Source organism: Nicotiana attenuata, unplaced genomic scaffold (genome assembly GCF_001879085.1).
Source record: "Nicotiana attenuata strain UT unplaced genomic scaffold, NIATTr2, whole genome shotgun sequence".
Classification (NCBI taxonomy): domain Eukaryota; kingdom Viridiplantae; phylum Streptophyta; class Magnoliopsida; order Solanales; family Solanaceae; genus Nicotiana; species Nicotiana attenuata.
In genome coordinates, this window is record NW_017670995.1 from 324,187 (window position 1) to 387,886 (window position 63,700).

At 38.6% G+C, this 63,700-nt stretch overlaps 4 protein-coding genes and 1 long non-coding RNA gene across 9 annotated transcripts; 2 read left to right on the top strand and 3 right to left on the bottom strand.

Annotated features, from left to right (window-relative positions):
• Positions 1 to 17,602: 17,602 nt before the first annotated feature.
• LOC109205110 (photosystem I reaction center subunit psaK, chloroplastic) lies at positions 17,603 to 19,093 on the bottom strand. Its single transcript, XM_019367786.1, has 3 exons — positions 18,899 to 19,093; positions 18,638 to 18,718; positions 17,603 to 17,918 (listed from the first exon to the last, which is right to left on the bottom strand). Exons 1-3 carry the CDS (start codon positions 18,980 to 18,982, stop codon positions 17,691 to 17,693), a joined length of 393 nt encoding a protein of 130 aa, XP_019223331.1. The 5' UTR covers positions 18,983 to 19,093; the 3' UTR covers positions 17,603 to 17,690.
• A 1,209-nt stretch (positions 19,094 to 20,302) lies between these two features.
• On the bottom strand, positions 20,303 to 27,646 carry LOC109205111 (putative F-box/LRR-repeat protein 23). 2 transcript variants are annotated; one of them, XM_019367789.1, is made up of 3 exons: positions 27,266 to 27,646; positions 22,439 to 23,069; positions 20,303 to 21,164 (listed from the first exon to the last, which is right to left on the bottom strand). In XM_019367789.1, exons 1-2 carry the CDS (start codon positions 27,580 to 27,582, stop codon positions 22,469 to 22,471), a joined length of 918 nt encoding a protein of 305 aa, XP_019223334.1. In that variant the 5' UTR covers positions 27,583 to 27,646; the 3' UTR covers positions 20,303 to 21,164; positions 22,439 to 22,468. The 2 variants fall into 2 exon arrangements, with proteins under 2 accessions (XP_019223334.1, XP_019223333.1); XM_019367788.1 differs by lacking the exon at positions 20,303 to 21,164 and having other exon boundaries at positions 22,028 to 23,069.
• A 3,825-nt stretch (positions 27,647 to 31,471) lies between these two features.
• LOC109205112 (putative F-box/LRR-repeat protein 23) lies at positions 31,472 to 35,680 on the bottom strand. Of its 2 annotated transcripts, XR_002064600.1 has the most exons (3): positions 35,261 to 35,680; positions 31,861 to 32,540; positions 31,472 to 31,727 (listed from the first exon to the last, which is right to left on the bottom strand). XR_002064600.1 is itself a non-coding variant. In XM_019367790.1 (2 exons), the coding sequence occupies exons 1-2, from the start codon at positions 35,611 to 35,613 to the stop codon at positions 31,961 to 31,963; spliced, it is 933 nt and encodes a 310-aa protein (XP_019223335.1). In that variant the 5' UTR covers positions 35,614 to 35,680; the 3' UTR covers positions 31,472 to 31,960. The 2 variants fall into 2 exon arrangements, 1 of the variants encoding a protein (XP_019223335.1); XM_019367790.1 differs by having other exon boundaries at positions 31,472 to 32,540.
• A 5,875-nt stretch (positions 35,681 to 41,555) lies between these two features.
• LOC109205113 lies at positions 41,556 to 42,961 on the top strand. Of its 3 annotated transcripts, none has more exons than XR_002064602.1 (4): positions 41,556 to 41,663; positions 41,798 to 41,895; positions 42,038 to 42,094; positions 42,346 to 42,961. It is a non-coding gene; the product is annotated as an uncharacterized LOC109205113 (long non-coding RNA). The 3 variants fall into 3 exon arrangements; XR_002064603.1 differs by having other exon boundaries at positions 42,419 to 42,961; XR_002064601.1 differs by having other exon boundaries at positions 42,424 to 42,961.
• A 7,527-nt stretch (positions 42,962 to 50,488) lies between these two features.
• Positions 50,489 to 51,254, top strand: LOC109205105 (the record flags this gene model as incomplete). Its single annotated transcript, XM_019367777.1, has 1 exon — positions 50,489 to 51,254. A coding segment is annotated over exon 1 (766 nt), but the record flags the coding sequence as incomplete, so codon positions are not given.
• Positions 51,255 to 63,700: the final 12,446 nt, after the last annotated feature.

The following is a 63,700-nucleotide window of genomic DNA, read 5'->3' on the forward strand; positions in this document are numbered from 1 at the left end:
TATGCACTCTCTCTACAAGCAGATACACACTAAATAGGGACGGATAATTGAGGGACCTTTCAATTAACCACAATCAAAATGTAGATGAACAAATAGAGATTAACAACCAATTCAAAACTATATTAATATAACAACCAAGTCATCCCCAACGGGTTTCACCAGAACCTTAGATTAAAGTATTTAGCTACTCATGACAATAACGAAAACAACAAAAGAATTCATATTCAAAGGTGAAAGAACAAAGAAGAAGATTAAAAAATGATGCCCAATGATCCTCCTTGCCTCTTGCCCTTCCTTCTGATGTTTCTCACTTCAAAAATATCCTTACCTCTTTCTTGGCTGGCTTCATTCGTTTAATATAGGGTTTAGGGCTTAAAATCCCGTATTTTGCACTTTAGTCCCTGAAGTTTACGCATTCTGCCGTGGTCGTACCGCGGTTACGCCAGGACCACGGCCAGAGTGGCCTTCAGAATCTGCAGCAATGTTCTGCCGCGGTCCTACCGCGGTTACGCCCGGACAGTGGCAGACCAGCTTCAGTTCTGGCTTTGTCCCTTCGCTTGGTTCACTTTGTGGATATTGTATGATTGGCCTCCTTTTCTCCGTATTTGATCCCAAAAGTACTCCACATACTTCTTTTATTGGATATAGCCTGCAAAGCCTGAAAAGCACTAATCAGAGCATTTTGTCATCACTTTTTACCGTAAAAGCTATACAAAAATGTGGTTCTTTAGGGCCTAATTATAGTCTAATTTACCTATTATCAAGGCATAGGTAGTTACCATCGGAACAGCTTGGTTTCCGTTGTCATTCATCATTTTCTGTAAAAGAATGACACAAACGTTAAAATCACGTAAATTTTAATCTCCAATAGAGTACAAAACCACAAAGGTTTTACTTTCCAGAAACAGTGAATATAACACAAATACAGAAAATATATTAAATTCTTAAGCTTGTTAGTAAATTGTATTTGTAAAATAATTCTGGAAAATATAAATTAACATAAACAGAAATGAAAAATAGAAACAAAATTTTAATCCGAGCCCACTAAATTCACAGTGTTTCCTTAAGGAATTTAATCCCCTCCTAGTACCCAAGGTTGTGGATTATCTCCTCCCAGGATAGAACGAATTACACACTGGTGTAGTGGTACTTCAAACCCCAGTGTTTCAGCGAACACAAAGTTCGATAGCAAATCACACTTATTGTTGCTTTGTTTGATGTTAAAAGTATGCAGAAGAGGGAGGAGAAACTCAGAAAATCGTATGGAAATTCTGAGCAGAATAGACTTGTATTTATAGCCAAAGTTGGGCTGAAATCTGAAGAGGTGCAACTCTTCAGAATGGCTGTTTATGCAAAATGGCCATAGCATAAATGCCATAACATAAATGGCTATTTACTCAACAATAAAGAGGGAAAATTGAAGGGTAGTTAATTTTCTGTTACAAAAACAGAAACGAGAAAATTGGATAACTGAATTGGATTTAATATTTATATTTATTTTAATATTAATATTTTGTTATTAAACCAAATATTTAATAATATTTCTGTTAATATTTACTATTAACAAATAAATTTGGTCCAAAAATTAAACAATCGATCGATTGACCAAATCCGAAGCCGAAGCCGAAGCCGAGCCGAGCCGAGCGAGCGAGCGACGACGAATATTCATAATAACTATCTAAAGCTTATTAGTGGCACCAGTCTTGAAGAAGGTCAGAATATTGATGATGATTTGAATTCAATCCTGGGGAACAGTCAGATTCACCGGGGAAAGAGGAGAATAGCTCTGAGGGCCTGGACTATGAAGATGAGATGAACTTACAGGCTAGTGGTGACTATGCCAGTGTAGACAGTGAAGGGTGTACGGATCAGAATCCGACCCCACGATAATTAACGAAGCTAATCCCGTCTTAAGCAAATACATGATTAATTAGTGATACGACCATTCAGAATTAACGGTATTCAACCTTTATCTGATTCGATCACCAAGGCCACGGCCCATCCGTCATCATGAAGGCAAAACCCCAACGTGGTCACGGCCACTTATTGCCAGCTCACGAAGCTCACAGCTATAAATACCAAGAGAGGGAACCATATTAAGGGGGGCTTCTTCTTAACTGTTGAGCAGAGAGAGAGAGAGAGAGAGAGAGAGAGAAAGGGACAACGATGCACATATGTGGGATACCATTGCAAGGCTCTGAACCTCTTCATGGAGAGGCAGACCAAAGCATATTATCAATAAAAGCTTTTATGTTTCTCTTCCTAAATTTGAGTACTTATTTTCGCATCCTTCATTTGGTCTAATGGATTATTACGGTTTGCTATGATTTTTCCTTGATTTAATTATGTTGTTTTATACTCATAAGGTATGTGACTTTTGAGCAAACTATTTGGCGCCGTCTGTGGGGATTTTCTAGCAAAATCACGTAGTTCTTCCCTGGACCAAAAGGAAAGAAACGCCGAACTCGAAGGGGAACTCGAAGACCTCAAATCAAGATCCAAGTCCTCTCTCTCTCTCCAATCTCAGATAGTGCAAACAAAAAGAAGAAACCCCCCCCCCCCCACAAAGGGAGGATCTCTGTAAAGCATCTCCCACATCCCTGATACGGGTTCCGGCCGGAAACCAGCATGGAGATATCTCGAGCCGAGAGTCGCTTCAAGACAGCCTACATACCCCGATTGGGAAGATAACGTATAAGCTGCTCAAGGTCTCGAATAAAAACCGAGCTTTAGCACTCAATACCCATGCTCAAGATCTCGAATCAAAACCGAGCTTCAGCACACAATACCCACAACGTGGGACTCAGGCTATGCGCCTTCACCATTAAATCAAGGCTATGCGCCTTCGCCAAGAAGTTCAACTACGGTTGAACCAAGACTCAGGCTATGCGCCTTCGCCATCAAGATCGACAAAGTTCAACAACAGTTGAACTGGGACTCAGGCTATGCGCCTTCGCCATCAAAATTGACAAAGTTCAACAACAGTTGAACTGGGACTCAGGCTATGCGCCTTCGCCATCAAAATTGACAAAGTTCAACAACAGTTGAACTGGGACTCAGGCTATGCGCCTTCGCCATCAAAATTGACAAAGTTCAACAACAGTTGAACTGGGACTCAGGCTATGCGCCTTCGCCATTAAATCAAGGCTATGCGCCTTCGCCAGTAAGTTCAACTACGGTTGAACCAAGACTCAGGCTATGCGCCTTCGCCATCAAATCCAACGAGTTCGACCTCGCTTGAACCATAAGGCTAGACGCCTTCGTCCTCAAATCTAACAATTTCAACCATAGTTGAACCAGGACTCGGACCAAGCGCCTTCCTCATTGAACTCAGCAAAACCCAGCCTCCAACGAATCGAGGCGCAGGTTAGGCACCCTCGCCATTCAAGTAAGTATTCCCAGCTCGAACTAAGATTAGGAACACGTAAAGTCCGGCCCCGGTCAAACTACAAGGCCATATTTTTTTATCATCACGGTCGGTAGTTCGACCGCGCCCGAACTGGGACTAAGGCTAAAGGCTAAGTGCCGCTATCGCCAAGCAACGGCTTCGACTCGCTCACCCCGAGTCGAAGAAGAAAAGTCGTCAACAATCAAAAACTAACATGCCTACCAGAGTCAAACTCAAAGGTAAATCACCCCTTTGAACGCATGCAAAGAAAAATCTAAAGGGTAAAAAGGGGAGGTACAAAATAAACACAAGGCAAATAACGGAAAGGAGATCTCATTTATCTACAAAGTTAATTGCGGGTCTTCCCCGCTTACACCCGGCCAGGGCCGGTCAGTACAAGGAAAAAGAAAAAGAAAAACAAGAAACACCTAAACGCCAAACGGCGAACAAGACAAGAAAAAATGCTTAAGATCTTTTTACTCGGCGCCATCCGCGCCATCGTCTGCACCTTCGTCAGCCTCTGGCGTCGCCGCGTCAAAACCACAGTCGATACGGGCCTCACGAGCCTTTTGACGCACCCCCTCGAAAGCTGTTTTGGTCACGATGCCGTCCTCCCACAAATTCTTATATACATCACATTGGGCCTCAGCAAAGACCCAAATTTCGCGAGCCTCGCTGGAAGAAGCGGCCTGGTCCCGTAGGCGCTGATTTTCTTCTTCTAAGGCCGTGATCCGGTCCGCCATGACTTGAGCTCCTGCTCAAAGACACCGATCCGCTCCTCGAGATCCACTTCTCTAAAGGCCGCAGCAGCCCTCTCCAACTCCCGCTGGGACTCGTGCACGCGGATAGCTTCCATCAACGCCTCAGCCCTCGATGAGGCATCCCTCACCTGAAGCTTCAAAGCTGCGACTTCACCCTCCAACGCAGTCACTTTCCCGCTCCATGCCACGACGGTCTCTGCTGCCTTAGCACGGCCCTGGCGCTCGCACTCAGCTGCAGCCCTCTTTCCGGCCTCGAGCTCCTCATCCTTCCGACGGAGCTGCTCCTCGAGAGCACTCGTTCTGCCAAGTGTTTGCTGCATCTGAAGCTTCCGCCTCGCCAGTTCCTCGACCAAGGCCCGGCTACGGGGATCATTCCTCAAGCGCACGCGCATCTCTCGGCACCGATATCGGTAGCGGCGGTACTTCTCCAGCGCCCGCAAAAATATCCCCGAGTGGACGTTGGCTCGACGGATGCTCTCCACCTCCAACAAATAAGACTGCAAAGCAAAGACAACGATTAAGATAAAGAACAAACTAAGACGAAGAAGAAGCGAACCGACGTTATATTACATACCCTCAAGCCCATCACAGCCACTTCATTCATCAGTCCGACATCCGTAATGCCCCTCAACGATGCATTCTCGGCCTCCAAGCATAGCAGATCGAACTGCGGCACCAAGCTTTCCCCTTGGAGCAATAAGTTCAACTCCGTGGGAACCTCGATGAAGCGAGATCGCCCCTCTGCGCGCACCGCTGAATTGGTGAAGCCTTCCTGGAACATACGGACGTCGTCGGGGTCCAAGTCGGATTCGGACTCGTACTCATCTTCTACAGCATCCCTTCCTCCTTCCGCCACCAGCGAGGTGGAACCACCCGCCATAGCCACCAAAGGAGTGCTTAACTCACCAACAATAGCAGCCGCTGAGGAACTACCTCCCGTCTCAGCGACTGGAACAACCAACTGAGTCGCCGAAGCGACGGTATCATCATGGCCTAAGCCAGCCGGGGCAACCCCCATTGTCTGTCCGCCCTCAAGGGCAGGCTCCGCGACCGCACTCCTCTCCGCATCCGTTGGAGGAGAGTCCAAATTAATCACCACAGGAGGAGCCGGCGTGAATGCGACCCTGCGCCTTGTCAGTGGCCTCTCCTCCTCCCCGTTTGATGGCGATTTCGCTCTAGGGCGCACAACCCCCGACGGCCCCTCGTCCCGAAGTGCGGCCCGCGCTGGAGAAGGAAACACCGAAGATTCAACTGACGCCGCCCTCGGTACTGGGCGCGGCACCGGTGCTGCAGTGAGCCGAGCAATCGCACCCGACCGACGGAAGGCCAACTGAGGGGCCCTGATGCGGCGTGCCCTCCCTGATCACAGAAAAACAAAGTTGATGAATAGAGTTGAAACAAAGCAAAAAAAAACGAAGAAGAAATCAACTCTCCACTTGCCACAGGCCTACGGCCATGCCTCTTCCAGAAAGATTCCCATGTGCATATCCCCACCGTATGGGGGATCACGGCCTCAACCCACTCACGCATCCCAGCTAACGGAGCCGGCGGCAACTTTTCGGCTGCAAAATTGACACGAGTTAACGCTCACGAGCATAAGACGTAAGGAGGGGTAGAAAAGGGAATTCGACGATTAAGGAACTTACGTGCATGATTCCAAGCCTCTGGTAATCCAGTAGAGCACGCCACTAAATGTTCAGTCCTGATGTAGAAGAAGTGCTCGAAAGGGCGAGGGTCGAGCTCATCATCCAGTTTCACAGTCAGGCCCCTCGTCCCGCGAGGGCACGCTCGAATCATGGTACCACGAACTCTCTAGGGAGTGTAGAGGCCAAGCACATGCTGCAGTGTGACCTCCCTACCGGCCAGTTCTGCATATTTGATAAGCATTGCTAATAATTTGTAAAGAGAAGGAGCAAGCTGACCCGGGCATACCCCGTAATAACGACAGAAATCAACCACTAGCATTGGGAGCGGGAGCTTAAACCCCAACTTGAAGGGATAGGCGTAAAAGACGCAGTATCCCCTGCGGTCGGTATGGACCCTCTCCTCGCTTCTAGCGAGAACGACGTCAGCATAGCTGGGGATAACCCCCTGTCCCCGTAGTTGGGCCATCCCAATCTCCCCCATTAATGGGCTTCATCCACCTGATCCTCCCCACCATCGGCAGTGAAATCAGTCATCGGACCTCCGGGCAGAGATACTATCTCGTCAACCGATGGAGCTTCATCGGTCTCTACCAGTTCTGCACCTCCCATTGCCGGAGACGGCCCTTTAACCACCGAAAAGTCAACCGGAAGATCTGTCGGAAGAACGTCTCCGGAAGAACTACCCGCCATTGTTGATTCACTAACGAGAAAGAAATAAAGTTTGGTGGATAAGATGGAAGTTATAACGATCGAAGAACAAAGATGAAGGTGAATTAGCAGGAAAAAAAGATTCTTCAGAATCTCTTCAGATAAACAACGAAAACATGAGAAGTAAATGCCTCAGCCCTTATTTATAGGCAACACAAGTGGCTTTCACGAACCCCAATAGCCACCATTAACCACATGACCAACCGCAGACCGATTCGATTCTACAGAAATGTGCGTCATCATGACAGGCTCCATGAAGCAGCTTCTCAGTCACCAACCGGCGTCTCGCCCTCGAAATGGTTGTAATGACCTACGAACGCTGAGGAGATGTTTCGTGCGCCATCAAAATTTTGGACGTCGCCAAACACATACCAAGTGTGCCCTCACTCCCCTTGGTCGCACCACATACGACCCGTCCGCCATGGTTGACGGTTATGCTCCCAAACAAACGTAAGGATCAGAGCACAACAAAGCTCGACCTCACTCGAATTAAGTTAAAGGGTCAAGCGCCCTTGCCAAGGAGGAGAGTCGACCTCGATCGAACGGCGACTTGATAGCACAATAACAAAACACTAACACTCTACAAGGCTAAGGGCCATTGCCAAAGAGAATTCGGCCTCGACTGAAGCGGCGGTCGACCTCCCTATCCGAGTTTCTCAAACTACAGTTGATGAAATCCGCTCATCGAGCTCGGCCAAGGCACGACCTCAATAAGTAGAGGGACTAACTGTATGGGTCAGAATCCGACCCCACGATAATTAACGAAGCTAATCCCGTCTTAAGCAAATACATGATTAATTAGTGGTACGACCACTCAGAATTAACGGTATTGAACCTTTATCTGATTCGATCACCAAGGCCACGGCCCATCCGTCATCATGAAGGAAAAACCCCAACGTGGTCACGGCCACTTATTGCCAGCTCACGAAGCTCACAGCTATAAATACCAAGAGAGGGAACCATATTAAGGGGGGCTTCTTCTTAACTATTGAGCAGAGAGAGAGAGAGAGAGAGAGAAAGGGACAACGATGCACATATGTGGGATACCATTGTAAGGCTATGAACTTCTTCATGGAGAGGCAGACCAAAGCAATATTATCAATAAAAGCTTTTATGTTTCTCTTCCTAAAGTTGAGTACTTATTTTCGCATCTTGCATTTGGTATAATGGATTATTACGGTTTGCTATGATTTTTCCTTGATTTAATTATGTTATTTTATACTCATAAGGTATGTGATAACTTTTGAGCAAACAAAGGGTTACACAGTGAGGAACATTTAGATAATCAGGAAGATAGGGATAAGGTAAACAGTGATGATCATGCAGACACCTTGATTGACACCTTTTTCCCTCAAGCTATAGTGGATTTACAATGTACATCTATCCCCTAGAGGAAGGTGCAGAGGTCGTGGTAACACTAGAGGTGGCAGACAATCTACAAGAGGAGGGGGTGGCAGACAATCCAAACAACAACCTATGATCACATCACATGAACTCTATGTTTCTAGTTAAAACTATCTCTATTTTGGAATATCATGAGCATTAGTTCCAGTGGTGCTCTTGAAAGACTTACGCAACTTATTGGACTCCAAAAGCTTCCTTTCATAGCCATTTGTGAACCTTTTAATAAAGCAGATAAACTAGTGAAGTTCAAGAATATGTTGGGGTATTCTAATACATACTCTAATTGTAATAGTCAGATATGGATTTTCTGGGTTGATTTTCTAGATTGCATGGTAGTAGAAGAGAACGAGCAACAAGTTACTTGTATTATCAATTTGATGGGAATTTCTATTTTGGTTTCTTCTGTATATGCTAAGTGTGATTGTCACGACCCAAAATCCATATTAGGTCGTGATGGCACTCAACGCCGTTGTTAGGCAAGCCCACATGTGACACTACAGTTTAATTACGCCTTTTTAACATTTAAAACAAAAGTTCTTTTTTTAGAAGAACAAAATAAGTAAAAATTCATGAAACCGTACGTACTCTTTTCTCAACAAAAAAGTTTAGCGTGATAAGTACATCTACCGTAATGATAGTAATAATAAGTACATCAGTACGTATATGCTAAAACCCCACAAAACTTAGTACCACAAGCGCATGGGCAATCTAGATAATATGGAAAACTAATAGAACTACTATCTGAAAGGTAATAGACAGAAATAATAAACAAGGTAGAGCGAGACTCCGATGCTGCAGATCGTAGCAAGGCAAGTAGCTCACCACTAAGTCTCCATAGAATATCGGCTACGCGCCCGCGTGACCACTGGTAGTACATGTCTCAGTACCTGCACATTCAGTGTAGAAGTGTAGCGTGAGTACGAAAAATAATGCGTACCCAGTAAGTATCTAGTCTAACCTCGAAGAATTAGTAACGAGGGGTCGACTTGACACTTACTAGAGGCCAAATAATAATAGAAATACATAAAGTAGATATGGTGATTGTACAACAAGTAGCAACGAAGCAATTAAAAGTGACTACAGTAAGTCCACACATGAGTCCATATCATATCACTAAACACGTCATAACCGGCCTTGAAGGCGCTAACTCAATAATTACCAAACAAAATCCAGTTTTAAAATTAAGCACGAAGCAACCGAGGCGAACGGTCCGATCCCATAGGAATAGTGGTACTTAGTACTGCCGAGGCGAATGGCCCGATCCCATAAGAATAGTGCTACCAACCTGCCGAGGCAAACGGCCCGATCCTATAAGAGTAATTTATTTCACCACTGAAGAACGGCCTAATCCCATAAGAGTAGAAAAATTTACCTCGCTCACGGAAGTACGTGCAAGATGAGAAGATACGGATCTATAGTTTATCAAATATTAACCAACTTTACCAAAGTAGAGGCTAAGACGATATCTTTATAATATATAAACAAAATTGATCTCATTCGAAATCAAGAAAATTAATGCACAGGATATGCATAAATAGCACAATTAAAGGCATGTTGTGAATCTAAGTCTACCTAGACATATCATGAATATAGATACGCATGGATCTCGTCACCTCGTGCGTACATATCTCCCCACAGACAAGTAGCACACAATAATTAATACACCTAAGGGGATAGGCTCCTTTTTACAAGGTTAGGCAAGAGACTTACCTCGATTCCAAGTCCTCAATCTGGCTCCTCAACCTTACTAGAACTCCTCAAACGACGCCGAAGACTCTGAAACGAACCAAATGTCGTATAAGCTAATAAATATATGCTAAAAAGTTCATAAGTTAGCTATTAGAGTAATTACCCAATCCAATTTGTAAGATTCCTAAAATTCACTCCCGGGCACATATGCCCGGATTCTAGAAATTTTCGAATATAAATGTTACCCATGACCTCACAAACTCAAATATATAATTTATTTCCAATTAAATAACCAATTTTTTGTTCAAATCTTAATTTTACCAAACCCTAGGTTCCATCAAAATGTCACAATTTTTCCCTTAATTTCATGTTAAATCTACCCATAATCCGTCTATTTATCTTAAGTATTGATAGGGATCACTTATCTCTTGATGTTGATAAAAATCCCCCACATAATCTCTCAAAATTACCCAAGCTCAAGTGGAAATGAGGGAAAAGAGGCCAAGTCCCGTAATAAAAGTCTATGCACCAGTAGCAGATATCGCAATTGCAATATAAGGTTCGCAAATGCGATGGTTACAAATGAGACAATGGCACCGCAAAAGCGAAGCCTGACCAACTCTTTCTGTGTTGCAACTGCAACACAAAAGCTCGCAAATGCGAGCTGGGCACCTCGCAAAAATGGCAAAAGGATAGCAAATGCGAAAAATACTATGTCAGGTGCCATCGCAAATGAGAACTCAACAGTGTCATCCCAACCTCGCAAATGCGAGGTTCGCAAATGCGAACAAAATCTCGCATTTGCGAGACCTTAAGCACCAGACAAAAACCAGAAAAACTCAAGTTCTTCCAAACACTCTGAACCGTGTTCGAAACTCACCCGAGCCCTAGGGGCTCCACACCAGACGTTCACACAAGTCTAAAAATATCATACGAACTTGCTCGCGCAATCAAATACAAAAATAACATCTAGAATCATAAATCGGATGCCAAAACACATGAAAATCATAATGAACTTCAAGAACTCCTAGAATCGCAATCAAGCGTTCGAACCACATCAAATCAACTTCAAATGACACCAAATTTGGCGTACAAGTCATAAATCACCATATGGAACTATTTCCAGGCTCAGGATGCCAAACGGATCTCGATAACACCAAAGTCTACTCCAAACCAAATCTAAAGACTAGAAAACCTCCAATGAACTAACTTTCCACATTAAGCGCCGAAACGCTTCCGGATCACATGTAACCCAATCTGAACACACGCCCAAGTCTAAAATCATCATACAAATCTATTGGAACCTTCAAATTCCAGTTCTGAGGTCATGTACTCAAAATGTTGACCTACTAAGGAACTAAATGTTTCGATTTCAACCCGAATCCTTTCAAACCTAAACCAACCATCCCCGCAAGTAATAAAACAGTAAAAGTACATACGGAGAGTCTTAATTTGAGAAACGAAGATCTAGAAATTAAAATAATTGGTCGGATCATTACAGTGATGTTACTCACAGAGAAGAGTTGTGGGACAGTTTGAGAGAGATTAATGATAAATACAGCTTACCTTGGTATATAGAAGGGGACCTCAATTGTATTGTAGATAAATGTGAGAAAAAAGGTGGAAACCTCATAGGATGTCTAAGAGTTTATCTTTCCTGCAATGCATTATGGATTGTGAACTTATGGACCCCGGTTATTCTGTTTCTATGTTCGCATAGTGCAATAGTTGGTGCCCTGAAAGAAGGATTTGGAAAAGACTAGACAGAGTTCTATTCAATCATGAATGGATGAGTCTCTTTGACTCAACTAGTGTAAATTATTTGACTAGTGCAGGTTCAGGTCACTCACCTCTATTTGTTATTGCCAAGTCTACACAGAGAGGACCTTTTAAGTACTCTAGGTTTCTGGATTTATAGACTGATGAACCGAACATCAAAGAAGTGGTAGAGCAATCATGGAATATGGATATTCAGGGATCTCCAATGTGGAGGTTTCATTTGAAGTTAAAGAACACTCGTAAAAAATCTCTGAATGGTCTAGAAATTCAGTTGGAAATATTTTTTACATGGTTAAAGATTTTAAAAACAAGGTGTCTGATCTAGAATCCAAAATTATCATTGATAATTCTGAGGAGAATAGAACTTCACTAAACCAGGAAAATGCACTATTGATTCGATCCTACAAGAGGGAAGAGTCTTTCTGGAAAGAATAATCTGCGGTGAGATGGTTTATAGAAGGGGAGGTGAATTCCAGGTTCTTTCATTCTATAGTTAAAGGAAGGAAGAAAAGTCTCTCTTTAAAGAAAATGAGAGATGAAAATGGTAATTGGATTGAAGATGAATAGGAAATTGCAAAGGAAGCTATTTGTTTCTTTCAGAAGCCGTTCACAAAGGAGAAATATGGGAATGACTTCTCAACCTTGAATTGTATTCCAAAACTTGTTGATAATGCTGATAATGAGAAACTTCTGGAAGTACCAACTACGAAGGAACTTAAGGAAGTATTTTTTTCTCGATGAATCCTTATAGTGCACCTGGTCCTGATGGTGTTTCTGGAAAGTTTTACCATGCATGCTGGGAGATCATAAAAGAGGATTTAATGCTAATGATTCTTGATTTTTTTGCAGGTAATCAAATTCCAAAGGAAATTATCCATACTTGCCTTACTCTTTTGCCAAAAGTGGACTGCCCACAATCATTCATAGAGCTAAGACCGATCATCCTTAGCAACTTCTAATGCAAGATAATTTCCAAAATGATGAATCGAAGGTTGAGACTATTGATGCAAAAGTTGGTGTCTCCTAATCAAACTAGATTTATCAAAGAAAGGTCTATTACTGAGAATATTATGCTGACACAAGACATGGTCCATAATATAACAAAATCATCGCCATATGGCAATGATGTTTTGAAGTTGGACATGGCTAAATCATATGATAGAGTCTCCTAGAAATACCTGTGTCAAGTACTCAAACAAATGGGCTTCTCTGAAGACTGGATTGAGAGTGTATGGAGGCTCATATCTAATGTTTGGTATTCTGTTAATATAAATGGAGTAAGGCATGGATTCTTCAAATCAAGTAGAGGAATTAAGTAAGGGGATCCTACTTTCCCCTATCTTTTTGTCATTGTGGTAGAGTTGCTATCTTGACTGATGGATAGCCTTGTCAACTCAGATTTTATCCTATATGCAGCGGATACGAAGGGACCTACAACTACCAATCTTTGCTACGCAGACGATACCATCCTTTTCTCTTCTTGTGACTCTGTCTCACTAGAGTTGATGATGGCCAAGTCGGCGGCTTATGAACAAGTTTCGGGGCAGCTAGTGAGCAAAAGAAAATCTATTTTTTATGCTACATTCCACGAGGAAGATCCCAGAATCAATGACATAAGGAGAATCACTGGTTTTTCTCCTTGCCAATTTCCTATGCAATACCTTGGTTGTCCTATCTATGTAGGTAGGAAGAAAGTGATTTACTTTAATACTATGGTAGCTAAGGTTGCTAGTAGGATGTAAGGTTGGTAAAGCAAAATGTTATCATTTGGTGGGAAGGCAGTTCTAATCAAATGTCACGACCCTAAAACTGACATGGTCGTGATGGCGCCTATCGTGAAACTAGGTCAGCCGACACAAATCCCAAATCAACCGGTATTTCATAAAAATCATTTTTAAGCTATTAATTAATAAAAATCTCATAGCATATGTCTGATTAACTAGTGCGGAAACATAACACAAGCCCGACATCGGGGTGTCACAAGTCACGAGCAACTATAAAATCCGTCTAAGTACAAAAAGGCTACCATAGTCCGGAAATAAAAATACTAAGACAGTTTGGGTAAGGTAAGAAGGAGATGCGCAGGACTGCGAACGCCAAGCAGCTACCTTGCCAACTCCGAAGACCTGCTGGAAGACCGATCAGCACTCATTATCGCGACCCGTAACTCCTGGATCTGCACACAAGGTGCTGGGAGTAATGTGAGTACGCCAACTCAGTAAGTAATAAAAGTAAATGAAAGCTGAACAGTAAGAAATCAGATAATTCCACATCATAGCACTACAGCAAAACAGTATATATTTCCAAACAGTACAAAAATCAATTATCTCATAAAAACTCGATTTCTGTAAAACCTTTTAAAAACATCTTTTAATAGTGATGAAACAGTGGGTAAAAATGATGAAAACGTAAACAGCCCCTCGGGCAAGACATGTATCATAAAACCGCCCCTCGGGCAAAATATCATCAGAACCAGCCCCTCGGGCTACCTCACAATCACTCATAGTCGGCCCCTCGGGCAACAACATAAATTAAGATCAGCCCCTCGGGCAACATCACATCACTCACACTAGGTACCCCGCGCTCACTGGGAGTGTACAGACTCCGGAGGGGCTCTTACAGCCCAAGCGCTATCACAAGCCATCTCGTGGCATAATAAATCAGGCCCTCGGTCTCTCATATATTACAAAACAATACAACCTGCTGCGGCACGCAGCCCGATCCCATGATATCCTCACAACACAGGCCCTCGACCTTATTTAGTCAGAAATCTCTCAAGCCACTCGGGCTAACAGTAAAACAGGGTGCTCAGCCCAAAAATATCATTTATGCATCAAATCAGTATAAATACGACTGAGTTATGAAATCAATAAAAATATAGCATGACTGAGTACAGTTATGAAATCAAAACAGTGAGGGATTTCAGTAAAGAAAGGCCCTAAGGGTTCAAACAGTTGGCACGAGGCCCAAATATGTCATTCAGCCCAAAACATAGTAATATTTTCTAATATAAGGTAATATCAAGTAGTTTCAGTCAAATATGCAACTCGATAGTCGTTACGGGACGGACCAAGTCACAATCCCCAATGGTGCACGCCCCTCATGCCCACGTCACCTCAAATAGTACAACGATGTGAAATCCGGGATTTCAAACCCTCAAGACAAGATTTACAATCATTACTTACCTCAAACCGCTTCAAACTCTAACCCGCGATGCCTTTGCCTCTCGACTCGGCCTCCAAATGCTCCAAATCTAACCAAAATCAGATTCATGCCATCAATATATGCTAAAGGAACAAAGCCCACGCGAAAATAATCAAATTACATAAAAAAATCCCGAAATTGGCCAAACCCGACCACCGGGCCCACGTCTAGGAATTTGATAAAAATCACATCACTATAATCCTTATCCTCCCACGAGTCTATATATACCAAAAACATCGAAATCGAACCTCAAATGGCCCCTCAAATCCCCAATTTAAACTCTCCAATTACAAGCCCTAATTCCTCAATGTTAACCCTTAAATCTCACTACTTTCATGACTAATCAGTTAGAATCACCATAGAATCGAGTATTGAGTTAACCCTCGAATCCCTTTTCAATTCCTCTCAAAAAACTCCAAGTCCAAACACAAATGGTGGAAAAATGACCAAATTTCGCGAAGGCAAGAATTTATATGTTCTACCCAGGGGTTCCGCATCTGCGGTCCAAATACCGCATCTGCGGCACCCGCACCTTCTACCAAATATCCGCATCTACGGACTTCATTTACATCCCCCTTTCCGCAGCTGCGATCAATCCACCGCACCTGCGGGCTCGCAGGTGCGACTCGCCTTCCACATCTGCGATGCATCCCCAGCCAACCAACCTCCGCACCTGCGATCTCTTCCCGCTTTTGCGATCATCGCACTCCGCAGGTGCGGAAACAACAGAAGCAGCAAAAATTCTGCAACTGCAATTCAATTCTAAACCTTCCGTCAACCACCCAAATCCATCCCGACGCCCTCGGGACCTCAACCAAACATGTCAACAAGTCACATATCACCATTCAAACTTGTTCCAACCTTCTGAACTCTCAAAACAACATCAAAACATCAAATCACCTTCGGATTCAAGCCTAAGGATTCCAAAACATCCGAATTCCGCAAACGACGTAAAAACCTATCAAACCTCATCCGAATGACTGAAAATTTTCGCACATATCACAAATGACACAACGTACCTACTCCAATTTCCAGAATTCTAATCCGACCCCGATATCAAGATTTTCACTGCCGACCGGAGAACACCAAAATTCCAATTTCGCCAATTCAAGCCTAAATCTACCACGGACCTCCAAATTACATTCCGATCACGCTCCTAAGTCCCAAATCACCTAACGAAGATATCCGAACCATAAAAACCCAATTCCGAGATCATTTGCCCACAAGTCAACTTCCGGTTGACTTTACCAACTAAATCACCAACTTAAGAGACTAAGTGTCTCATTCCACTCTAAAATCACTCCGAGCACAACACAACCAAAACGATATGATCAAATACAACTGAACAGCACACATGGAAGCAGAAATGGGGAGAGCGGGACTGAAACTCATGAAACGACCAGCCGGGTCGTTACATCAAATCAGTTTTGCAAGCCTTACCTCTTTATTTGTTGTTAGTGCTACATCCCCCTAAACTGTGCTACACCAAATAAAGAAAATCATTGCTAATTTCTTAGTAAGGAAGACAATAGAAAGGAATTGGAAGTCTTGGAGTGATCTTTGTTATCCAGTTCTCGAGGATGTAGCAGGTTTTAGGTCAATGGAAGACATTTGTAATGCTTTTGCTACCAAACTTTGGTGGAACTTTAGAATCCAAAATACTCTTTTTAGAGAATTTCTGGAAGCTAAATATTGCAAAAGGTACCATCCAGTTGCAAAAAAATCTGCATATGGATAATCACATACTTGGAAAAGGCTGATGGACATAAAAAAATAAGGTTGAACCATGTACTTTTTGAAAGTTGGAAAGAGGGAATATTACATTTTGGTGGGATAACTGGACTAGTCTAGGGCCTTTCGAAAATCTGGTTCAAGAAACTAGAACATCCAAGAACAAAAAGGTGAAGGAGTTCATCCATGAAGGGAATTGGAAGTATGACAAGTTTTTGGCATAGTGTGGCTAACTCTATTGTGAAAGTCGATATCACTGAAAAAATGTGGATTTTCAATGAAGTTGCTAACCTGGGAGTAAACTCACAGAATTGTGCTATCTTCAATGAAGTTGTTTCGTTGTTTGAGCTTTAATGAAGTTAGATCAAGATGGTTTACCAAATTTTCGATTCAGGCCCAGAAGAAATCACTTCGTTGTTAATGATGATATCACTTGACAGTGTATTGCTTAGAGTGCTTATGACTAGATTGTATGTAGTTCTGGTTGACATGAACTATCCAACTTATAAGGAGGTATCCTCCATTCTCAAAGAATTCATTTGTGATCAACTGCAAATTGGATTGGATTCCACCAATCTACTCTATGTAATTGAGGCTAAGGTTTATGTCCTCCTCCGTGTAACCGTCATTTTTAGAATATATAGATTGGAGTCCGGCCTAACTCCTTCACCTCTATGATGGAACTTTGATTTTTTTTTTAAAATATATCATTGATGTTCTCCTCGAAATTTAACACTCCTAATTTTATCGATGTTTTCGAAATTTCCTTCTATTTTTCTTCTTTCTTTTGGTATGATGAATTGAAGAAGCGAGAACTCATATACAGGGCCATATGCACCTTGTTGGATCAGGTGCGGAGTCAACATGTTCCTTTCGGGTTCGGCCGAGCCCAGTAACTTTATTTCAAACCTTATATTTATCTTAAAAAATTTATTGAATATGTGCCAATTATTAATTTAGAACCCAATAACTTAAAAGGATTAGAATCCAGAATCCATAAACTTCAAATCCTGGTTCCGCCTCTGTGTTGTATGCGGTGTCACGAGATACCGCTTCGTCGAAATTAAAAATTTGCTAGATATGTATAAGAAAAATAAAAAATATTAAGGATAAATATAAAAAGTGACACCGCTTATTATTATAGTAATTCGTTCATTAGTTCACTTCTTCAAATTATGACATTATTTATGAAATATCCTACGTACGCATTGTTGTTGTTTTTCTTTCTATTAGTTTCCTTCCTTTGCAAACAAATCCAACATTCAAAAAGAAAAAGTGTAATGGAGCAAGCAAGAAAAAAATGCTAGAAATAGGAATAATTGACAAAAGATTAGGGGTATAAACAGAGATAGATCAGATGTGTAGTAGTACAAATAATTTTTAGATAGCACCAATATTCTTGAGGCCAAGAACAACTCCAACACCAATAATGTGACCAACAACACCACAAGCCAAAGTATCAGCAAGTGTAAATCCAGCAGGGTCCCCAGTCTGTAGGCCTGAGTCCCTTACCTCTAACTTTAGTCCTGCTGTTGCCTTCCTGTTTGCTGATGGTGCCAACCCAAATCTACCAGCAAACAACATTAGGCTTGTTGATGTCACCATTATCTGTTCATCATAAACACAACAAGGATTTGAATTAAGACATTAAGTGCACTTACTTCTTGTAAAGAATTTATTTATTGTTATAATTGTTTTATTTTTCAGGTTACTAAAAGTGCAGCATGGTAAGCATTCTGCGTTCACGTTGTGTCCGGGGAAGGGTCACACCTTAAAGGGGTGTGATATAGGCAGCTTATCTTGACGCTAGCATCAGTAGTGGCTGATTTCAAGATTCGAACAGGTGAACTATAGGTTATTTGGTGACAACTTTACCGTTGCTCGAGAGAATCCCATTAATTATGGATATGTAGTTATCTTTTAGGTGATTTGAGAGTGTTATAATTCTTTTATGCCTTCAATGTAAAAGGTTAAAGTTAAAATTGAATATATTAATTTATCTTGTGATTGAGTTAAGTTAAGATATTGAGCCAAGTAAGATCAAGAATTAAGAAATAATATGAGTTTTACTCCCTTTGATAGTGTAATCAGTACCTTTGACCAATTTAACACTTTAAGAAAAAGGTAGAATTAGTGCTAAATTCCATTTTATTCCTTGAAAAATTACTTTTATTTTATTTATTGGAACGTTTTTAATTCCAAATACAAGGTTCTTGTTTATTTTTCCAAAAAGTAAAAAGTAAAAATCCCATTTTTATATTTTGCAAATTATAAGATTTTCTGATTTTGTTTATTAAGTGTTAGCACTAGGTAATTGATTTTTTTACCAAATTAGTGGGCGAGCCAATGAAATCACAGCGAGCTCCCAAGGCGCCTTGTCCTTTACGCCTCATTGGTTGAACGGCCACCTGCATAAATATACCAAAACAATAGAAAAAATTAGAGTTTAAGTTATGTGCACTATACCATAGCAATATTTTTTTAAGTGTAATATGATAATTTGAAAATAAAATGTAACATATTATAACAGGTTAAATTAGAAACGAATAACTATAACTATAGCTAGAAATATGGATAGGGGAACTGACCAAGCCCTGAACTGGAGAAGTTGAGAAAGTTTTGGGTTTGAGTCCATTGAACTGTGGGAGAGAAGTCATCATTGTGGCAGCCATTGTTGCAGAAATTTCAAAGAATTGGAAATGTGTTATTTTCTATATTTGTTGATTTTGTTTGTTTAAATTGTTATAAATCCTTTTCGGGTGGAAAGAAGTTTCTGTGGCATGGCCAATTGAAGAGTTTGTGGCCACAGAAGGGGCTATTCTGGATACACTAAGATACTTGTTTGCTGATGTGTCAGTCATATATTGGCTTATTAAAAAATGGATAAGATTTGGGGTGTCTCCTAAATTTTGTTTAAACTCGATGTCATAACTGTGGCTTTTTAGTTTTTCTCGTCGTTAGTCAAATCCGGGTGCACAAAGCTCTCACTGTGCGCGGGATTCGAATAAAGGCAGGACAATAAGGGTCTATCGTATATAGCAGCGTAAGCAGAATTTTTCAGAAGCATATTAAAAAAATCGAATTATTTTATAGAACACAACTCAAGTATCTTATTAAATATGAATTTCCATTTTCTGAAATACATTCAATATAACCTCATTAGAAATAATACTAAATACTTTTATATATATATATATATATATATATAGAACACCAAATAATCACACAAAAACTCACCATTCATTCGATTATGCAAATTGTTCTTAATCAATTTCAATGCTGATAAAGAAGATGAACGGAAAAAAATAGCCGAACAACTCATAATACAAATCAAATAATTTATTGATGCATAAAATATGTAAATGTTACTCTTGATCTATTGGTTTAGTTTAATATTAATGCTAGAGTTAAGAGGTAATGGTTCAAACCTATACATTTTTTTATATCTCTAAAGCAGGAACAGAGAATTTAAAACAAAAATGAAGCTATAAAGACTAAAACTAGCGTCATCTTTAAGAAATTGATTCGCCTAACCAGCGGTACTACACATCTGTTGTTGTTGAGTGGTGTCACTTTATTAAAATTACCCTCATTGCTACTGTTGGGATTTTATTATATATACTTATTTAGTAAAAAAATTCGACCAAGCAGTGTCGGGACACCGCTTGGGCTAAGGTAGATCCGCCCCTGATCGTACACAGTCTTACCCTGCATTCTGCAAGACACTGTTTCTGCGATTCGAACGCATGACCTCCTGGTCACATGGCAGCAACTTTACCAGTTATGCAAAGGCTCCCTTCAATTCAATTACGATGTAAAAAAAAAATGAATTTGAGACAAAAAAAAAGAACATTGGCTGTGAATACATGATATTGCCCATTGAATTATTCTCAAGATATTTGTTTCAAGTACATATACTCAATCTTGAAGTCACACCTCACAAGTATTATCATAAGTAATTGTTTCACATTGCAGTTAAAATTGGCAAAAACAAAAACGAAAAGCCTCTCGCTTATATGGGAACAGTGAGCTTCAGTAACAATTGGGATGAATCTCAACTGTTTATGCAATTGTATTGGGAGTTTCACTTCACATCTCAACACTCATTTTAATTAGCATACAACAATCTTAGCAGAATTAGAACACAATACTATACTTTGCCGGCTCAGCTTGTCATGCTATTACAAAAGATTACAGCAGGAACAAAGAATTTTGACAAATTTTGCGCTTCCAATATGATTAGATCCTCAGGTTTAGTCCATCCAAAACCATCCTATGAGAAAGAGCATAGTTAATTAAGCGAGGGCATGATGATAAAGTGTTCATACTCTAGTCGCTCAAGTGCTTCTGCAGGTGCGGGTACGGCATCTATCGATCCTAGAAACGCGGCAACTCTCACTCTGTAGGATCAGGAGGCATATTAATTCTTCTTCCAAATTTCCACTTAACGTGCCAGTTTGATTCCTTTTAAGATGGTGAGTCTCGGTTGAAGAGGCGGGTGTGCATCACAAATAAGGGTTTATCATCTATCACATTTGCTCATGTTATAGATACATATAAGGGAAAAGGCCAGATATTGCCCTTCAACTATGCAATAGTTGAGCAGATATGCCCATGATCAATCCTTACCGTCCAATAGTCGGTCCATTTTTACTTTGCTGATTATTAAGTTAATTAGCACCAGATTGTCACAATCCTTGGGCTCCCCTACTTACCCGGTTCCAACCACCCAGCCGACCCAATTCTCCAATATTTTGGAACCTCTGAGCAAAGCTTACAGCGAGTATGTTCTCCAAAATTGAAATAAAACCGGAGAGCCTTGGCAACCTCAACCGCATCTGAAGAACACAGCTCCTAGGACGGAAAAACCAAAGAAAATAGCTCATCAGATGAAGATTTCAATCCTAAATAATATCAACATTCGTGACTTCTCTTTAACTTTCTACTACTATGTATTTTTACTCTCTCAAAGATCCAAAAAACTAACTGACCAAAAGAACGTAAAAAATCTCTATGCATTTTTCTCTCGAAAATTTGAAAAGGCAGAATGAAAAGAAGAGCCTCAAAAGTTTGATGTGTGTGTCGGAGGGAATAGTAGTAGTGTTACGGTAGAACTACGACTTACATAGTTGTATTTTCATGATTGTTTGATGGAGAAAACTGGTGATTTTATGGGTGAAGGGCATTATTTCATGTGGCATCCATGGCTTGAGAGAGGCAGCTGGTTTCCACCAGCCATGGTTGAAAGGGTGGTGGATGGTGGTGTTTCGCTACTGTATAGTGCTTTTCCGGGCAAACGGAAAGAGGAAAGGGAGTTGCGGTAGGATTGTTCTCCGATTCCGGGGTTTGGGGAGGGGGGCGGGGGGGGGGTGGGCTCGGTGGGGTTAGAACCAACTAAGTAGAGGAGCCTTAGGATTGCGACACGTCTCACAATCGGGTGCTAATTAGCTTAGTAATAAGCAAAATAAGTTAATTAGGGGATTCACTTAAGGGCATATATGGACCAACTATTGGACGGCAAGGGCGTGGATGAGCCCACCTATTAACAACAGGCATACATGCTCAATTTCGCATAGTTGAAGGGCATATCTGGCCCTTTTCCATTCAAAATATAATGAAGTTCTCAACAGGTAGAAGTACCCATCTTCACTTCATCCTAAAGACCTAAACTTGATAAATAAAAACAACTCTGAATAACAATGCTGATAACTTCGACAATCAAAAGGCAAAAACCTAACAGATAAATGGTATCAACAAGAAAAGCTGAAGAGCAAACTAAGCTAGAGTATCAGCAGAAAAAGCTACAAGGATCAAATGATTAAAGTGCGTACTTTATAATAGTGAGTACTGAGTAGCTGCACAATGAGAGAAGCAAAGGACGTTTAATTTAACTACCACAAATCTACACATGCACTAGGCAACTTAACCAGTCATAGTAACCCGGCAAGTGCCTTAAATCCACTTCGGGCTTAACAAACCAGTCAACTAGTTAATCTTCCCCATTTTCCTATATTCTCACAATATGAGAGAAAAAGGACATTTAGAAATTAAACCATTGAAAACAACTATATAGGTGTTCAAATGACACGGAAATTGAGATATTCATGAAATACTAGCAGCATGTTTACCATCAATAGAGCAGAAGGGCTGTCAAACTGCTATTCAAAGAACATCTCTTCATCACCGGAATAGTTGCTGACATCTGAAAATTCATAGTAATAATCGTCTTCTGAGATGAGATCGATGTCAGAAAATCCAGATGGGTAATCCTCATCAAATGATTCACAATCATGCATTCCTGCATCAAGTTCATAATCTTCGGTGGAGTCATGAGGGCGTCTGAGATATATGATCTGTTGAGAACATCGCTTCCCTACATCGCCTCCTAGATTGACATTAAAACATCGTCTCAGATCAAGTGATTCAAGGTTAGGGCAACCATTAAGAATAGCTTCCAACCCTTCATTTGTCATCTTATTTCCAACAAGTTGAAGGTTGCGCAGTTTAGGCATGTTCTCTGCAATTCCAATTGCCTCTTCATCGTATTCAATGCAGGGATGTCTAAATACCTGGTTGTTCAACTTAAATGACTTCAAAGCACGACAAGAGCGGCCAATAGTTTCAATGGATTCTTTGCTGATTAAGATGTGGTAAAGGTGCAGTTCCTCCAATAATGGACACTTCTTCACTGCCGCACTCAACCCCTCACCTGAGACATTATAGGAGCATAGGAGTCTAAGACGTTTGAGTTGAGGTGACCTGTTGAAAAGATTCAAACTTAATAACAAGAAAGACAGATGAAAAATTTAAAAAGCAGGGATATGAACATACACAGGCATCAAACGATCAAGAAAGGAGCAGTCTCTTAAAAAACTAGTTCAGAAATCACTCGCTATCAGATATTATTGTTTCTCTTGCCCATGTTATTAAGACAGATATCAAGATTGATCTTCACCCTACTGTTCTTTATTTTGATTGTTTTCACAGTTAGGTAAAACAAGAAGACAAGGGAGCAAATTTGAACCATGAGTATATTTTTTTTTTTTAAAAAAGACAAAGGATCATGTTACAGATGTAGAAGGTTGTGAGGTTGTTCACTTCTCTCTCAAGCTTAAACAATATTAAATGAATCTGGATGGTGTTCACATCTCTCAAAATCAGCTAAACAGTCTGAATAACTTAAACAAAGGCACTATTGCATGTGAAGCCTTATTGAATTAATTTGATTATTCAGGTGTGCAAACCCAATTCCTCTTTTATTTGATTAGAGAAAAAAAGATCAACCCAGCTCCCACCTAGAAGATAAGAGGGTAGGAAAAGGATTACTAGATAAGGGTGATCCTACGCAAATGATCTGGGAGACTTGACCAAAGTACTTTGTTCTCGCTTCTTAGTTGACTTACAGCATGTAAAATGATAACTTAACACTTACAAAAAAAATTGATTAACATACCCGACATGACAGAAAATCTCTTGACCTGAACAGCAAAAAACTAGTTCAGAAAACACTCGCTTTAATAGATGTTTGTTATTGTGCAAACCTGTTTAAGCACAATAAGCATGATAATGAATAAACACTTGTAACAGAACTACAAACACAAAAGAAATCTGGTCGAGAGTGTATTCTTAAGGCCTTCACTGAAAGACAATCCAGTCTATCAGATATTATTGTTTCTCTGGCCCATGTTATTAAGACAGATATCAGGATTGATCTTCACCCTACTGTTCTTTATTTTGATTGTTTTCACAGTTAGGTAAAACAAGAAGACAAGGGAGCAACTTTTAAGTGAAACTATCAACTCTATAACTCCCATAAAGTTACATTAGGTCACTAATCAACCATGGTCACTTTGGAATTGTCTAAAACTGCTACACCAAGTCAAGTTAGACTATCAAAGTTTCTGAATGCAAGGCTACAAGTGATGTGATTCCGACATGGGTATAAGAAGTGAGTGGGAGATATGAGCAAGATCAAACAGCTGAAGATTTACTAGCGGCACTGTCGGCCAACCAGACTACTCGCCATCCCAAGGAGTGATAGGCAGAAAGGAAAGATATTCACTAGTCCCCTTTGGGAGGCCATTCTGGAGAGAAGGGAACCCTCGTAAGGATACAATCCACTTTCTACTGTGGCAATATGCATCTGACAGTAAATGAATTTGATTCTGAATATGACATGCCAAAGAATCGGGACTGAAAATCCTGGACCATTGCAGCCTTTACCAATACCTCAACAAGCTCAGAAATCAATTAACATGGATTTATTGGAGGTCTTCCTACATAAAAAGGAAAGGATACCATACTTGTGATATGGAAAGATTCAAAAAGTATGGCCATTACTTTGGTCTCAAACACCCCTATACTCAGGTGGTTAGTTACTCCTAGACCACATCAGCAAACTCCATGGACTTCCTGAAGATATAATGACTGACAAAGATAAGATCTTCACTAGTTTGCTTTGACAGCAGCTCTTCAAGGAAATACATTAAAATACAGTTTGGCTTAGCACCATCAAATAGATGGGCAGACGGAGAAACTTAACAGATGCTTGGAGAATTATCTCAGAGCTGTGACAATGCGACACCCAAGAAATGGATGTCTTGGCTCCCCTTGGCTGAATGGTGGTGCATACCCAGTGTTTTTGAGAGCGCGAAGCGCAAAAAAGCGACAGGGGCTCGCCTCGCTTCAAAAGCGAAGCGCACGCTTCATTGAAGTGAAGCGCAATTCTTAAAATACATATAATATATATACATAATAATTAATTTTATAAACTGAAATACACATTAAAAAAATCAAATAAACTAAAATAATATATATATATATATATATATATAATAATTAATTTTCTAAACTGAAATACATATAAAATTAATCAAATAAGCTGAAAATATAACATATATAAAATAACTAATTTTATAAACTGAAATACACATTAAAAAATCAAATAAACTGAAAAATATAACACATATATAATAAGTAATTTTATAAACTAAAAGTACATATTTAAATTAAGAAGAATAAAAGGGGGGAAAAAAGAAAATAGAGAAGAGAAGAAGAAGAAGGAAGAAAGAAGGAAAAAGAAAGAAAAAAAGAGCAGACGCTGGACGGGAACAAGAAGAAGAAAGAAAGAAGAAAGAAAAAAATGAGAAGAAAAATTACCTGGAAACCCTAGTTTTGTCGATGAAGAAGAGAGAAGGGGTCTCTGTTTTGTCGAGGAATTACAGAAGCGAGCTTAGGGGTCTGTTTTGTATAATTTACAAACAGACCCAATTTTTTATTTAAAAAAAAAGGGGCCCAGCTGCAATTTTTTAACAGAAGCGATCTTTATCGCTTCTGTCGCTTCGTCGCTTTGTCGATTTGTCCACTGAAGCGTGCGCTTCACACGGTCGAGTCGCCTCTCTCTGGAAAATCGATGCCTTGTCGCTTCGCGCTTAAAGCGACGAAGCGATCGCTTTTCCAAACACTGTGCATACCAACTATCATACTGCTCTCTGTTGCACTCCCTTTGAGGCTATCCTCCATTCATCCTCCCATGTATTCTCTTGGCCTTCAGCCACCCATTAAGGTACACATAGTATCCCGCACAGGCAAGCCATGAGACAAGTGCTGAGAGAGAACCTGTCCAAAGCACAAGCCAGAATGAAATGCTATGCTGACAAGACTGAGCGTGAATTCCAGGAGGAGACATGGGGTACCTCAAGCTGCAACCTTACAGAATAAGTTCCATCGCCTTGCGCAAGAACTTCAAGCTAAGCTCAAAATATAGTGGCCTTCTAAAGTACTGCTGAGAATAGGCCAGTTGGCTTATAATTGGAGTTATCTACGGGGTCCCAGTACATAATGTATTGCCTATATCACTACTGAAAAAGAAGGTAGGAGCTAACAACACCGTTCATACTAATTTGTCAAACTTGGGAGAAGAAGGAATATTTCTCATTGAACTAGTAGCCAAAAGCCATTTCAAAAAGGAGGATGATCAAGAAAAATAGTCGAGCTGCAGTATAGGTGTTGGTGCAATGGTCAAATCTTACACTGAGGAAGGCAACATGAGATGACTGGGATTTCTTGAAGAATCAGTTCTCCCACATTCGTCAATTTGCAGTTTTAAGGTAAATACTGATTCGAAGGGGGTGGAATGTTAGATGAAGTATGTTTAAAAGTATTTCATAAGTGATGAATGTCACAGTTAATAAAACGACAGCGTTTGGAGCACGGGAGTTTAATTAAAAAGGGGATGACGACGTTTGGACCAGGAAAAGTCTGAATTACACTATTTACTCAAAACTGCATACCAGATCGCACAGCCCACAATTTAAATCCACAAATTGACATCAATAGTGGAGGCTCTTCTTCTTCTTCATTGATACAAATGTCACAAACCAGAAAGAAGGAATCACGTTTACAGCAATCTTGTCGCTCTCTCTGTCAAATTCTCTCTTTCTACTCTTTCTCTCCTCATTTCATTCTAATTTTTTTCTATCCTCTTTCAATTCAGGTGATGGGTTGAATGGAGGAAGTATGATTGAGCATAATCTGTTGCTTATTCCCCTGTTTCAATTTATGTAACATTCTTTCCTTTTTGGTCTATCCCTAAAGAATGACAACTTTCTATATCAGAGACAATTTAACTTAAAATCTCTCATTTTACCCTTAATGAGATTATTTATAGCCACATAATTACCTCTGACATGTTTTAGACTACAAGTTTCAAAAACCTTCCTTTCTTTCTTAAATTTTGTGCCCAGTCACACGCCCTCACATAAATTGGGACGGAGGGAGTATAATTATCCTTTTTTTTTTCGAATTGTAACTAAATTTCAAGCTAGAGCGGAATCCTGTTTCCCAATTCTAGTTAAAAATTGTTCCTAGCATAACAGAAAGGCTACTCCAGAGTCACACAATTAAGCATTTATAAAAGAGGAAAAAACAGGAAAATTAGGGTTAAGAGCTGGAACCTTTCAGCAATATAATAGAGCAAACTATCGCTGCCAAAGTACTCAAGATTGATATCAATTAATTGACCCTGGCTACGATCCACTGCTTCACGGCATATCTGCTCCAAGTCACCTTCCAACATGTCCCAGACATTGTCTCGCATGTTGATAACTCGCCACATGGCTGGGTCTTGGCATAATCGCCGCCAAGTTGTACAGACTTTATCTGCATTTCTCAGTATCTCTATCGTCCCCAGCTTCTGTAGTATCGTTGATGTAATCTCCGGCGGTAACTCTAGCCACGGCGGTGCGAATAGATTTTCCATGTCTACTTCCATTTTGGGGTTTTGCTGAGCTGAGGAAATGCTCCGCGGAGGAAGAAAATTTAAAAACCCATTCAATATTAGTGGTATAACAAAATAGATGAAAAGTTGAGTTCGTTTTTTCTTTCTTTTTTCTTTTTTTTTTTTTAGAATTACAAGAAAAAACACATGACTTCACACCATAATAAAAAATGGTTCATATTTTTAAGTTTTACCCGACCTAGCCCATATTATATATATTTTGAAAATACTAGCTCTTGCAAATTCAAAATATGTGTTCTTGCAACCATTGCTTCTAAAAGCTAAGGAGTTAAATACGTGTTCTCACCACCATTGCTTTCACTCTCTCTTCTTCTCACGTCTTTTACATATGCTTCAAGGGGCCGTCCGCCATTACTGTTTCCCCCCTATGTCACCTGGTTGTAATTTATAAAAATTGAAGAGTAGGAGTCCACCATTGAAGGCCATTCAAAGCTTTGCTTTAGAAAATAATTTTTTTTTAGTTTGTCAGTTGTTTGGATTGGGTGTTGTTCCAATTGATTGAAAATATCAAAAGGAGTTCAAAGTTTAAATGTGAAGTGATTTAGAGCAGATTTGAGCAAGATTTGAGTTAAATTTCATAAAAGACGCAAAGAAGAAGATGAAGTCAGTTTTTTGTATAATTATGTATAATAGTGTATAAACACATCTTATACACTTTTATACACCTTTATACAAACGTCTGTAGACGAACTTCTTCCACGATTTTCAGTTGCAATTCTTGTTCAAAACCAGTCCAAATCTCCATTAAATGACTTCAAATTTTATATACAACCTCCTTATACTATTTCTAATAAGTCTAAATAACACCCACTCCAAATTTCTCACAAAATCAAATTCAAAATTTAAACCCACATATTTAAGCTTGTTAAAAATCTAATTTTCACCACTCAAATAGATTTGATTTGTTGAACTAATATTTGAGTCACAGTTACTGATTCGAAAATTAACTTAAAAGCTTGAGCAATCTTTTTTAAAAATTAAATAATAATTTTGAGAGTCTATTGGAGTTGGATGTTGAATCTTAGCCTATTATTTTTGGATTTGGACTAGTTAGTTGTAAATTGAAATATGAGCTACAAAATTAAAAAGTGGGGAGCTCAGTTGTTCTCATATGAAAATTTTCCCTTTTTTTCTCTCTCTTAAAAATAGCACTTCCTACCTCCCGTGATATTTTCTTGTTTGTTGTTAAAAAAAATACTATAATTTTATATTTAAAAATATTTAATTTTAAACTCATATTTTATTTTAATATAAATTTATAATCGTGCAAAATTTAAAATATAAATTGTAAAAGTCTTATATTAATTCAAATATTTTGTGTCATTTAAGAACACGGAGTTCAAAAGTCATATTGTCATGAACGCTACTCAAGAGTTGGATCAAGAGGTCAACTTGACCCGGCCCATTAAAAGGTAGGTAATTTTTGGTTCTTATATAATATTTGAAATTTATTTAGTAAAATTATTCTAATTTTGTATATTATCTGCCCTAAATAAGGATTGCTTACAATTTATATAATACATTATTAGTGCCTTAAATTAGGGGGATTCAGTTACACATTTTTCTTTTTTTCTCTTATTATCTCCTCTTTCCCTATTTTACGCTGCCTCTCTCCACGTACAATCCATTATTAATGCGTTAAATTAGAGTATTTTGTTATATCCGAGTATATAATCCAAAAATATTCAATTGTGATAACAAGCAAATTAAAACGATTCAATGGTTCTCACAAGTCACATTTGCTTCATTTGCTGGAAAAACACAGTCTATTTACTAAATTGCTGCTGAAACATTAGTTCCGGAATCAATTACAACAACCTACACAACATGACACATGGTGGATTTCTCATATTGCAGCAATCTATGTGCAAAACATGACATGCTTCCATAGAACAATGATTAAAAATAAATACATATAAATTAAAAATAATTTTGATATAACTAATCATATAGTATACAACTTATTTACAATATATCTACAACTTTCATATATTATTTTTACCTAGTTAAATACAACTACAACATTATAAAACTTAAATATAATTTTCATACAAATTTTTTTTTTGGTATGTATTTTGTATATGGTTTGTAAATATTTTGCATGGGATGTGTTCTTCTTCTTCTCTGAAATTCCAATCAAAATTCCTCTTAATACAATTTTGATACATATTAACAACTTTGTGTAAAAAAAAGTATTTATAACTTAAATACAAATTTCATACAACGATTATACATTAAACAACTATTTTTCAACTTTCATACAACATTCAAATAAAAAAATATAACTACAACATAACACAACTTAAATACTATTTACATACAATTATAATACAACTTTAATACATCTTCAAATTTCAATCTAAAATTTCATCCAAAATCAATTCAAATCTTCACCGAATACCCTCAAAATTAAGAGATAAACTCCAAAGAATATTCCCGATCGTTTGCCACAACACTCAATAAAAACAAAAAATAATTAAGAAAATCAAATTCGAAAGTTTGATCAAATAATCCTCAGTTCAACCACCAGCATAGGTTATTTCTTCACAGGAATGGCTTAACTTTTTGTTTCTATAGAAATTTAAATCTGGTTCTACTAGTCTCATTTCGATTTTATTATATGCAAGGCCCTACCATGAAGTGCTGGTAAAAGGATTACAATTTACAAAACTAACAAACAATTTGAAAGAATTTAACTACTAGTCCTATAAATAGGCTTACTTTTTCTTCTCATAATTCGAAAATTGAGTATTGTATCATAAGAACATAATAATGATAATCAAAATTAAAAACTTAAAAGGTCATATTTTTCTATTCAGAAGAAAAATAATTGGGTGACCATCACGTGAAAAACTGAAGGGCGTTTATTATTTGTCATTCTTCGCACAACTCTGATAACACAATGCGAGAGGAGTTAGTAAGTGGACATTCGATTTCTTCAAACCAAAATAATGTGTGTGCACGATCATAGGTTGATGAACCAACTTATCAGTCGTAAAGTTAGAGTATTGCACTCAGGGACGAATTCAGAACTTAAATTCTTTGGGGTTCAATTTTTAATATTTTTAGCATTAAACCTATTATACTTTTAAAATTATAAATTTAGACTTATTCTTAGTTCCAATTTTAGCGAATATTTACACACAAATTTATATACCGCGTTGAATTCAGATGCTCCTTAGCTATATATTCATTAGGATAAATATGCAATGCTAGTTAGCTTCCTCCAATTTGCACCATTGTGTGTTAAGCATATTAAGAGCAGGTCCTATATTTGTACACATTTGTAAATGAATGATCCCATGACTCAATAAGTGAGAACCAAATTCATATCGTGGACATTAATAGTTTTGAAAATCATGCAATAAATCAACACGAAAGAGTACTTCTCAAACTTCTAGTTCATAGCCCAATCCTGTAACTAAATTCATAGGTATAATACTCAATACTTAAAACTCGTGGACGATGTGATTTGTCTAAACTATACTCTGTCATGAGTTGTATGCAAAAGTCAGGTGCTCACCAGATTTCATTTTAATAGTTTTTGAACTTGTTTTCTGCCATATATCCCTCAACCCATTTAATTTAATGGAAATATCATTTTCAGTCCTTGTGTTATTGCATTTTGTTCCTTGTAATATTCGACTTAATGTATTTAACCTTCAATGAAGCAATATGTGTATTTTTAATCCTTTTACTAACGGACAACAATTTGTTTGACTGATAGCCTGTTTGGCCAAGCTTCTCCAAAACCAAAAGAAACTTTTTTTTCCTCGAAAAAAATGCTTTTTTTTATTTCCAAAATTGAAGTGTTTGACCAAGCTATTAGAAGAAAAAAAAGCAAGATAGTAGGCGACGAGACTGCATTTACCTGACCTTGACTTCCATCAAATTGGATACATCACAACTGATAAAGGATTAAAAACAAAAACGAGCAGACAATACAGAGGTGCATGTATTCTGTTCTCAAACAACCATCTCAAACCAATAGTTGCTCTATATTCTAATCAAATGTTCTAAATAGTCTTTTTACAGTAAATTTTACCACTAAATACTTCACCTTTTCTTCTCAGCGAAGCTGTAGTGAATAGATTCCAGTTCAACCAGCAACCAAAGACCTGCAAAAAACCAAGGCAACCAGCATGTATATCTGAAACAAACCATTTTGTCTTCTTGCCACCATTCGAAGCCATGAAAGCGAAAAAGAAAAAAGAACAAGATGAAGTAATGCCGGTAACATTGGGCTCTTACCATAAGTAAATTTTAGTTTGAACACGACATCAATATAGGTTACCAGCTTCATCTACATACTCGCTGCTATATGTAGAGTCATCATTGTCAAAAATCGTAATCATAATCTATCGTAATCATAATCATACTCACGAGAGTCCCCAAGGCTGAGGCCGTAATCGTAGTCATAACGAATATCGTCATCTTCATCAGAAGACGGGCGACGCTGATTTTCAGAATGAAATTCATAGTCATGTGTGGAATCACCGGGGCGCTTTAGATCTACAATCTGTTGCATACATCTTTCTAAGTCCCCATTAAGATCAACACAACAACAGCAGCGCAAGTCAAGTGATTCAAGGAGCAAACAGCCATCAAGAATGGCTTGCAATCCTTTATTTGTCAAGCTATTTTGAAGAAATGCAAGGTGCCTCAATTTAGGCATACTTTTGGCAATAGCTAGAGCTTGATCATTGCATTGAGATGGTGGAAATATCAAATTTTCATATTCAGTGGCATTCAATGTAAATGACTTGAGCAGGGGGCAATAACGACCAACACTTTCTATATCATCTTTAGTTATCAAGGTAAAGTATATGTGCAACTCCTCCAGCAATGGGAAGTTCTTGGCAGCTGCAGCCAAACCTCCAACTAAGTTACTATAACACTTGACAACTCGAAGATGTCTGAGCTGACTTGATCTGTTAGAAAGAACAACAAATTTATTACTTTAAGAGAACTCCTATTTCAGGGGTGGCAACAAAACGATACGAGCAATTACAAGAACACCACAAGGAAAAGGACAGCCATGGTCTAGAAACTTATAGATCAACTGAAAGAGACAGAATTTCCTCCTTCTCTATAGAAAGACTAACGTTTCTCTTGATTATCAGGTTTGCATAAGTGGATATAAGGATCTATTTTGTTGCTGGTATTAAATCCTTTGACATTACAGAAATTTACTCGAGTCCTTAACTTTTATAAATGAGCCGAAAGCTTCCAAAGGCAGCGGTAACTTATTTCGAATTTGGAGACTACATCAGTCCAGGGTTCATTTGCTCTCAGAAAGCTAACAGATGCGGAGAGATTCTTGACTATTTGTAAGACTACAAGGTTGAAAAAGAATCGTTACCATCTTGCCGAAAGTAAACCACAACTAAGGGTAGAAGACTCTATCAAGCAAAATTGCTAGAGCTGTTGACAAAGGGGAAACTCCCGGTAACAATAACCATTTACCTAAGCTGCCAGAAACTTTTGCAGAAGTGGTTAAAAGCAGTCAATGGCCAGCAAAGGGTCCAAATTTAAGCATCATACAGCCTGAAGGAAACAGAATCATCATCAGAGGTGATTCTTTACCTTCAGAGAAAGATCTTCTTGGCCATTGCTGATGATACTCTTTTGATGTGTAATGCTACCGTGAGACAGTTAAGTCATTTAATATTAATTCTCACTGTTTTGAATCAGTTTCAAAGTTGTATGGAAATTGGAGAAAGGGTATTATTTTTTCAATTAACAAAGTCAATAAACGTTGAGGTGTTGGCTGGGGTTTTGGCGTATGGAGTAGGTAATCTTCTCAACTAATCTATTTGGGAATGCCTTTGGGAGCTAAAAATAAAACTGTAGACAGTTGGCCAGGCGACAAGGGGTCCTAAAATGTCAGGTAGATGGAAAAGTCAATACTTGTCTTTTGGGGGAAGATTGATGTTGGTAATAGTGCCCTTGATCGGTGTTGTCAAAGGCTCATCTGAGGCGCGCTTAAGCCCTGAAGCTCAAAAAAGCTCAGGGCATGCGCTTCGCCTCACTTAGCTGCGATTTTGTGTAGGCAAGGGCAAGGCACTAAGGTGTGTGCCTCATTGCCCATAAGTTATATCTTGAATAGAGCGGTACAAAACAATAAATGTAATTGGAAAAAGATATAATTGTTAATGAAATCATTATGAATGAAATTCTTAATTTTTTCTTGCATTACATATATTTTTTTATTTTTTTCTTCGTTGCACCTTTTTTAACTAAAGTCCACACTTCAATCACGCTTTGCGCTTAAAGCCCCCATAGACCTGGAGTGCTTTTTAACGCTTTTCGCCTTTGACAACACTGTCCTTCATGCATTACCCACAGATGTGATGTCATTATTTCCTATACCAATTAAAGTGGAGAAAATGTTGGATAAATAATGGAGGACTTCTTATGGCGGAGTAATAAAAAAAGATAGCTTTTCAACTGGTCAAGTGGAATACTTTTGACACTCAACAAGAATGAAGGAGGCCTAGGCATCAGAAACCTGAGGTAATGCAACTGTAGTTTAATGATGAAATGGTTACGGAGGTTCACATAAGCAAATTATGGAAGGATTTTATCGATGAAAAATATGGCTTCCAAGGTTTTTGGACTTCTACAAGAGAGACCACTCCTTATGGGGTGGGATTATGTAGGAACCTAGGAATATTAGAGCTTTACTGCAAAACTTTTTAAGTAATACTGGTTTCAGAGTGAGTGATCGAAGAAAGATTGCTTTTGGGATTGGATTGGCCATACTCACTATTTTCAGATTTGTAAAGACTTGCAGTTTTCTAATGCTACGTTGACTACCACTAGAAGGCAAGATGGATGAAATTTCAACTTCAGGAGGCATTTGAATAATTGGGAAATGAGCAGATTTGCTGAATTTTTACAATTACTAGATCCTTTCAACAGTTAAGGGCAAAGTGAGGACAAGCTAGTCAGCAAAGCTTGCAACAGGGGTGTTTTCACAATGAGTTCATGTGGGTTCTGATTCTTCTGGACAGCAAGGGTGTTCTTGGTCTTGGAGTCAAGTCCGGAAAATAATCTCAATAAAAATTAAATCCATCAACCTGGTGCTCCAAATATCGCAATCATTTCTATAAATCTACAAATATCTAAACTCCCCCTCTATCGGAAATTGTTTGGCAATATAGCTATTTGGGGAAATCCAAACATTTGATTTACCTTCTTTACTATATAAACTTTATGTTCAATAGTAGTTTTGCCTAGTTTTGCATATGTAATTTTTTAATTTCGTAACAGAGAAATCTCCGAGGTTTAGCGGCGCAAATCAAATCTCAGTGAAATGAGCCCCCTTAAATACCAGGTTTTGGTTTGCGGCAGGGTTCAAACACGTGATGTATGCTTAAATCACGCATTCGTGCATTGTGCGCTTACTACTGGACCAAACCCTAAGGGCTTTTTGAATTTGTAAACTGGATTTCGAGAAAACCAAAAAACGACAATCCGAATGTGAACCCCGTCATTTTTTTCAATTAAACTTTTAGAGAAGTGAGGGCTTTGCATTTAAGTAAACAATTAAGCACACTAATCGCCCAAAGGGGAGAAGACAATCATATTTTGACCATATCTAAACTCATTTGACAGTACAAAATTAATAATATGACAAAAAATGTACCTCTCAGCAATGTAGTTGATCATGTCTATGCTACCAAAATTATCGATGCTAATTTTGAGTAACTGACCCTGGCTACGATCCACTGCAATCCGACATATCTTGTCCAACACCCAAGGCATTTTGAAATTATCACCTTCATTTTTCAAGTCAACAACAGACCACATAGCGGGGTCATGGCACACCTTCCACCACGTACTACAAACTCTCTGTGCACTCTCCACTATCTCCATCGCTCCCAGCCGCTGTAGAATGTCCATCGTAATCTCCCGCGGAAGCTCCACCCACGGCGGCGATGGCGGTGGTGGTACAATTGAGGAGGAAGATTCTTCCAGGTTTTCCTGTTCATTTGCCATTTTGCTTTTCTCCTCAATTTTTAGGGTTTTGATTTCGACGGAGCAAGGGAAAGCAAGAGCCTAATAGATTTTTATATATATATATATATATATATATATATATATATACTATATTAAAAGCACGAAGACCCTTAACGAAATGTCGTTCGCCTTTTACACTTTTTAAAAATAGAGCTAAACTGAATAAAATAGTCATTTGATTATTTTTAAATATTTAAAAATATTTATTTAATTAATTCCCTTACATTTAGGAGTTTGTATAATAATTCTTTTCCTTATTTGAACTGTATTAAGTATTCTGACATTTAAAACTTTAAAATATTTAACATTTTACCTTACATAAATTTTACACTTAAATTATATATAAATAATAAATAAAATAATTAAAAGAGAGAATAAAAACATTAAAGAAAGAGGAAGTACGTTTGGCTTTGGATAATATGGAAGTTTCTTTAAATTTCTTTAAAACTTGTATATATTCTGATTTCTATGAAACTCTTCTATATTATAATACTTAAAAATACATAGAAGACTATTCCACTAATAGTAGTATTCTATATAATATTAGTTTTCAAAGCTTTTAAATTAGTAATTACAATTATTCCACTAATTGGTACGAGCTACCTAATTAGTATTATTTAAATACTAATCTCACTTGAAAAATGATACTTCCAAACTAAATACACACTTCCGGTTCTAACTTCAGTCATTCTTTGAAATGCATTTTAAGTTAAATTATTTGGCTGGTGTTTGAGCATTTCCGTGGAGCAATTTTATTTTTTATTAGTTATATACGACCAATATTCATTATTTTCAAGAACTTATATTTTTATTTTATATCTCAAAGTACAAGATTTTTATTGAGTTAGGTACACGCGCAAAGCGCGTACACTAAGACTAGTACTATTAAAAGCACGAATGCACTTAGTCAAATGTCGTTCGCCTTTTTTACCATTTAAAAATAAATTACACACTTGACAAAATTGTCATTTAACTATTTTTCAAATATTTAGGATTTCAAAATCACCAAAATTTTCTATATTATATTTTTCCTTATTTAAACTACATAATACCATATTCGTAAAAAAAAAAGAATACTAGCAAAATCAAAGTAGAAACTAGCGTGTACTTTGAACTCCTATAAGGTTTAGGAGTGTTGTCTTTGCCGGTTAACTCTTTAAAATTTTACTATTTTAGTAAAATAAAAGAAAATTAATTGAAAGAGAATAAGTAGAAAGAAAATAAAGTCTTGTGCAATTAGTATTCCTTATTCTTTTTTTTCTTCTTAAATATAAGATGTTACTCTTGTAGTGTGAATACTTCAAACTTTATCATTGTCCACTTTACAGCAAATAACTTAAAATAATTAAAGGGTGCAATACAGATGCATTAAAATTTACCAGAAAAAGAAAAAGAAAAAAAGAATAGATTTAATTCTAAATGAAAAACTATTGAAGTTCCTATACCTAAAACCTATAAACCTAATAAAAAAATATCTATATATAAGTTTACAAAATATAGGAATACAATTTTAAAATAATTGTAATTATATTATAGTAATAATAAACTATAAGATATTTTATTTTTTTTGTTAAATTTATACATGTTAAAGCACAAATCCAATTAGATAATTGAAGCATAAATAAGATAAAGAAATTTATATAACAAAATTAATAATAATAAATTGCACGGATTTCTTTATAAGAAATTTAAGGATGAAATAGTAGAAAATAAGGTATATTATAAATAAGTCGTCATTTTTAATGTTTTTATTTTTTGGCATTTAGTCATACTAATGATAGCTTCACTATATTTTTTTATATTAAACTATTTATAGTAAAGACTAACTCAACCGTAATTATTTCTTAGACTTTGTAATTTCAAGTTCATAACTATTGAAGTCTCCTATACATCGTAAATCAAACCTATAAATATATTAGGATCAGTAAAAATATTATATATAACTAAGTTTACAAATGACAATACTATATTTGAAAATAATATAATTATATTAATAATAGCTATAGTGTACTTTAAAATATTTGTTGAGCTTTTACACGTTAAAGCACAAACCCAATCAAATAAGTGAGGCATAAATAAAATACTGAAATATATCGGAATTATACTAATAAATCGTATGTATTTTTATAAGAAATTTAAGGATGAAATAATAAGAAAAATATGTATTGTAAATAAGTTGTCATCTTTTTCTTGTATTTAGTCCAAAAAATGACGATGCCTCACTACGTTTTTTTATATTAAATTTTTTATTATAAGATATTAATTCAACTATAGTCATTTTTTAGATTTTACAATATTAATTTCTGGGAAGCTATAAGACCAACCATTTTATTCTCTTTTGTGTTTTGTTTTCTGTATTAGGCCACCAAAACAATAATAATTTTCATAAGACCACATACGTCGTCATAAATCACAATAAAGCATCTAAAAACTTATGTCGAACATGATTTTTTCATTTATTGAGCTAACTAAATGGGAAAACATTAGAATTTTTAATTTTTTTAAACTTTTATTAGACAAATCCATAGTTTGATAATATTTACGTAGTTTTAAAAAAATTATGTACCCATTAATATAGATACACGCGCAACGCGCGTATCGTAAAGCTAGTAGTTAAAAAATATAGTAATACTTTTAGTATAAAAGTAAATTTCTCATTTAAAAGGAAAGAAATCTTTTTTTTTTCGCTATGTAAATTTCTATTTCTATTATATAGAAATGGTCGACCAAGGGCAAAATTATCATTTCGCTCAAAGGAAAAAGTGCCTTCCATCTATTCATTTTACACTATATGGGTCTAGAAACATTTTCTCTTCCGACTTCCTTCTCTTCTATTCCAGTCGTCTATTATATAGAAAAGGAAAGATGGTCGACCAAGGGCAAAGTTATCATTTCGCTCAAAGGAAAAAGTGCCTTCTGTGACGACCCGACCCGTCGTCTCATGTGTTACTGCTCCGTTTCCCCCATTTTATGCTTCTTCATGTTTCATTATCAGTGTTTGGTGTGTTAGAGTTGATTTGGATTGATTTTGGTAGGAAATGAGACACTTAGTATCTTTAAGGAAGGTTTAAGTTGGAAAAAGTTAACCGGACGTTGACTTATGAGTTAGAAGGTTCGGATGTGGGTTCCGGTGATTCGGTTAGCTTCGGGAAGTGATTTGTGACTTAGGAGTGTGATCAGAATTGATTTTGGAGGTCCGGTGTAGAATTACGCTTGAATTGGCGAAGTTAGTATTTTGGCGAATTCCGGTTGATGGGTGAGAATTTGATCCGAGGGTCGGAATGGAATTCCGAGAGTTGCTGTAGGTTTGTTAGGTGATGTTGGATATGTGTGCAAATTTTCAGGTCATTTGGACGTCGTTTGGTCGGGTTTTTGATCGAAAGTGCATTTCGGAAGTTTTTGAAGAACTTAGGCTTGAATCCGATGTGATTTAATGGTTTTAGCGTTGTTTGATGTGTTTTGATGATTGGAGCAAGTTTGAATAATGTTTTAAGATGTGTTGGTGCTTTTGGTTGAGGTCCCGAGGGCCTCGGGGTGATTTCGGGTGGCAATCGGAAGGAAATTGAAGTTGGAAATTGCAGGTTCTTGGCTGCAGCAGGTATTTTCGCATCTGCGGAAAGGCAACCGCAGATGCGGTTCCGCTGAAGCAGAGAAGGCTTCGCAAGTGCGAAAGAGGGTGAGATTGAGCAGTTCTGCAGAAGCGGAAGTCGTTTCGCTTAAGCGAGTCCGCAGAAGCGGACATGAGGTCGCAGAAGCGGTTTGACCTGGGGGGTGAAGTTTCGCAGAAGCGAGAAATTTTGTCGCAGAAGCGACCCTTGTGATTTAATGAAATTCCGCTTAAGTGGACAAAAACCGCAGAAGCGGTCACGCGAAAGCTGGCGTGGGGACAGCAGAAGCGGAAACCCCTGAAGGCCAGTAGGAGTTTATATTCATTTTTGCTCCGCGAGGGTTATGTTATTTCCACCATTTTTGAGCGAGCTTGAGAGCTTTGAGGCGATTTTGAAGAGGGATTCAAGGAGGAATGATTAGAGTTAAGTTCCTTGGCTTAAATTCACGAGATTATGTTAGATTTAACATGAAAATTGGTTGAAATTCATCAAAGGGGTAAAGCTAGGGCTTGAGTTTTTGATATTTCAAATTGGGATTTGATAGGTCATTTGAGCTCGGATTTGGGAGTTCTTGGTATGTATGGACTCGTGGCGAGACGAGGAATCCGGTAATGTGAGTTTTGTAATTTTTCGAGAAGTGGGCCCGGGGCTCGGGTTTTGCTAGTTTCGAGATTGTTGCTATTTTTCAACTGTTTTCGATTGGGTATTGTCCCATTGGCATATTGTGATGTATTCGCTCTGATTTTGGTTATATTTGACGCGCGTGGAGGCCGATTTGAGGGGCAAAGGCGTCGCGGGCTAGAGATTTCGCCGGTTCGAGGTGAGTAATGATTGTAAATGATATCCTGAGGGTTTGAAACCCCGGATTTGCACCCATAGTGCTATATTGGGGTGACTTGCACGCCAGATAGAGAGCGTGGGGTAGAGCACCATTGGGGATTGTGACTTGGTCCGTCCCGGTTGTTGATTTTACCGCGTATTTTGCTATGACGTGTTGTTTTTCACTAGGACTTGGGCTTATTGCCGACTGTTTGAACTCCCTATGAGCTATCATCACTGTTTTCCTCACTATTTGAAATATTATTTGAACTCAGTCCATTGTCATTACACTGTTTCATGAACTCAGCTATATTTTTACTCAACCTCGAGTTTTAACTGATATTTGAACTACTGTTTGAGCTGAGCATTATTGTTTCTTTACTGATGCCCGAGGGGCTTATGATTATTTTTGGACTGATTGAGGCCGAGGGCCATATGTGAGGATATGCTGAGTGATGTGAGGAGGCTTTCAGGCCTCGAGTGTATTGTGAGGAGGCTTTCAGGCCTCATGTTGATATGTACAGGCTTTCAGGCCTTATGTTGATATAGCGCTTGGGCTGTAGGAGCCCCTCCGGAGTCTGCACACCCACAGTGAGCGCGAGTACCCATTTAGAATTGGACATTGGTAACAATGACACTGTCATTCGTGTTTTGGTCAGGTAACAATGACTGACCAGTCAGGTAACAATGGCTGACCAGTGGTAACAATGGCACTGAAACACGCGTTGGGTCAGGTAACAATGGCTGACCGGTCAGGTAACAATGACTGACTAGTAACGAAATTTATGCCTGAGGGGCAAACTTTTATGTGTTCATCTTGCATACCTATTTGTATTATTACCTGCTATGCTGTGATATTTGTGCCCGAGGGGCGGATTTTGTGTGTTAATCAGCATTAACTATTTTGAACAGTTTCGTAATTATTGAAAGGACCTTTTTCGAAAGAGATTTGAACTGAGCCGAAACATTTCTAAAGAGTTCTCTGATTTCACTGTTTTCTCGGAAATTGTACCCGGCTACTGTACAGCCCGTTGGTTGCTTTACGTGATTTCTTGCTGCTCAGTTATTATTTACTTCTATTACTCACTGAGTTGGAGTATTCACTTTACTCCCTGCACCTCGCGTGCAGATGCAGGTATTATACACCCGGTAGCGGGTTTTGAGCTGGTTGAAGGTATTGCTATTGTAGTTGAGCAAGGTGACCGCCAGCGTTCACGGCACCGGACTTTGTCTTTTGATTTTCAGATTCTGTTTAGTATATTATTGGCCCTGTAGCATTGTTCAGACTTCCTTAGATGCTCGTGACTTGTGACACCCCGGTCGAGCTGTGTTGGGGTTGTAAATATTGTTAATTATAGTCATTTAGGCGTATCTTACTATTCATTTATGTTTACTTATTTTGAAAGAGGTTACTTGGGTTAGTTGGCTGGCCTTGTCTTCACGAGAGGCGCCATTATGAACAGTGATAAATTCGGGTCGTGACACCGTCCATCTATTCATTTTACACTATATGGGTCTAGAAACATTTTCTCTTCTGTTCTCCTTCTTCAAGCTTTCAACAATACTTTCTTTTCATCTTCTTATCTATCTGCTAGATTTCAGGTATATATCTCTCAATATTTGCTCACATTTCTTTGTTTTACTTTGTCTTCTTTCTTTCTTTGCTTCTTTTAGATCTGTGTAGCTGTTTCCAATTTCATGGATAAATTTCTTTGGATTTTGTGTTTTCCAACCAGACGATGCGGAATCACCATTTTAAGGGTTATTCTCTGTCCAATTTCATTGGTGTTGCCTTCTTCTCGCTGATTTGGCTATATTTCTTCTTCTTCTTAAGGTATTGACATTTATTATTCTGCTAACTTAAAAACAAAAAGGATATTTAATTTTACTCCTAATGCATGTTGTTCTTCCTTTTCTTTACTTTGTTTTGTATATATTATACTACCATGAATTATGAATCGCGAGTATGTTTTCAGGTTCTTCATAACTGCCTCTTCACACACACCTTGCTCTACATACCCGAGGAAAATAAAGTAAGAATTCATGATAACTCAATTTTGATAAAGCACTAAAATTGGTGTATGGGTTGAGATTGACAAAAATTGGATGAATTAAGTCAAATAGCTATTGGAAAAAAATTGTGTATGTGATTTTCTATTGATAGATTTATTCATTATATCATGTGTTAAATAAGGCCTAAGATGATTTGGGAACTCTTCTTAAAAGTTGTGTTCGAGCAACATCTGTTTGTTTCAGTTTATATGGCTAAAAATTTATGGAATAGGGAAGGTCTGTTAAAGGGCCTGTAAAGGGACTGCATTATATGATGACTCATTATTGTTGGTGGGATTTGAAAGTAAAGGAATGGAGGAGTAGGAAACAGAGTATTGAGGATTGATAGAGATTGTATGGAGTTGCAAGACAATAATGGTCCAGAAAAAAGGACGAGAAAATAGCACAGATATCCCACAACTTTTAGAAGCAGACAAGATGGATTGAGATGTAAAGGCAAGTATAAGAGATCTGAGTAGCTTAATTTATTTATTTTTTATTCCCTATTTGTTTGGCATTTGCTAATACTGTATGTATTAATGGAAGTTTTGCATCCACTTGGATTGAAGCTTGGGATGAGCTCAATCTGCTACTAAAGACGCTGTCAAGATTCCCAATGGTGCTTCCAAATAAAATATTTCATAGTTATTTGAGACTTTTATTTTATTTGCAGTATTTATAGCATTGCGTTTATGTAATTTTCTCATCTGCTTTCCGTTACTTCTTTTACTTGGAGTTGTAGGTGTAGTCAAAATTTGGAATCAGTGAATGCAAAACTCCCATTAAATTCTTGTATACTGTAATAAGCCATTTGGTATTATAGTTGTTTGTCTTCTTGGGAATTCTCATTCTCACATCTTTAAGCCTAATCCATCTTATTGTCTATTGATATGTTCATGTAGTTAGGTACTAGATCAACATATGTTATCTTCACCCATACTTTCTTATTGTTCTCCACTTTTATGCAATTTTATTGGAATATTCTTTAAGTTTTTATTTTATTTAGATATTTTGTCCGAAAAATACAAGTGATGGATGGGATCTTGCCATTTTGCACACTTAATCAGTCACTTCTTGATAATTAGTTTGTTCTCCAGTTAGTTCAGTACACAAATGCACATGGGTTTGTGTATTTACAATGAGAAATATTATTGCATTAATACATACACTATGTTTTAACATAAATATAGTATGTATTAAAAATATTCTTCCATGATGATTACTTCCAACTTTTGCAAATTAAAACTATTACAGGGAACCTAAAAAATGGATTATCTTCAAGGTCATGGAAGAGTACTCAAATGTCCTCCTCTATAACTTCAATTAGTAAAGGTTGTGAACTATTTGTCTTGGTACCCTTCTTTCTGTCCGTCAAGGCCTCAATATGTTGTTCTCCACTTCCTTTTTGGGTATAAGTTGTGTTTCTCCATGTTTATGTTTATCATTATGATTATTGATGGTAAGGCCTAGCTCTCTCTGCATTTAGTTTCTTACATCAATTGGTGTGCTTGCTTTTGTGCTTTTAATTTATTTCACCGCTTTTTCTTTATAACTAATGGACTTTTTGTGTCATTTAATAGTGATATGATATTAATGTATTTTTTCTTTTAATTGGGGCAAGTAAAATGTATTGACCAACTTTTTTGGACATCATTTGCATTTCATATATTTGTCACAATTAGCTTACCGAAGAAAACATAAGGCTTAGCATTTTTTCGATTTTTTTGTTAATTGTTAAGTGGTTAAATATAAGGGTAGGAAGATCCTATACTGCTTTGGTAAAAGGTTATATTTCCGATGCATCTTTAGATTGTAGTAATAGTGACTTGGCCTTTACTTACTTTGTGCCTCTTCTCTAAAGGTCCATAACTCGACTATTGGGTATAATACTCTGGAGTATCTTGTTTGCGGAGATTGCACGCATCTCTTTATGTCATGATATCTTTCAATTATTGCTATGGAACTTTTATCAGTTAATGTTTTCTATCTCAAAATGTGTCACGACCCAAAACCCCGCACTAATCGTGATGACGCCTCTCGTGAAGACAAGGCCAGCCAACTAACCCAAATAGTCCCTTTCAAAGTAGTTAAACATAAATGAATAGCAAAATACGACTTAAGGACATTAATTAACGAAGTTTACAACCCAACACAGCCCGACCGGGGTGTCACAAGTCACGAGCATCTAGAGAAGTCTAAATACAACTACAGGGCCAACAATATACGGGATAAAATTTAGAACCAAAGGAAGTAATCTGGTGCTGCGAACGCTGGCGGTCGCTCTGCTCAGCTACGATAGCAATACCTTCAACCAGCTCAAAACCCTTTACCGGGTGAACAATACCTGCATCTGCACGCGAGGTGCAGGGAGTAAAGTGAGTACTCCAACTCAGTGAGTAATAAAAGTAAATAATAACTGAGCAACAAGAAATGACGTAAAGCAACCAACATGCTATACAGAAGCCGGGTGTAATTTTCTAAGAAAAACAGTGAAATCTGTGAAATCTTTAGAAATACCTTGGCTCAGTTCAAATCTCCTTTAAAAAAAATGATCTTTTCAGTGATTACGAAAACGATTTCAAAACAGTTAGTGCTGACACGCACAGAAAATCCGCCCCTCGGGCACAAATACCACGGTATAACAGGTAAAGAGGCAAATAAGTATGCAAGATGAGCACATAAAAGTTCGCCCCTCGGGCAATATCTCAAAACAGTACCGGCCCCTCGGGCATGATTTATGTTCCTGGTCAGTCATTGTTACCTGACCGGTCAGCCATTGTTACCTGACCAAAACGCGTATTACAGTGCCATTGTTACCACTGGTCAGCCATTGTTACCTGACTGGTCAGTCATTGTTACCTGACAAAAACACGTATGACAGTGTCATTGTTACCACTGTCCAATTCTAAATGGGTACCTGCGCTCACTGTGGATCTGCAGACTCCGGAGGGGCTCCTACAGCCCAAGCGCTATATCATCATAAGGCCTGAAAGCCTGAACATATCAACATGAGGCTTGAAAGCCTTCTCACAATACACTCGAGGCCTGAAAGCCTCCTCACATATCACTCGAGGCCTGGAAGCCTCCTCACATATCACTCAAGGCCTGAAAGCCTCCTCACATCACTCGACATATCCTCACATATGGCCCTCGGCCTCAATCAGTCCCAAAAATAATCATAAGCCCCTCAGGCATCAGTAAAGAAAATAATGTTCAGCTCAAATAATAGTTCAAACATCAATTAAAACTCAAGGTTGAGTAAAAATATAGCTGAGTTCATGATTCAAATGGACTGAGTTCAAATAATATTTCAAATAGTGAGGAAAACAGTGATGATAACTCACGAGGATTTTAAACAGTCGGCAATAAGCCCCAAGTATGGCAATCAGCCCAAGTCATGATAATATCAAATAAGTTTCAGTCAAATACGCGGTAAAATCAACAATCCGGACGGACCAAGTCACAATCCCCAACGGTGCTCTACCCCACGCTCGCTATCCGGCGTGCAAGTCACCTCAATATAGCACTACGGCGTGCAAATCCGGGGTTTCAAACCCTCAGGATATCATTTACAATCATTACTCACCTCGAACCGGTGAAATCTCTAGCTCGCGACGCCCTTGCCCCATCAAATCGGCCTCTACGCGTGTCGAATCTAGCCAAAATCAGAGCAAATACATCACAATATGCCAATGGGACAATACCCAATCGAAAACAGTCGAAAAATAACAACAATCTCGAAACTAGCAAAATCCAAGCCCCGGGTCCACTTCCCGAAAAATTACAAAACTCACATTACCGGATTCCTCGTCTCGCCACGAGTCCATACATACCAAGAACTCCCAAATCCGAGCTCAAATGACCTATCAAATCCCAATTTGAAATATCAAAAACTCAAGCCCTAGCTTTACCCCTTTTGATGAATTTCAACCAATTTCCATGTTAAATCTAACATAATCTCGTGAATTTAGGCCAAGGAACTTACCTCTAATCATTCCTCCTTGAATCCCTCTTCAAAATTGCCTCAAAGCTCTCAAAGCTCGCTCAAAAATGGCGGAAATAACATAACCCTCGCGGAGCAAAAATGAATATAAACTCCTATTGCCTACAGCGATTTTCGCTTATGCGGTCCCGCTTCCGCATATGTGGGACCGCTTCTGCGGCCATTTCCCCGCTTATGCGGTTTCTCACTTAACTTACCACTTCCGCCCTTGCGACATATTCTCCGCTTCTGCGGATTACCCAAGACCGCTTCTGCGGTTATTCACTCACACCTGCGGACCCGCTGATGCGAAAAGGGGTCCGCTTATGCGGAACTCATCAATTCAACACAAGATCGCTTCTGTGCTTTTCCACCCGCTTCTGCGGTCCATTTCCGCAGAAGCGAAAATACCAGATGACAGAAATCTCAGACCTGAAGCAGCTTCCAAAAACTCTCGTTTAACCACTCGAATTCACCCCGAGGCCCCGGGACCTCAACCAAAAACACCAACACATCCTAACACCTCATTCAAACTTGTTCCAATCCGCAAAACACATCTAACAACGTTAAAACCATTAAATCACATCGGATTCAAGCCTAAGTTTCTTAAAAACTTCCGAATTACGCATTCGATCAAAAACCCGACCAAACGACGTCCGAATGACCTGAAAATTTGCACACATATCCAACATCACCTAACGAAGCTACAGCAACTCTCGGAATTCCATTCCGACCCTCGGATCAAATTCTCACCCATCAACCGGAATTCGCCAAAATACTAACTTCGCCAATTCAAGCTTAATTCTACACCGGACCTCCAAAATCACTTCTGATCACACTTCTAAGTCACAAATCACTTCCCGAAGCTAACCGAACCACCGGAACTCACATCCGAACCTTCTAACTCATAAGTCAATGTCCGGTTGACTTTTTCCAACTTAAACCTTCCTTAAAGAGACTAAGTGTCTCATTTTCTACCAAAACCAATTCAAATCAACTCTAACACACCAAACACTGATAATGAAACATGAAGAAGCATGAAATGGGGGAAACGAAGCAGTAACACATGAGACGACGGATCGGGTCGTCACAAAATATTTGACTCCTTATTCTCCATTTTGAACAGGACAAGAAGTTGTTTGAAGAATACACAGTAGCAGATGTTTTCAGTAATACACAATATTTGCAGTACTCTATATGGCTCTTAGTTGGACTATGTTATCTCTTTTGTTTATAGTGCAAACACTGATAGCAACTTATACATTTGGTTGATCACGTAAAATAGGATGGTGGGTAGAAAATAATGAACAAATAAGTCGTATGCTTGAGTTTGATTTTGTATGTATATTTAAAGGAAGTGGAAGAAAAGGAAATTCTTGCTCAGCTTTGATAAGTCTAGGGAGGCAATATATGTACTATGTTTGTCACTATTTTCTAAGGTTGGAACTGTGCTTCTGGTGGTTGTGAACATATGCCAATTCTAAACGTTTATAGTTTTGTAGGGTCGCTATGTGAATGCAATATTAGACATGAATAAAATGACATTAGAATTCAAACTGTTGGGCCCGTGCTATGCACGGGCAATACTCATCTAGTAAAGTAAATATTTGGCTTACTTAAAAATGGGTGGTGCAAATAATTAACAAGTGAATTGAAATTGGTTTTATAAGAAAAATAGTATAAGTAGAAGATATTACTCTAATCAACATACTCAATTAAGTAAAAAGACTTTTCTTTTTTAAATGTTTATATTGCTTATAGAATAATATTAACAGTTGCCTCATTGGAAAATAAAATTCAAAACTAAAAATAATAAAATCTTAGAGATGAATAATATCTCAAGAAAGATTAAATGAGTTGGCTATATTAGTCGAAAAGAAATTATTTGAAAATATTAATTATAAAAATATTATTAATAACATTGCATCTCAATAATCTAGAAGAATAGACTTCAAATTGAAATATTTATATTATAACCTTTTAAAAAAATTAGGCCTCACATTAAACTTTAACTTTAGACCACACATGTGCTCGAGCTGCTCCCGGTATGGGGTTAACATAGAAAATATATGTTTAGAAGTCATGAGCTAAAATTATAGGGTTATGAGTTTTTTTTTAGGGTAGTGAATACCTCTAAAACTCTAAACTTTGGCACAAAATATCAGTTGCACCTCTAGCTATTTGTAGTCTTAGTTATCCCCTAAACTTAGCTATATGATAGGTTACCCTCTTAAATATTGATGTGGCAAAAAGCGTGAATACCTCTCTTCAAGTGGCCATTTTCCAACTGTTAGTTGTCACATTGTGATATATAATGATTTATTTGTTACAAATTGTGTATTTTTTTCTTGCTTCATTTTAATTTACAGTACATATTTTACCTCAACTTTTATTTTATTTTTAAAATTTTTACCATAAATACAATGTATATTTATTTTGATTGTGTTTTTTTTTGGGGAGGGTAGGGAGGGGGGGGGGGTATAGGAGTCAAATTTATATAATTAAAAAAAATTGGTTGGAACCCCATTATTTTAGCTAAATAAAAAAAGTTATACCTAATATAATGGAGTACCAATTCTATATTTCTTGTTCTTCTTTTTTGGATATAATGCTATTTATTTGAATTATGTATTTTTATTTTCGAGACAAATAAGTAAAAATGACCTGGCAAAAACTCTATTATTTTTTACCAAACAAAAAAAGTATAGCCCTCATTTGAAGGAAAAACAAAGATTACGATAATATGATTAGTTTTTTATTTTAAAAAATTATTAAAAATACATGTCATTACACCCAGCCCTATATCAGAAGGCAAAGATATGTTAGTTTTTTTTTTAAAACGAAAGATAGAATTTTATTTATGTGGATTCCCTCTCTTTGTCAGAAAATACTGTGCTGTGAACTTACTACGAAATAAATATTTTAATTTTAACCAAGTCTGTTGATTTTACTAATATATAGAAGAGCGAGAGAAGCGGGTGGAGGTCGTCATGTGTGCTTGCTATTAAAGGGTATTCTGGTCATTTCATGTTACTCCTAAAGTTTGCTGAAGGCTAACGCGTGTGAATCAACTTGACAGCTGGTGCAAATACAAGAAGTCTGCGGCACTTTTGTATGACAGATAGGTCACTCTCTATCTCTATCTATTCATCTTCTTTGTTTTTCTCTGTCCGCATTCTGCTTCATCCTCTGATTTCTTCTCTGTTTCAACTTTCAAGTGAGTGATGAATTTGTTATCACTGTAATCTATGTGTTTGTTTTGAATTATTGTAAGCTCTTTGCTGTTTTGATAGCAATTTGGTCGCTACTTTCGATTTTATGGAAAATCTCTGTACCTTCCCCTTCAATGTTGATTTTTATCGATCTCATTGGTGTTTGTTTTTTGGGGGTTTCCCAGGGCTAGCACAATATCATATGTTAATTAGTCAATTTTGGGTTTTACTGATTATGCTTTTTGAGAAATTTTGGACTGATTATACATCTAAATCTCTTTATATGCTTTTCTCTACTGTTGCTTTGAATAGTATGTTATTTTCAGTTCTGTATGTGAAACAATTTACTAAGAATTTTTAGTGATAGCAAGAACAGAACTTCTTCCATTTTTCTTCATAGAATAAGTTGTTTTCTTTTTTAGAATAAATGAGCCGCCAGCATTTTGTTGTAGCAATTGTTCAGTTAAGTTAACGTCACATGAAATGCCTAATGAACTCTTGAATCTATATTTAGGCAGTACCAAAGAATCTGAACACTTCCGTACCTACCTTAGATTATATAACAATATTTTTGCATTTACTTCCCTTGGAGTGAACTATGACAAAGTACTAGCAAAAAGAAACCAAGGAATTTATACATTTAGAGTACAAGGTCAAATGTATCACTTTATAAATGATTTAATTCCAACAAATCGGCAACCAAGAAATTTACAGTTGTATTTTTACGATGAGAATGCAAAAATATTAAATCGAATGGCTTCCTCGGATATACTTCGACAATCGATTGTTGAGAAACTAATGGCCATACTAAAGATAAATCCTTATTGTATCTTCTTGAAATCTCTAATACATATTCCAGAATTATCAAACTTTTATATTGTATTAAAATGTGGCTCTAGCTTAGATCAACGAGTATATAACCTGCCAACTGTGTCAGAAGTAGCAGCATTATGGCTAGAACAAGAAACGAGCAATAATAGTTCTGCACCCCATATTCGAATTTATACTCACAGTAACAAAAGCCAATTAGATTATGGTTGCTATGATCCTTTGCAATATCCACTTTTATTTTCTTATGGTCAAAACGGCTGGCACTGCGGTATTCCAAAATCGAACAACCTAGAAATAAATTGAGAAAGCGAGCTTATTATGAGACCGAGCAGCTTCCGAGTGTCTCTAACATGTGTTCTATTGATGGATTACTTGATATGGAAGCGGATGTTCTGCAAAATGGGAAACGAAAAAGAAATAATGTTTCTTGTCGTGAATACTACTGTTACAAACTCCAGATGAGAGATAATGAGAAAAATGGAGTTTTACATTCTCATAGATTATTTCAACAATATTCAGTTGATGAATTCATAAAAGTAGAAACTCGGAGATTAGATTTTGCCTCATTTAACCAAGATTTATTTTGGATTGATGTACTACAAGGACTTTTAGATATCTTGAGACTTGGCGAAAGAGAAGCTTCTAAGATAGGAAAACAAAACTTTCTTCCAACAATTTTTACGGGTGGTCCAAGAGATATGCGTCAACGTTATATGGATGCTATCGCGTTAGTGCAGCATTTTGGAAAGCCTGATATATTTCTGACCATAACATGTAATCACTCTTGGCCTGAAATAAAGGAACATTTGCTCCCAACAGATGAAACTCAAAATATGCCTGATTTAATTAGTCGAGTATTCAGAGCAAAGGTAGAAGAGATGAAAACAGATATATTAAAAAGAAACATATTTGGAAAATTTGCAGCCTTTATGTACACTATAGAATTTCAAAAACGCGGTCTTCCACATGCCCATTTTCTTGTTATACTTACTGATGACTACAAATTATTAACGCCCGAGGCTTATGACAAATTTGTTTGTGTTGAGCTGCCTGACCCTGATACATACTCTTACTTACATAAGCTTGTCGTTAAACACATGATGCATGGGCCTTGTGGTCATTTAAATCCTACAAATTTATGTATGAAAAGAAATGAGTGCAAATTTAAGTACCCCAAGAGCTTCGCTGATGAGACAACTGTCACGACCCCAAATCGGACCCGGCCGTGATGGCGCCTCTCGTGAAGAGAAGGACAGCCGACACAATTTCTAATTAAACCCAATCATTTATGCCTTTTCAATTAATCAGATATTTCATAATATGAGTTTAAATAAATACTGCGGAAATAAATACAGCCCGACATCGGGGTGTCACAAGTCACGAGCGTCTACTAGGGTCTAACTACAACTGAAAGTCTAAAATGTACTGAGTACGGATAAATAAAATAAAGAGGGAGAAAAGCAGTGCTGCGGACGCCGGCAACCACCTTGCTGAACTCCAATGACTCTGCCTCCGATCAGCCAAAACCCGCTACCGGGTGTATAAATACCTGAATCTCCACACAAGGTGCAGGGAGTAAAGTGAATACTCCAACTCAGTGAGTAATAAAGGTAAATAACAACTGAGCAGTAAGAAATCACGTAAAGCAAATCAACATGTTGTATAGAAGCAGTATAAAACCCTTTAGGAAAGCAATGAAGCTGTGAAATCTCTTAAAAACATCTTAGCTCTGTTCAAACCTCTTTTGAAAATGACCTTTCAACAGTTATGCAAATGAATGCGAAGCAGCTAGTGCAGATAAACACACAAAATTCGCCCCTCGGGCACAAATACCATAGTTCAACAAGTAAAATGACAAGTAAATAGGAGAGATAAACACATAAAGGTTCGCCCCTCGGGAACCATGTCGACAACTCCGCCCCTCGGGCAATACCTCAGAATAATACCAGCCCCTCGGGCAATCACATAGAATGGTACCAGCCCCTCGGGCTATCATATAGTACAATATCAGCCCCTCGGGCTATATCTCACATCACAATGGGTACCTGCGCTCACTGTGGGTGTACAGACTCCTGGAGGGGCCCCTTACGGCCTGTCACGACCCGGATTTCCCACCCTCGAGGGTCGTGATGGCGCCTACTAATAGGAGCTAGGCAAGCCAACTTAATTAACAAATTCATTAAACACATGTTCCTTTTTAACAATTAACGGCATTAAATAAAGGCGACGAAATTAAAATAATTAGCGGAAGACTTAAATTTATATAACTGAATAAAATTTAGTAATTCCATCATACGTCTCTACCCCGGGACTGGAGTCACATGCTCACGAACATCTAAGGAGTACTACATACAAAGTCTGAAAGAAGCATATTCTGTTTATCTCTGGTACAATGAGATGACAGCCAAATGTAAAGATAGAAGGGAGACGCCGGGCCTGCGGACGCCTGCAAGCTACCTCGTGTCTCTCTGGACTGAAGGTTCGCCCCCGTGCTAATGCTGCTGCTGCTGCTCAATACCTGGACCTGTGCAAAAATGCACAGAGTGTAGCATCAGCACAACCGGCCCCATGTGCTGGTAAGTGCCTAGCCTAACCCCGGCGAAGTAGTGACGAGGCTAGACTGGACCCCACATAAACCTGTGCAATTATAAATATACAACAGAAATCAAAGTACAAGGCAACTAATAGTATGGGAGGGGAAACATGCTGTGGGGAGGTAACAATATTAACAGTAAATCCAAAGAAATCAATCCAGGTGCAATTTATAATTTCCGGCGAACAAGAAACTAATACCAACACTAAACACATTTGTATCAATAACTGTCGCGGCGCGCAACCCGACCCTAATATATTTCAACACTGTTGCGGTGTGCAACCCGATCCACAATTATCACTGTTAAGGCGTGCAACCAGATCCATAATTATCACTGTTGCGCCGTGCAACCCGATCCACAATTATCACTGTTGCGGCGTGCAACCCGATCCACAATTATCACTGTTGCGGCGTGCAACCCGATCCACCATTATCACTGTTGCGGCGTGCAACCCGATCCACAATTATCACTGTTGCGGCGTGCAACCCGATCCATAATTATCACTGTTGCGGCGTGCAACCCGATCCTCATATAACATTGTTGCGGCGCGCAATCCGATCCGTAATGTATACCTCTCAATCTTGCCCATGCAACAGTCATAAATAAAGGCAAGGGAGTAAACAAGTATTTGGAAGGAAATCCCAACAAGGGTACACAAACAACCAATAACAACCACGCAAGAGTAAATCGTTATTTCTCTTTTTCTTTCATTTTCATATCCTAGTTCTCATTAGCACTCGTGTCAAGCTACAAGGCATTTCTCATCACATATACTCTCACCATTTGTGTTTCAGACCGAGCCAATGCTCCACGAAGTTCCACAATCACAATATCCTTCATAAGGTGTTTACAACGCATAGAAGCCATCAATTAAGCATGGAACGCATAACAATATCCAAACAATCCACATATAAGGGCTCACGGTCATGCTAGACACCAATGTATAGGAACTCGTCACCATGCCTATACATCGTACTCGATCATTTAGCAATTAGCAATCAAGACCCAACTCCTATTCCCTCAAGCTAGGGTTAAACCAAACACTTACCTCAACTTCCACGGCCAATACAATCCTCCACAATCGCTTTCCCTCTCGAATTCGGCTCCAACTCAACCAAATCTATGCAATAAGGACTTCATGTTATCAATGTATGCTAAAAAAATCAAACCCAATGACTAATTATAGCTTTTTCATCAATTTACCCCAAAAGGTCAAAAATGCCCCCGGGCCCACATGGTCAAAAATCAAGGTTCGAACCAAAACCCGTTTACCCATTCACCCATGAACTCAAATATGTAAGTTATTTTGGAATCGGACCTCGAATTGAGGTCCAAAAACCCCAATTTTAGAAAACCTAGGTTCTACCCTAAATTCCCAATTTCCCCATTAAAAGCTTTGTTTTGAAGTTGAAATTATGTTTAAGGATGTTAAGGAGTTTAGAAAATCAGTTAGAAATCACTTACCAATCGTTTTGAAGAAGTAGAATCGTTTGGAAAATCGCCTCTTATGTTTTGGGTTTTGAAAAAGTGAAAAATGACTGAAAATCTAGACTTTATATACTGTACTGGAGACCCGGCGCGGACCGCACAAAAATGCCCCGCGGCCGCGCCAAGGAAGGGTGGGGAAACCCCTCTCTGAACCTTCTAGCGCGGACCGCACTGTTTTGGAGCGCGACCGCGCTGGAGGAATGAACCCAAATCCCACTCTCTGAATCTCCCAGCGCGGACCGCGTGATATGGCATGCGGCCGCGCTGGTCGAACTGGAACTCACTGGCCCTCTGAACCTAGCCACGCGGACCGCACAGAAATGCACCGCGGCCGCGCGGCTTCAAGCGCGGACCGCGCGGAAATGACTGCGGCCGCGCTGGGGGCCTGCAACACCTGGACCTGTAAATTTCTGATACTTTTAAGTCTAAGACCCTCCCGGGACCCACTCAAAACTCACCCGAGCCCTCGGGACTCCAAACCAAACATGCACATAACTCCAAAAACATCCTACTGACTCATCCGTGCGATCAAATCGCCAAAACAACATCGAATTAGGCCTCAAGACCCATGATTTCCTTCCAATTTCCACGAAACATCAAATTTTACTGCTTCTAGCTCAAAACACGTCAAATGACGTCCAAATCTAACCAAACTTCACAGCAATTGCTTAACTCATATTTAAGACTTGTTTCGGGCGTCGGAACCAAAATACGAGCCCAACAGCATAGTCTTCTAAACAAATAACACTTTTCAATTCTTTAATTATTTTCAGAAAACAATTTCACGTAATAATTCATTCCTCGGACTCGGGACCTCGAAATTTGATTCCGGGCACACCCCCAAGTCTCATTTTTTCCTACGGACACTCCGGGACTGTCGGATCACGAGTCCGGGTCCGTTTGCCCAAGATGTTGACCGAAGTCAAACTTAATCAATTAAAACATCAAAATTTTATTATCTTTCTCACAAATTCATATTTAAACATTCCGGCTACGCGCCCGGACTACACACACAAATTCGAGGCAACCCCCAAGTGAGGTTTTCACGGCCTCAGAAATACAGAGTGAGTAGGAATACAGGTGATGGCCCTTTGGGTCGTCACATTCTCCACCTCTAAAACAACCGTTCGTCCTCGAACGGACAAGAGAAAGAAGTACCTGAGTCGGGAAAAAGGTGGGGATAACGGCCCCGCATATCAGACTCGGACTCCCAGGTCGATGCCTCAGGAGGCTGACCTCTCCACTGAACACGAACAGAAGGAAAACTCTTGGACCTCAACTGACGAACCTGCCGGTCTAGAATGGCTACCGGCTCCTCCTCGTAAGATAGATCCTTGTCCAACTGGACAGTCCTGAAATCTAACACGTGGGCTGGATCGCCGTGATACCTCCGAAGCATGGATACACGGAAAACTGGATGCACGACTGATAAGCTGGGCGGCAACGCAAGTCTATAAGCCACCTCTCCCACTCGATCAAGAATCTCAAACGGGCCAATATACCTAGGCCTTACTCAGTCAAAAATCACGTAAGCCTCTCGGGCAACAGTAAAACAGTATTTCTCAGCCAAAAACATCATTTAAATATCATTTGAGTATTAAAACAGAGTAAACATGGCTGAGTTTTGAAAACAGTGAGAAATAACTGTGAGCACGTGATTTTTGCCCTATATGAATTACTCCCAGAAATTCAAAACAAAATATCTTCTTTCAGTGTTTGCAATTTTGTGGATTTTTGTGATATTTTTTGGTAATTGTTCGCATTTTGTCTGTGCATTTTAATTCATAAAAATACAAAAAAATCTTGCATTTTTGCATTTAGGATTTAACTTTGCATTTTAGGATTAATTAGAAAATCAATTGTTTTATTAAATGGAAAAATCACAAAAATAGTTTAATTTGCACTGTTTATTTTAGCTTTGATTTTTGAGTTAGTTTTTTTCTGTTAATTTGATTTTAATTAATCATGATAATTATCGTTTAGGCTTAATTAGTGTATTTAGGTTAATTCGATTTAGGAATTAATTTAGAATTTTATTTTAATTTGAAAAGGATTTGATTTTTTTTTTTAAAAAAAGAAGGAAAGATTAGAGAGGATCTGATTTTTGGGCCTGCTTAATTTCAAATACCACAGGCACAAATCATTTAATGCCCAAAATCCGCCCAACCCAAATTGCTCACCCGCCCAGCCACAACCGGATCAACCCATGACCCGCCCCATTTTTCTTTAATTAAATCTCAGCCCTTCAATTCAATTCATCCAACGGCTAGGAACCCTTCCCCCTTTAACTTAAAAATGTCCAAACAACCTCAGACCCCTGTACTTCGCCCCCCATCACCCCCACTCGTCTCTCAGAGAAAGTCCCTTCCGCCGTACGCCGCCCGCCGGAATTCGCCCCACGGCGGCGGCCGACATCCAATAACCCTCAAATTTACGCCATAGCTCCGTCTCCTCTCTCTCATGCCCATACCAAACTCCGTTTCCCCAAATCACACTGTGTAGCCTCAAACCGTGGAAATCCTAGCGCCGCCCAAATTTTCTCCGGTGGCGGTGCCGCCCCAAAACACCCCCAAATCCACACCACATAACCACCGCCACACCTCCATTCCTAATCGACCTCTATTTCCCCTTCCAAACCACTCACCCTCTCCGAATCAGGATTCGAAGGTAGTCCTGCAATCCTCTTCGTTTTGAACTCCGCTCAAGTCTAGCTCCTTCTCTGTTGCATGCGTGAATCAACCAGCTTCAACTAGAGGTCAGGTGGCTACAGGTTCGTTTGTGTTATGGCCGAGATTGGTCATGAATCCCCAGTGGACTTCCTTTCTGCTTCTTCCTCGATCTTGGCCCATGATGCGAACTGTGACAAAGAGCACAAGCCAATGGAGGAATTCCGGCTAATGCTCAATGCTACAGTCCACACCATGGGGTCGAGACTCTTCACACCATTGATATATCCCCTTATGAGCCGTCGATCTAGCCGATATTTCTCTTCCCCCCTCATCTCAATCAGGTTTGAAGTTGTAGGTTGTTCAGTCGTTTAATTAGATAAAATAATAGGTTAAGTTGCAATTAACTTCTCTGTTATCATTTGCTAATTTTCTTTTTTGCTTTCTCTTATTTTTTTATTATTTATTATCTCTGTTTCGTTTATAGAATTCTGAATTGGGGTCAGATATTTTTAAGTAGTTTGTTTGCTTGTCTTGATTGACTCATTTGCTTGGTTAATAATTGTTGCAAGGATCGATTAAGTTTGTTTTCTGTTTTGTTTGAATCCTTTGAGTTCTGTGGACTCTGTCACACCTCATTTTTCCTACTCCCCGCAAGGGTGCAGAGGAGTTTTTTCAATTAAAGGACATTCGAAACGGGATTTGTTTTTATTAAAAGATTCAGAGTCGCCACTTGGGAGATTTATGGTGTCCCAAGTCACCGGTTTGGATCCCGAATCGGGGAAAGGGTTTGACTCTGTTTAACAGTCCGCGAAGAAAAAATCCGAGTAAGGACTGTTAACCTGGGAGAAGGTGTTAGGCACTCCCGGGTTCCGTAGTTCTAGCACGGTCGCTCAACTGTCATATTTGGCTAAATATCTGATTGTAGAACATGCTTCAACTTATGTGCTTTTTAACTTTGAACCGCTTTTATTATTATTTTTTAAGGAGAATTGCAACGTCGTGAAAACACGTCTCGAACCACGTCACATAAATGCACCCGGGGTCTTTGACATATTTTAACTTCGTTGGGATTTGGATTTGGGTCACATAAATGTGCACCCGAGTTTAAGAAAGTAATTTTATTAAAAGCGCGCCTAAAGAGACTAACGCGTTGTTATTTATTGGGGAAGACCGTGAAATTCGCTAAACGGCCCGTCCCGAAATCTAAGTATTTTAGTATATACATTTAAAGAGGGCCCCGCAATTTATGTATTTTGTTTAGCGAGGCTCATCTCATTTATTATTTAAAAGGCAAATCTAAAGCAACTATGATTTTCTATGTTTATTTGTCTCTAATAATAAAAGAAAAAGTCCTAATTAATTAATTATTTTATCCGAACCTAACGATTTTAGGACCAAAGGACTGAAATTCAGCCAATTACATGACATCGGCACAATAGGAAGGGCGGCAGGCCCAGATTTTATTTGCACTAGAACCGGACTGCCTGGGCCAATAATCATCTAGATACCCAAAAGCAAATTAACTTTGGGCCTATTGAGTCCCTTCTTTACAGCCTGGACAGTCCAAGCTTTGCCAAGCTCAAATGGAACCATTCTAATTACTCAAAGCGATTAACAACTATGGGTGAGAACAGTTTATCAACATGCCAATGTGATTACCAACTTACGACCAGGATTATGCGAACCCAAAACTATACTGTTCGATCATATTCAATTAACATCAACTACCACTATTATTTAATCTAATATATGAACTAACATAATGAAAAACCTAACAGTTAATCCATCCGTATTCCAATGATGCTTTTAATTCCTGATTTGAACTTAACTAATCAGTTATTTCCTGCTACTGAATTAAGGCCATTCGAGTGCAAACTCGCAATTCCGAAGTTATTTAGACGAAAAAACCAACAATGAACTAAGCTGTCAATACATATGGAATTATCGAATTTGAAACTTCATGTTCTAAACTTAAACTTCAAGTTCTAACTTGTGCAGTGAGTCACTAACAGTAATTAGGCTAAAACTGAAATCACAGCCATACAATTGATCAACACAAATTTCATAGGGTGTAACAGTCCATTGTTTAATTACAAAACTTAAGCATTTGTGATAGAAATTCTAAACAATGTTCAAAGCCAACTGAAATTGAATTACACTGCACAATTGTGATAAACAGTCCTATAGGAGTTTAAACAGTCAATTCAGCTTAACAGCAATCCTATTTATACAATCCGTATACCTATTGTCCATGTAATACCAATAAAGGCAAATCAAACCGCTATAAACAGCTAGTTAACTACAAACTAAAAACAGCAGAAAGCATTCTTCGCACATAGATCTGCTGAACATCTTTATTTCAACTCCAATTCACAATTACATCGAAGTGAATTCAGAAATGTGTATCTGAAGTACAATGAAATAGAAGAAAGGAGAATGATCAGTAGCAATAGATAGCAGGAGCAGCAACCAGAATTCAAATAGCGAAGTTAAGCAACAACAACAATGACAATTTAGAACCAACACAGCTTCAAAAATACCCAGGAATGGACTGGAGATTTTACAGCATCAATTTTAACCCAAAACAGACCCAACTGAACCCGAGTACACTCCAGAAAAGCTTCAGCAACTAGAAGAGAAGAGAATCAATGCCTAGAAATCAAAATTAACCCAGAAAATCAATGTAACAGTGCTTTTTTTTTTATTTTCTCTTGTATTTTGTTTGTTTTTGGATTTTTGAATAATTGAGACTACAAGGAACTATTGAATTGCAGATTTGGCATTTGGAAATTTGAAATTCAAAGTCAGATCTGGGGGTTGTAGAACACCTTTTGGGGGGAGTTTTTGGAGCTGAAAACTTGTGACTTGAGGCATTGGCATGCCTTTTTTATAGGAAAAAATGAGGGCACCCCTCAGATTTTCAGTTTTCAATTTTAGTCCTTTTTTAATTTTCATTTTTGCTTACATGTCCCTTATTTCCTGACTTGTTGCTCAAGCTAATACATTTAATCCTTGAATTTTACCTTAGAAACCCCATCTAGAAGCTTCTAGGAAGTTCTATTTCAGTTATTACTAGATTCCCTGAATGAAATTCCATAAACTACCCTTCTACTAGTCTGAAATTTACTAGATTAAACTAACCTTTTTACCCTAGTTAAAGATCATCAGCTATAACCAAGCAGTACCAGTTAAGAAGATTTAATAATTGAACTAATTAATCAAATAGCTTCTAATTAACACTAAACACTAAACTAGAGTTAACCAGAATCAGATTAATATCAAACCCAAAACTTAAAAGAACAAAATTGCTTCAATCTTCAAACTCACACTCAAACCAAATCAGATCAAAGCGAATCAGAACAAAACTCAAACTGAAATCCTAAAGTTGGCATGAATTACCCAATCAGATCCACAGAACAAAGATAAAAAATTGACACTGCATCAATTAACATGAATAAACTGAAACCCTACTGACGAACAATCAATAAGGACTTAAACTAAGCATAAAAACCTATTCCTAAACTAATGACAAATTTGAAAAACAATTTCATGTTATCAACTAATCATGGAGAAAGAACAATCATGGAATTACGAGAAAAAGAAGAAAACAGAAACAGAATTAAAATGAACTCACTGATTTTGACTCTAGGGTTCTGCCGGCTTATCACCTCAAAAAATAAACCAACTCTAGCGAGATTCGAGCACCATTGATACTGGATTCGCCATAAGGGGAAGGAGGAGACCATGTGGTATGAATTTGACAAGGTTTGGGAATTTAGGGTTTTGACCGGAAACTTCAAATCGATATTCGAAGAGTTCCGGTCAGATTTGAGGGACGAGGTTTGGGGGGTTTTATAGAGGAGGACAAAGTGGTTCCATAGTTTTAATTTGGTGGTGAACGGAGAAGGTTGAGTTTTGGCCGGAAAATTTTGAACTAAGATTCGAAGAGATTGGTTGATGTTTGAGGGAAATTACTTGGATATTTGGAACCGGGGGGGGGGGGGGGGTTTGAGGAGGTTCCATGGTATTAATTTGGGATGATTTGGACGCCGGACGCCGGCAGAGACGATTTCCGACCGGCGGCGAGCGGCGGAGCCTGTGAGGGAGTCTCTGATAGAGTGGGGTGAGAGAGAGACGATGGACCGGGGGGGGGTAGGCTTATCCGACACTTATATATTTATGTAACCAAGCTTCTGAGCCGTTGGATTTACTAACCTCGACGGCTCAGATCCAATCGACCTGAAACAGCATCGTTTGGTTGGAAGAAAAGCTGGACCTGGTTGGGACGCTTGGTCCTGGTCTGGAACGGGTATTTGCTCATTTGTTTGGGCTTGAAATTTCTTGGCCCAGCTGAATCCCTTCTTCTTATTTTCTATTCTTTTCAAATTAACTCTTTCTTCTTTTTTTTTTTGTTTCTTTTAAGAATAAACTAAAAATAGACCTAAATTGATTTTTACTCAAATTATTTTTTGCAAATTAATTACCATAGTTAAGAAATTAAGGAAAAACTACTAAAATCCAAATTGGAAAAAGGCGTAAAATGACTATTTTTGTGATTTTCTTTTTTATAAAAGCTTAATGACTAAACCATTCTAAAAATGCAAAAATAACTCCTAAATGCACATGCAACATATATTTTTTTATTTTTATGAATTAAAATGCACAAACAAACATGCAAACAATTATCATGACATGCTACAAAAATTCACCAAATTGCAACTAATGAAACGAAATTATTTTGTTTGAATTTCTGGGAGTAATTCATATAGGGCAAAAATCACGTGCTCACAACTAGTTGAGTGCGTCAATGTCTGCGGCGCGGAAGAGAGATAAAAGTTCTCATGTTATCCTTGGATGGTATGGTATATGCGGTATGTTGTAGAGGACCGAAACTGGCGTGTGCGAGGTTTCAGTTCTGTTCTGAAAGGAAGTTCATAAAACTCCTAGGCAACGGGTAGCCTCAGATAATCAAGGAAATGGTACTGCTAAATGGAAGTGATTTGACGAGAGTATTTGTCTCGGAAAGGGGTAATGTGACTTAACTGATGATACTTCGGTAGTATTGCGGCGCTTTCTTGTTAGGTCGATTGCCGATATCTGATTTTGTTTGATGGCACAGGGGAAATTTTAGAATATCTTTCGTGGAATGATTGGGTACTTGAGGTGTGATATGTATTCATACGGCAGAATTCGGGATTAGGTATGGTGATTCGTGTGCTATATGGAGTTGGAGACTGGGAGTTCTCAGGTACAGACTGTGTAGTGGTTGTGGATCGTGTGTATCGGCACCGTTTAGCGGCTATTGGGATTTGGAGGCCCGAGTGGATCTTTCTTTGCTTGGTATGTTAGATTTTGGATATGATGTTAGGGGTGTAGATTGGCTGTCTTAGTGTTGGATTATTCTAGACTATTGCGCTATGGGCTATGCCAAAAAATGCCACGGGTTGAGTGGCGAGGTGCATCCGATTGTGTTCTAGCAGAGTAGTTTGTATTCCAAAGATCGGCGGATGGCCGGGGAGGACTGATTTTCTTAATTGGGCCTTCGTGATGGATGTCAGTGAAGAGGTTCCTACCATTGGTTCATTTTCGGTGTTGAGGGACTTTTCGGATGCGTTTCTTGTGGCTAGGCATGTCGCCGGGCGAGGTTGTGGATTTCGGTATTGATTTGGTGCCAGGCACCGTATCGTATGGCTCCGGTAGGAGTTGTAGTAGTGGAAGGAGCAGCCCCAGGCTTCCTTGATAAGGAGTTCGTTGGCAGGCCAATGTGAATGCATGTTTTAGCTTGAGTCGGCTCGGTTGGCCCCAAATTTTCTTGTTGAAGGATAGGTTGATTCGATCGTTAGTGAGCTTGTTAGTGATCTGGGGAGATCTATGAGTTTCTTTTGTGCTGCGAGACGTTATGATTTGTTGGTTATGGGCACATATGGTGCGGTTCCATTGGGGTTTCATAGTGGAAGTAGAGCCGGGAGAGTAATTGGGAGTTGCTCGGTAATTGACGTACCGGTTATGTTCTATCAAGCTTGCGTGGCATATGTTATTTGTTTCACCATGGGTGTAATGATTTGCTTGGGCTCCAGACATCAAATTGTGCGTGGCTGTCGAAATTTGAGCATAGTGGCTTGGGGTGTTTCATGTGTAACAGTGTTTGGATGAGATCGCGCATTGTAGCGAGGCTACGTGGAGATATGACCTTTCGGGGTAGATTCAGGTTTTCTATTTCTATGATGTGAGATGGGGTCTCAGCCTTGTGTGGTGATGGTATTGGTGAGCTTGAGGTACAGCTCTTTCGTTTGAGTTATTTTTCATGATTTGAGTATATTCAGATCGTTTCTTATTGGTGCGCGTATTATGCAAGTTGTGGCTTAGGCCTGTATTGAGGTGTCGTACCACCAGAGTAGTGTGATGGATTTGAGGTGATCGTTGGGGTCACTAATGAATACGAACGGATTTGATTTCAGCTTGTTGGAAGGATAATATCGAGGTTCGGCTCGGAATCTACTGTGGTGTTAGTCAAAAGGGAAGTGGCTTCATGAATGGTTGATCTGACAAATGGTAACAGTTTATTGCGTGTTTCACTTATCGTTGGCAGTATATGAAAGTGTTGGAATAAGACCTTAGTTGATAAGAGATTTTCAACCGGTATTCGGGTGTTGTGGGCAACTGCTGTGAATAGAAGTTATCGCTTCGAGTGTTTGGGTTATGTAAAATATCATATGATTGCACCTGAGGTTGCAGGTATGGGTTATATAGCTGGTTCGGGCTTATTCTGAGCATAGATGTGAGGTTCTGATCTTGTGTGTGATTTCGGAAA

Coding starts and splice junctions, on each gene's coding strand:
- LOC109205110 (XM_019367786.1), bottom strand. CDS start 18,982: ATGGCTGCCACAATGATGACTTCTCTCCCACAGTTCAATGGACTCAAA. Junction 18,719..18,898: donor CTTCTCCAGTTCAGGGCTTG/GTCAGTTCCCCT, acceptor ATATTTATGCAG/GTGGCCGTTCAACCAATGAG. Junction 17,919..18,637: donor TTGGCTCGCCCACTAATTTG/GTAAAAAAATCA, acceptor TATGATGAACAG/ATAATGGTGACATCAACAAG.
- LOC109205111 (XM_019367789.1), bottom strand. CDS start 27,582: ATGGAAGTAGACATGGAAAATCTATTCGCACCGCCGTGGCTAGAGTTA. Junction 23,070..27,265: donor CTCTATTATATTGCTGAAAG/GTTCCAGCTCTT, acceptor TCTTTTCAACAG/GTCACCTCAACTCAAACGTC.
- LOC109205112 (XM_019367790.1), bottom strand. CDS start 35,613: ATGGCAAATGAACAGGAAAACCTGGAAGAATCTTCCTCCTCAATTGTA. Junction 32,541..35,260: donor ATCAACTACATTGCTGAGAG/GTACATTTTTTG, acceptor TCTTTCTAACAG/ATCAAGTCAGCTCAGACATC.